The sequence below is a fragment of the Serinus canaria genome, chromosome Z (genome assembly GCF_022539315.1).
Source record: "Serinus canaria isolate serCan28SL12 chromosome Z, serCan2020, whole genome shotgun sequence".
Taxonomy (NCBI): Eukaryota; Metazoa; Chordata; class Aves; order Passeriformes; family Fringillidae; genus Serinus; species Serinus canaria.
The window spans coordinates 59341301-59413389 of NC_066343.1; the positions used below are offsets into that span (position 1 = coordinate 59341301).

General features: G+C 36.7%; 1 protein-coding gene across 1 annotated transcript; it reads right to left on the reverse strand.

Moving 5' to 3' along the window:
* Positions 1-1160: 1160 nt before the first annotated feature.
* NDUFS4 (NADH:ubiquinone oxidoreductase subunit S4) lies at positions 1161-49235 on the reverse strand. Its single transcript, XM_050987371.1, has 7 exons — positions 48907-49235; positions 28161-28238; positions 27862-27866; positions 25767-25849; positions 9153-9325; positions 5583-5656; positions 1161-1369 (listed from the first exon to the last, which is right to left on the reverse strand). The coding sequence occupies exons 1-7, from the start codon at positions 49218-49220 to the stop codon at positions 1266-1268; spliced, it is 831 nt and encodes a 276-aa protein (XP_050843328.1). The 5' UTR covers positions 49221-49235; the 3' UTR covers positions 1161-1265.
* Positions 49236-72089: the final 22854 nt, after the last annotated feature.

Consider the following 72089-nt stretch of genomic DNA (forward strand, 5'->3'; position numbering starts at 1 on the left):
TGATAGGAAAATAGCAACTTCATCCAACTGGTTGATTATGCTGAAACTGGGTCAGAACAAATGCCTTACAAAAATGCTAGCTAGCATATAGGGAGCTGGTTAAAATTGAAACAAGAATATACACCATATAATAATAAAACCTGGGCAATACAGGACAGTTTTATGCCTTCTTTTTTGTTAAAATCTAACACAGCACTCACACCATTACTCACATCTATGTGGAGAGAGCTGTTTCAACAGTATCTTTTGTGACAGCTGGGATAAAACTTTCAGTTGCATAGGAAAAAGGTGTACATTTGTAATACGTTTTTCTGATCATGTGCCAATGCCATAATTTGTTAAGTTAAAGCAAATAAAGCAACAGACAAAGATATATAAACAAAGATTTCAAATATAACATTATGCATTTTTAAAACTAATAATTTAATACCATTTAAGACAAATTGAGCTTACAATATATACTTGCTGTTAAGGCTGAGATGGTATCACCAAATCTCCTGTTAAGCAACAGGAAACCTCAATTCAGATAAACATGTAACTAGCAATAAAATACCCAGAACTGTAATTATGTAATTAGTACATGCTGATACTGTGTGAGGCACTCAAGCATTCTGACTTCATTTGTGAATGTTTAACTGGCTTAGTTTCACTTTTCAAGAACATCACAGAGAAACAACTACAATCTTAATCTTTCAGACTAAACCTGCTCCATAAGCAAAACAAAACCCAGTGCTTTCTCTTCTAGTCATGAATGCTTCTGGAATAATGACTGTATTAATTTCAGCAGAAAGGAGTTATATAATATACATTTATACAGAAGAGTCTTGAGTTATACCCACCCTTTGCTCTTCAACTGCCAACACTGTCTTGTATAGAAAGAAAAAAAACCCCAGCTTCTATTGAAAGACTTTGTCTATGCAAAGCTTACTGAACTTATTAAACTTCAGAAGTTTAAACAGGATAGTAGATATAAAATTACCATCAAAGATCAATCATAACCTCTAAAGTTGCAGCTGATTTCAAACATTCCTTTTGATAGGAATGTACAGCAAGTTTTTAGAAGTATGAACACTTCAAATCTCCACTATTTATAGGGAAGTTTGTAACAGGTTCAATTGGAGACATGAAAACCATTTTAAATAGACATCACAAGATGCATCTGTAGTTTAAAGGTCAAATTTATTAGGAGATTAAGAGATGTATTATACATGGACTATAAATACAGCACAGCTGACTTTATTCCCAGTCACACACCCAATGCCAGCCTATTTTGTAGACACTCTTGTTCTTTTGTTCCAAGAAAAATTTGCACCGTAAGACTTGGATTTAGGTTTTGGCATCTTCTTCTCTTCGACATCATAACTCCAGCCTAGAGGTTATGGGGTAGTGGCAGAGTGAGACAAGAAACAACGAGAATTATATTCTCAGCATACAATATACAGCAAATCCAACTTAAAGGCTTTAACTTTAATATGCTTTTTTAATGTAGGCACCCACTAATCTGTTCCTTTCTAGTTGACAACAGAATATAAAATGGCATGAATGTGGCAAATGACCATTCTGTGAGAAGGCAAGACCTAACCGTACTACAGACCTCCATGCAAAAAACCTGACAGTCATTAATGAAAAGCTACCCAGGGAAGATTGTCTGTCCTGTAAGTTCATGGCTCCACAACTCCACAGCACACAGAAGCACTAAGGCTCTGTGTATGTTGGCACAGGAAATGAAGACGGTAAGAAAACATATGCCATAAAATAACATACAAAAGATCATTCTCAAAGGCTGGGAGATAATGGAGACCCTGGAAAGCTAATAAAAAACAAGAGTGGGAGGACCAAAAAAACCAAAAAGCAAAGAAAAAACTTCAACATTAGAAAGGAGTTTAATACCTAACATTTTAAAGGACTTTAATACTTAACATTTTTTTATAAGAACATAAAAAATTAGGAGTAAAAAGAAAAGGGAATGAAGTGATAGAAGACAAGTAAATTATGTGATAGTTAAGCAAGAGTAATGCTTAAAAATGTCAGAAAAGAGGAGGTGGAGACATTAGTGTTTATGTAAATCAAAATGCAAATTGATTGCAGTCTCCAGGTGCCTGGAAAGTTGCCAGGGCAGCACTCAGTATTCCGAAGTTTGGTCTCTTTAGCTGCAATATTTCACTCAAAGTTGAGATACTTCTGTTGAAGCCAGAAGTGGTTAAATACGCAGTTTTAAGTGATACTCATAAGACAGTATTTTCCTTGGTTTTAAAACTAAAAGTTGCAAGCCCTAAAATACTTAACATGTATCTGAATTTTTATACTTAAGGTGCTCACAGTAAACAGTCAAGATACAGCTACACATCTGTAAGATACACAAGTTGTCATGTCACTGCATCAATTTTGCGTATTCACAAACGTCACACAAACATTTTCTTCATGTTTATTAGTCTCAACCAGTGTTAATTTCCAAGTTAACTATTCTCTGTAAGAAATACTGAACAGGGACTTTAAAAACATATTCTTTCCATCTGTGAAAACACTGGCTTTTGCCTCCTGTTCTGATTAAAAAATATAAGCTTGAGTAAACAGCCAGAACTAGATCCAGAGACAGACTTCAGTATTGCAACATTCAGCATTGTAACACCTAACATTGAGACACTTGGCTGCTGGAATGGAATCTACAGCCCCAAGGTATTGCTTCATCTTTTTATACACCAGATGGAGAGGGGCCGAGTGCCTCTAAAAGAGATTTGCAACTGCCAGCACAATGACTTGCACTGCCACAGATAGCCAAAATGCATAAAGTCAGTTACATCTAGCTAATGACTGCAAGAGGCCACCATTCGTGAATAGATTCCACACTTTGGAACAGACTCCTTCAGACCAGCATTTTGAGGTGTTCACGACAGAGAGCAGAGGTCACTTTTATGAAAGCTGGGGGAAGTTACTCTTGCCCAGAGCCCTGCCATAGAAGCCAAGTAGACAGAAAGCAGATTTCACCTTCTCTGGAAGAACACCCTCACCACCTGACTAAAGGTTATTGTGGAGAAGAAAAACTCTCCATCCTTGTTACTTAAGCTGTATGTTTTTAAACAACTGCTTCAGTGATTCAGACAGGACAAAAAAATTAGGTCAACAGAATTTTTCATTCCTTCCAGTTAAAATGTTACCTCCTTGCCTAGAACTCAGACCATCCTCAGCTGTAATTTTGGACAGCAATGTTTCCTGTTACTGTATCCAGTGCTGCTACTCTAACATTAGAAAACACATCAGATGGGGCAGGCAGGAAGACATCTCCTTAAGTTCTTAGGTGAGAAAGAAATTTTAAGTTTACAAACTGTACCAAAACAACCTGCAATATCTAGAATTTTCAGAAATTACATTCCAGGTTCTTAAGGAATTTTATCATGGAAAATTTGTGTGGGTTACACAGTAGCAACACAGAGCGGTAGTTATTTGCGTTCCTAGACTTAGATATGTCTCAATACTATCTTGTTTATGAAGCTAACTTCCAGTGTATATGTGTGCCGAAATGTCTTTTAAAAAGCAGAACCAAATAATGTAAAATTTGTATTTCTAGCTACACATGATATTGAAACTATCACTACAGAAAATACTATGCACATATCATACACATAAATAAAAAATGAAAGTAAAAGTTAGGCAAACCAGTATCTACAGGAAAGTACAGTGTATCTCAATTATGGTAAAATTAAGAGTGCAAGCTAAATGAATATTGAACTACGAATATTAATACCAAGTCATAGCCTAAGTTCAGTTGGTTTCATGCACAACTCAGTGAAGGCATAAACTTTCTACACTGAAGGAATGCATTTAACTTAGTCTGCATTTTGAAAAGACAAAATATAACGTCTACAAAGAGATGACATAAGCAGGTCATTACATTTGTTTTTTCTCCTGTATGCTGAATTGTTCAAGAAATAATATGAACACTACAGAAGCATAAGTGCCAAATTCTCTCAAATTTTATTTGCTCATAAAACAGTAAAATAAACTAATAAAATCACATAGATTATCCAATGCAAATGTGATTCTATCAATTTCATAGATAATAGAACATACTTTTCAATAAAATTAGTACTACCAAGCCAAAAAAATTTCTGTTTAAAGAGGAACAGACAAATTAGATTCTAGCTTTTCTACTAAGAAGTGCAAGTAAATTTAACATTAAATGGTTTTGTTTCTTAGATGTACAGATTAATGGACCTACCATGTTTGTGATGCACAATATCAACCTCTAACAACTTTGCATAATTTGGTCTATCCAAGGAATTTTACTGTTTACCCCAGACTAATATAGTTGAAAGCTGCACACCACAGGGAAGACTTCGGAAGAACCTTACACTTCATGTGCATTATTCCTGGCTTTATCTCAATGTAATTAATCATCTTAACATCCATAGGGACTAAGCATCAAGCTTAACTTTTTAAGGATAATGGAGTTGATTTAAAAGAAGAAATAAAAGAAAAAGAAAAGAGAGCAGCAAAAAATTCATGCTAACACAAAAAAGGACTGCTAAATATGCAAAAGGCTGAGATTATGGGTACTGTTTGTGGCACCATCATTCTCTCAGGAAATACAAGGCTTACTAACTAAGTTTACAGATAAGGCAATGTTATATCCTGTGATATAACATTGCCTTAATAATTATTAAGTAATTACGCTGGCTTTTCTACTGTCTTTTTCACAAATAAGAATAATCACCAAGTGGATGTGTTTAGACTCCAATGCTGGGCAGAGTTAGGCATAACATCTTAAATCTACAGGTTCCTCATGGGGAGCAGTGAGGGGATGTGCTGATCTCCCCTTTGGTGACCAGTGACAGGACACAAAGAATAGAATGAAAGTGCTTCTGGGGAAGTCCAGACTCGACAACAGGAAAAACTTATTCACTGAGAGAGTGTGGTCATAGGAACAGGCTCTCCAGGGAAGTGACCAGGACATTAAGTTTCTCAAAGCTCAGGATCTGGACGATGCTTTTAGTCACATGGCTTGCTTTTAGGTAGTCATGTGAGGACCAGAGAGTCAAACTTGATGATCCTCTCGGGTTTCTTTTACAATAAATCTATGCTGCAAAATAGCCAGAAATGGAGTCCAACATGCTTACCTGGTAGTCTTTTAATTTTGGTTTTTTAATTATCAAACATTCACAGGACCTCTGACAGTTTTCCTTACTAAGAACTGAGATGCTCATGTTAAACCTTCAGGCAAAGATCACACAACCATGCAGATGGAACACCAAGCCTGGGATACATCTGAAGTATTAATTTTCCTCCAAGACTTGAGCAAGGTCTGATTCAGCTCCCATTTAAAACAGACAGTTGCAAAAGAATTTTAACATTAATATTACATTTTAATAATAATAATGGCTGAAACACCTAAATTCAATGCCTTCAGCACCCCTGGAAATATCCCCCCTTCCCATTTTCCTTCTCTCCATGTAGAACACTAGTCTACCAACTCTGCAGAACAGAGGGAAGGTACTTTATCCTGTACTTATTCTGCTGTTAATACTTTGAGATCAAGATTGCCTATGAAGGATGAACCTCTCATAGCCCATACACACAATACATACCATTTTTTTCAGCAAAAGCAATGGCATCTTCTTTAGTAGAGAAAGTAAGAACCATGTTGGATAAAGGATCAGCTCTGTAAGTAATCAGATGACAATCTTTAGGCATATTGGAAATAGAAAAAAAATTGTATCTGTATCTCAAATGTTAAATCAAATGCTGCATTACACAGCTCACAGTAGTATGCCAACTTGTAATAACATTCAACAGACTTCTAAAAATTATCTTCAGGGTCAACACTTACTTTCTGCAAAGCATTGTTTTACTCTTTCAGCGTGTTAGACTTCCCTCACAGCTACTTGCAAAAATTAACTGGGTTATTAGGCACACATGTCTAACCACTTGCTGAGGTTATAGTAAGTGCTCTGTGAGACTGTTTGAATTAATCTGCAAAATCCCTTTATTTTTGTAAGATCTGGAGGTCTAAGGTAATTCTGAATATTTCAAGGAGACCAAGTGTCTGCAGAATAGCTAGGCGAAGAATAATCCCGGACAGAAAAGAACAGAATATTGAAGTGAGTAGAGAAGGAATTAAACAGAAAATGAAAAGTACATTAAAAAATATTGAGAGTACTGCTTTAGGTGAGATCACATGACCCCCCCCCCCCCATTCAATCCTACACAGCAAGTAGATCACAGGCCACAACTGAAAATGAAGCTCCAAAATGCAATCTGCTAGTTAAGTAATTACATAGTGGTTAGTTTCAGATGACCAGCTATTCCTCAACTGCATGAAGCACCATAAAGGTTTTTGAAACAAATTAAATTCTCAGTAAAAATACAAAATTGCCTTATTTGTTGCTATAAAAGCTCAATTTAAGAACAATGACAAAGGATGAAAAAAAATATAAAGAAGAGTTCTAACTCTTAAAGAAATTAGATACTGGTTGTAGCAACACAAAGATAGATAAAACCTCCCTGTGACAACACTGCCTATGAGCCTGGGAGACAACTGGAAAGACAAGACCAAATTGCAACAAACTATTGAAGGAGCTGCCTCTCAACTGCTCTCTCTTTGAAGCTAGAAGGATAAATGAAGAGAAAAGACTAAAGATACACTGAACTCTCTACAATAAAGGGCAAAGCCTGTGACTGGAGAAGGGGGAGGGGAAAAGGGGGAATCTCGCTTCCAGCAAAGACAACAGTGTAATTTTATCTGATGTACACATGGAAAAATGTAGTTCACTATATATCCAATATATTCCCCAATAAAAATATCAGAAACAAATAAACAAAAACCACACAACAAACAAACAAACCAAAAGGATAAAGACAGAAATTACACTTTTGCAAGCCACTGTGATAGGCTCTCTTAAAGATATTAAAAGATTTTTCTTACAACAGCATCTACGTGAATTAAGAACTAAGAATTAGCTGATGACACGACCATCATGAGTGGAGAATCAAGTGGCCCCAGTATACTGCAATATTGTGACAACTTCTGCTTATTGTTATTCTCTTCCATAATTGGGGTTGGAAAAATCTTTTCAACACTGCTAAAAAGGAACAAAGAAGCTTTAGGTCTGAAGTGTGATGAGGGACCAGTGCCTGTTCAGAACTGCAAATATGGCAAAATCCTTCCAGGACAGAAGCAGCTGGGAAATGGGAATTGTGCAGAAATTATTAGTTCTGTTTACTGTGCAACCATCTTTCATTCAATCTAAATAGATTTCTGATTTATTTCCATAAATGAGCTATCTGTGTGAGAAAACTGGATTTCAGGATGTCCAGTATGATGTCCTGATAGTGCCAGCAGTACCAGTGTTGCAAAATTAACTATGCCTACCCCCAAATTGTTCTATCAATCACTGAAAATTAGGATTCCATGTTTTGTTCTCCTATGAGATCTCATACAATGAAAACTTCGCACTTGCCACATTTTTTTGTTTACAGTTTTATATTAAAAAGTGTACCCATGAAATGTATTCAGGCATTCTTGTAATGAAACCTCCCAATTACAAAAAAAAAACATGCCATGGGTCCATTTTACTTAGATCTGTAACCAGATAATTTTCACTTTAAAAAAGCCCAATAGCCAAAAAACAACAAGTGCAAAAAACTCCAGCCCCAAATAAGACTGCAAAATGACAGAAATACAGGAAAGACCTACAGGTCCTCCCAATATACTCAAGTATATTGAGTTCAGAGAAAAAACTACTTTAATATGTAGACCCTAGAGAGCTCTTACCCACTAATCCCATTACATTACTCAAAAGTAAATAGAAAACTGTCAATGAAATGTTCTTTGCAGAAATTAAATCTCAAGAGAAGAAACCCTTCTTAGGTATTTTTCGGTGTCAAATGGTAACACCAGAGTTTTCAGAGTTAGTACACTAATAATTTTAAAAAGCATGCCTTAAAAATGAATGGATATAAACTAATTCACAAAACCTTTAAACTACTGGCATTAATTCTCAACAGAGCACTTTTTTTTAAATCCTATATGGAGCCTGCTTACCCGTGAGAAATTTCTCTCCCTACCTCAAAATAAAAACATATGTAGACCCTTCTCAAATTTTTATGAGATATCAATGCAACAGGAAGACCTAATTTCAAAGTAACTTTGAACTAAATTTCTGGATACATTTATGTTATATATATAAAAAAAAAAATTTCTGTGACTGGATTTGGAATATTAATTCATCTCAAAAAATGCATCCTGAAATTATTTCACATTTAAGGTTTTTAGAGTTTTTTTCACAAAATTTTGTGTCCTTTGATTATAAGTGCTAATATGGTAGCAGCCAGATATTTTCAGTACACATTTTCTGAAGTTTGAAAAATAATCTCTGGTGGTTTATTTTAGTTTATATCTAATTATTAACTATTCTGAATATGACTCAAAGGAGACATTGGAGCTCCAAACCAAAATTACAATATTGTCAGAGGAATTGCTGGTATAATTCTCAGGGTCTACAGGAATTCTAACCACACTGTGAAAGGTAGGTACTGTATTTTTCATTTATTCACATGAAGAAAAAAAATTAATAATTAGATGCATACAAGTTGTAATTACATTTTCAAAATACAGTATATTTAGCTAAGATTAGTACCTTTCTGGATTTTCCATGTATTTAAAAGATTTTAATGCTAATACTGACAATACTTTAACAAATAGAATAATGTTTTAAATAGCTGGGCTTCTTGTGTGTTTTTTTACTAGTTATGACTCCTCATTTTAGATCCTCAGGATAAAAAAAATCAAGAAATATTGTTGTTTTTGTTTAAAAGATGCAACTGAGAGCTGAGAATTATTTACTACTTTATGTAACGAATGACCTTCTGGTCCTGATGCTCGTCCTGACAGAGTAACATCATCACAGTGTAATCACCGAAATGTGTGGTTGTTAACTTCTTTTTCAAACTTTTCCAGATGATGTTGTGAGCTTTAAAAATCTGCTTTTAAACTTAACAGGTCATAAATCATACAACAAACAAACCCCACCACTTACTGTAAAGTACAGTTATAATACAATCAGATTTACAGGTAGAAATATTTAATATTTCAAATTTATTTACTAGTGAGAGCCAAATATAGAAGAAAAGTATTTTCAAATTCACTAAGTACTTACGTAGATGCCCAGCCCATTAAAGGGTTCTCCCAGCGCTCCCTGTTATCAAATTCCATCTTCCATTTCTTTGTATTGTTAGCTCCTGACTGCATTGCATTACGTGCTGGAACAAAAATGTGAACTTTTCTGGTTTTGATGTGCTCATCTGGAACACCAGTTAAAGTAGAGATATCCTAAAAAAAAACATAATGTGATTTGTTAAAAAAGGGTTCATAAGAGACTTGTAAAATAATACCGCTTTTTACCTAAGTTCATGTTTTATTTTTAAAGTTACAAATCTGAAAAAAAATTAGAAAAATAAATTACAGTTTTAGCTGAACACAGCTGAAGGTGATACATGTCAGGGCTGCTATTATTCTGCCTCCCCTGGCTGAGCTAGATTTTGTTGGATCAGTTACCTGAACTTGTTCATCTCCCATCTATGAAACAGCCACAGCCAGAGGAGGGACAGGACATTCCCCCCATCCTTCCCTGTTCACAGCTGCAGTCAGGATTGCTTCAATTTGCACCAGCTAAACCAAATGTGGGAAAGTACAAATGCCTTCTTCCTTCAGGAAAATATTAGAGTGCTGACTGAAACATGGACAAATTCCAAAATATGAACCGGACTATTCACCAAAATACTTGCCAGCCAAGCATGCACTGCAGTGTAAGTGCTTTCCCTTGGGCTTAACTCTGTATATTGTTAAGAGACACCAACACCTATGGTGACTCAAAAAGTTATCCTTAGCATGAAGGAAGAGGCAGAAGGTAGTATCTTTTGCACAATATGCTACTGATTGTTTGAGACTACAGAGAAGGTGCTAGAAGTCAGCACTTATCTCTCTAGTAATTTATTATTAAATAAAGTTGACCACCTCGTCATGTTTCAAGTCATGACTCAGCATTTGACAGCTCTTCTGTTGATGTTCAAGATCAACAGAGGGACATTTGATGCTGGTAACTTTCTTCAGTATATTTGTGAAGGACAAAATGATTTAGAAAAAAAAAAGATTTGTAACATTGTATATAATCAATAGTAGGATGCCCTCCTCTACTAGGGAGGGATAAGGCTTCAAAATAAACAGAACAAAGATAAATCCTTCAAACCAGCCTAAAAATATTACCTGACTTTAACAAAGCATGAAATAGTGAAAAACCTCACAAGAATTGCTGTGAAAAATTACCCTCAGCAACATCTGATATAATTAATGTGAACATTTTTGCTAAAAACTAAACAGTAATTATGCAAAATTAACCTGTCAGTTCACCCTAGTAAAGACTGAAATCAAACATCAAATCCATCTCTAAGGAGGTTAAACTACTCCTGTTCCTTACATACTTAAAAGGCCAGTGGGAGCTCCTCAGTCTCCCTTCTCCCCTCCCCTCCCCTCCCTTCCCCTCCCCACCCTCCAGGAACAAGTAGTAAACTGGTCGAAGTCCAGAAAACTGCAGCAAAACTTATATTGAACTTATCTTGACAGTATTGCCATGACTTGAACGAAATGAGAACTTTAAATAGAACACTGTCGTTTTACATAAATGTACCGACTAACTTTATGGGATTTTCCTTTGTGGCAAACTTGAAACTTCCTGATGCAGTCATCAGATCATCCTTTGAAAAGCAGTAGTGCTCATTTCCAATTTTATTTTACAAAATTTGGGAGATCAGGCCCTTAAAATTACAAAAGGGAGGAAGTTCAAAGCATTTGACTTGCATTTGCAATTAGGACAGCAGGGGCAACAAGCAAGCATCCACACTAGCTTTCCAACTTCTGACATTTCTACACAAACTACCACAAAAAACTGTCGAAGTACCTTAACAATTCCATTATAAATGCCTTCGTTAGGACCAAGTCATTTTAATATGAGTCTAGCAGTGACATGAAAGAGAAGCAATACCAGCAACCAGAATGTGGCAACACCTATGTAAAAATACTTTCTGACAGACTGGCACTTCTCACCGCTGAAGCTTAAACTGCAGTTCAGGAAGGAATTTGCTTAAATTTTTCTGATTTGAATTAGCAAAGTGCTTTGTTTAACAAAAACGAGTTTTCACCTGCAGTAAAGTTTGGTGAGGATTCAATGTTTCAGCTTGCTTATTTATACAAATAGGTTGAAATATTAGGCTTTATTTCTGTATTTAACAAACATGAGAAAATGTAGTAATAGTCACAAAAAAATTTATTTTTCTGCTCTTTAACAATATGGTATGTGCAAAAATACTGGGGTTGTTATCATCAAATACTTTCAGGCATGTAAACTTCAAAATAGCCCAAAATTATTATATTTTTTATATTATTATTACTCTCAGCAACTCATAAATCCATTATGAATTTTATGCTTTAGTTTTAGAAGTTTTCGAATTCTTCCAGGATAATCTGGAAGTACTAAAATAAAGATACTACATTATATAACATTATAGACATATACTATTTTGTCTTTTGAAGACTTAATGCAAGAAAATCATAAAAATGTTATACCATGCATACAGAACACAATTTAAAAAGAGGGTTAAAATCAGCAAATGCTATATTTGTGAGATTACCATAGTAAAGAAATGCCTAGACTTGTTTATCTGGATGAAAGTAAAATGAAAACCCCAGACATATCCTTCAAGCCATGTTTTTTGGGCACTCAGTTGGCTCTAAATCAAGGTTATTTCACTGATAATATAGTATTAATCCTATAAAAATATTTTCAAACTGAAAATTAACACCTGCCTACTTTCCAAAACTGAAATATCTAGATGGTGTTGCTAGCTCTCCATGCTTATATTTATTATAGCTAGAGCTTCCATGCCTTCTAGCAATCATTTATTGATATCTTCCCCATTTTAAAAGCTGGCGATTGAACAGACAGTTGTTAGGACAATGAGTTTCTGGTTGCTGAAGCGCAAGTTGTCCTGACATAAAATCACTGATTTTTGCTTGCTGTAGACATGTAAGGTACTGTAGCATAGCTGAGCTGTTGCCAAAGATATGGAATAAAAAGGCTTGGCATCTATCACATACTTGACACCTAAAGAGCACAGAAGCTCTAAGATTCCTATTCCCTGTAGGCGCACTCTTAGTCTAGACAAACTGATTTCTCACAGTTTTAAAATGCATTACAACACTCTATTGTGATCATTTCATCCACACAGCTCCAGCTAGTGACAGAAGAACCTGTCCTTTAAGAGACATTTCAATGGGCTAAAGCTCCCGCTCCAAGATGCCATTAAAACAATATAATACTTGAAAAGAACTATGCTGCATTGGGTTGAACTCTTAGCTGGGTCTTCAGTGCTTTGTTCTGAGTTTAAGTTCTCATTGAAACTACCTGTGAACCAACTTTCCAAAACAAAGATATTTTTGACAGCTGGTTTCACATTAGTATCTCTTTTTTTTTTTAAAGTGCTCCTTAATTTTGCTATATTAGCAATTTAAGCATTCAAAATCTTAAAGATATTAGATGACAATATAAAAGACTTGAGAATTGAACTGTATAGGTTTACTAAAAATTAATAACCCTGTTTCACAGTATTAAAACAGGCTGCCAGCTAAAAGGTGCATTCTGACATTCATTTTTCCTAATATATATGTTATTTGAATAGTAAACTCTGTTTTTGGGGTTTTTTTTGTAACTCAAGAAAATTTTAATACTAATTTTGAGGCATTTTGTCTCTTTTTGGAATAAGCTCAAGGGGACAACCTTTTTAAAAAACAGCAGAAATCACACAACATTTCTTAAAAACAGGGGTTTTTCTTTATTACAATTTACATTACTTAAGAATGTTTGTCATGGTGGAAAGCCTCCTAAAGCTGTTCTAGAAAGGGCAGTAACAGATGAAATGTGGTATGCAGCAATAAGAAAAACTGATTCATAGAGGCAGTGTCAATGAAAGCACTATTCAGCATGGAGATGACTTTTAAAGGAAATGAGAATTTCCTTCTTTTAAGTACTCCACTAATAGCAGAAATTCCAAAGCGGACAAGAAATGGAACTCTCTAATTAAAGGAGAGAGACAAAATGATTGAAAGTAGCTCTGAAAACAAATGGTTTTGAATAGATGGGTCAGGTGTACATAAAGGTGTTATGCTTCTTCTATGGCATTTCCTTCACCATGAAGACAGAAACTGTACCTAACTACTATTAACTACCTACAGTTTAGCACTCCCACTTTTTTTCTTTTTTTTTTTTTTTTTTAATAAAGGAAACAGGGAACAAGTAATGGGAAGTTGATGTCAAAACACAGAGAAACCTCCCAGCAAGCTTCCAGCAACCACCCAGGATTTAGAGTCTTGCTAGCCGCTCTCTTTTCAATACCAGAATTTCACACATTTCAATGACCATTATGACTTCAAAGAATCAAATTTTCATCATTGTCCGTCATCTGCCGGTTGATTTGTATAAAGCAGTTCTTCTGCATGCATTCCAGACAAAGGGCTCCTTACTTTCGTGGCTATATATCAAGTTTAAAAGTTCTATTTGTGACAGTTGTGTCTGTGGTAAATTAGGGTAACACTGAAGGAGTGCAGCTGCTCCACAGGAACCTCCTTTTTGGCATCATTTCACTTAAATAAAAACTGAATAATTAGCTTCTGCCTTTATTAAACCACAAAAATGCCACTGGCCTTAGCAATTACTTCCGGTTGCCCCACCTACTTAACCTCAATAGTTTTACACTTGTTAGAATGGAAAGTAGAAATTTCTGTACTTTATAAGAGTTTACAACAGCTTGCTCTCTTCCCCACCTCCAACATGTTTTACCAGACTAACTATGTAAAGTTTTGCTATAAATCCATGTTGCAATTCACTTTATTTAGAAGTTGTTATATCAAAGCACAGAACATCTTTCATAATACCCACAAAGTAACTGCTGTGAAAAGTTTTTTATTTAATATGCTCCGCTGCTTAACTGTATGTCAGGATCAGAACATTTATGTTTCTACATTTCAATACAATATTTTTGAAGGAAATGCAAGAGAACAGAATCTGCTATGTAAACTGCAAATGGAAAAACGGAGCAGAATGAACTAAACATGGTCAGACAACATTTATCTAACAGCTACAAACAAAACAAGGGGAAAAAGCATATTTGCCCTTGGGAAACTTTGCATCACAGAGGATACAGTTTTCTTTCAGACTTGACAATCATTTTGCATTATCACAGTAAATGATGAACAACATGGTATTACTCATAAGATATTCTCCCATGCAACCATCCTGCAGAATGATTAATAAAGAAGCTAAAAATAAACCACCTAAAGAACTGTATTTTTAAAAAGAAAACCGAACATTGTAAACAGGAAACAGAATTTGATAATAACAAATATTTCATGAAGGCTCGCATTTAAAGAAAATCTTTTTTCATAAGCAGCTTTGTAAAATACTAAAGAGAAACTCAAAATGCAGAAAAGTTTCTGCTTCTACCAGAAGCAGAAACCATCATGTTACTGGAATCAAGCTAAGTCCACTATAATACTTCTTAGATTGCTGACTGCCATCATGCAAAGGAAGGGTCAGCATCCAAAACAAGCACTGGTAGCTTCAGCACTTTTATCCATCAGTTTGTAATTCACAGCTGAGGCAATACTATAGCAACCATGATGTCTGAGCATTCACCACAGTTGCAAAAACTCCTTGAGAACTTCCCTTTTGCCCTGCTCCAATGGCTCACTACACTTCCCCAATATTTTACATGCTTAATATTATTCTATACTTGCTCGTATGAGATACTTCAAATAAAATGGCATAATACATTCCAAACACCACTAAAACAGCATCTCTTTGAATCTGTGATTTGAGAAAAACACTAGGAAAGAGCAATAAAGACTGGAACACGACTTCACAACAATAAGTAGAAAACATCCTTCTCACCTGCCCTTCTTTCATGTCTTTAAAACACTTCACTTGAAGTTTGGAATGCATCCTCAAGTTTTCTAGTCACATCTCCTCCAAAAGTCACAAAAAACTGGTTTTTATAACAGTGATTACAGGCAAGTTATAGGAAAAGCTACTGAGTTATGCTTTTGTTAGTTTAAATTAAAACACTGAAAAGAAAAAAAAAATCTATGATTTTCACTTCTCAGTACCCTCACAAGACTCAGAACAGAGAGGCATGTTTCTTAACACACTTGCCAAAAATACCAACCATTTAGCCTGCATTCTGATAGACAAGTAAACAACATTTTACAAACTTAAAAATGAAACAGTTGAAACACCTAAGTCCCACTTTCAGCACAGACAGGCTATTTGTTGTTCAGTATCATTTTTCTGCCAAGAAACAATTGCAAGGAACAAAAATGTATTTTTTATTAATACTGTATTTTTTTCTTGTAACCGTATGTCTTCGCTGTGTAGATGTTGTCTAGGTAAATAAAAGATGTTAAAAAGAAAGGAAATCAAATGGGTTTACACTTTGGTTTATCTATATATCTCTCTTAAGAAAATCATTATTAAGTAGAGGAAAGCAGGGGCAGTCAGGGGCAAAGAGTGTATTTCATAAAAATAGATGTTGCTACTAGTACTCAGAATTCAGTGTAGATGTGATGTTCTTCAAACTGACAAAATGACAAACAGCATGATTACTTGAACAAGATGGAAAGAAGTCTGAATTACAGATGACCTTGCAAATTACTTCTTATTCTAACCCAATAATATTTAGAGAAAGTGTATTTTCTAGAGCTCATCCAAACCATATGTAAGCAAATCTTTTGCTTGCACACACAGGAAAGTGGCTAGGTCTTTTCATGAGGCCCTTTAAAAACACAGTTTTCTACAGTGCACGGATTTCAAGCACTCTACTAAAACTTCAAAATGCTCAGATTAAAAAACATGCAAGAAAATCAAATAGTGAAGAATAAGACTACAGCCACATTTTTATATGACAGACTTTCAAATCAAAGAAGAGGCAGTCTTAGTTTACTTGCATTTAGAAAATGAAAAAGGGTAACCAAACAATTTAAACAATCTGATTAATCTTAGAATAATTTACATTATGGTAACACTTCCCTGCTGTACAACCATAAGCAACTGCTCTTACAGGCAGAAAATGCTTTGAAAGAAAGCAGACAGAAGTACTAGCAGATAGACACTACCTAGGATAAAGAATTTTGTATCTATTCCCCCCATTAGTTCAATTTTGTATATACTATTAAATAAATAACATATTGTAGTTAACTTGTAGTTCAGTGATGGCATGTTTTTCAAACATAATTTATTCAGTTTGAAGTATTTATAATATAATCCTAGCATAAGCCACAGTAAAGCAGATTGCCTTGCAAAGCTAAACACAGTATTTCAATAATATCTTGGTGAATTATTCATTACAGATGATTTATAGTCTATAAAATGCAATTTTGATCATGGACACCAAGAGCCTTAACCAGCAGTTCAGGATGAGGTCTTCACATCTGAGGTGAAAGCCAAAATTCAGGCTACTCTTGAGCACTGGATATAATTTCTGTATTTTCAGCATGTTTCACATGCCATTTTAATAAAGCAATTACTTTCAACTTTCACTTAAGTTAAGTGTATTTACAAAGTAAACCTTAAAGCATATGACTTAAATAAATTTTTTAAGATTACTTTTTTCCAGGAATAAGAAAATTAAAAATTATCATCTACTTTATGCCCATCTAAAAACCTTACAATGCTTCCTCTGAAGCACCAATTAAGAAAATTTCCAAATAAGGCCTCAGTAGAGTTCCCAAATTTGGGCACCAATTGTTTCATAATCTTCAGCTTTTGGAAAGGGTTTCAATTGATGTTAAGTATGTGGCTCTTTCTCAAAGCTCCCTTATCCACTGGAGCTGCAAAAGACCCAAGGGAGCAAAAGATCCAGAGTCTGCAGGGAATTAGGAAATTACTTAAACACAGTGAAATGCAGTCAGTGAAATTGCTGCTGTGAGGCAGGAACACCTTGGTTAATTAGTAATCTAACCTGTACAGCAAATATTCTAAGGTCTGAGCTACTGAGTACCCACTTGGACATACAGCAACATCTTAGAACTGATTAACTCTGCTAAGATTTTTTATGAAGAAATCACAAGAAAGATTGTCACTACAGTGTATGAAGTTAATTGTGAATTCAGTTTTTAACTAGCTAACTAACTAACTAACTAACTAACTAACTAACTAACTAACTAACTAACTATGTCCTAGGGCTGGAAGCTAAAGAATACTAAAATTTAAATCTCATTATTGTGCATTTTTTAGTCTTCTTTTCCTTTCCCCTCACAACTACCAATTAATTAATTCCCTATTGAATGGCAGCTATGGAGCAGCATTTAACTTTAAGGTTTAAAAATTAGCAAACTATTTAGGCTTCTGTTTATTAAGATAAAGGTACTCATCAAAGGTGAGGGTAAAAAAAAGACAAAAAGTAGTTTTTAAAGTTTAGCTTGACAGTTCTGTCACACTACTTTATGATCTGCTACTAAAAAGAGTATCAAGAAATTAAACCAATGCCTGTAATTGTGATGCATGCTCTCTATTCTTCTCATCTCCTTTATAGAGAAAATTATTTCTGTAACAGATCTTTGCCCATACAGTTACAAGTGGTGTGAGACATAAGAGAGAAAAACAAGCAAATCTCCAATCAAGAAATGCAAATTTAGAACAAAATCCCTGTTAGTGCATGCTTTTTAGAAGAAGAAAAGTTGCACTTCAGAAACTACAAGGAAATCAGACCTGTTAAAAGCTGCCCCTTACCCTAATGCAGGATGTAATGCTTCTGTGTAATATGCATGCACTTTAGAAGTTGAAAGGAAGTGCTAAATAGTGTACATAATTTCCATACACAGCAGGTAGTGAAGCAAGAAAAGAACTGACACAGTTACCCTCATTAAAGAGATGCACAATAGAGAACTGTTATGCAGTGTTAGCATATTGAAGGTCTATGCATCAGGGATGTTGCGGCTATTAACAGCTTAAATGTTCACTGCATTTTGTTAATTAGTGCATATAGCTTTTAAACCTTAACTGTGTTTTAGAAGGTTCTTTTCTAGCAGTAGCAGAGCCATTACTTCCTGGTGGGGATGGAAAGAGCTGATGGGGCTTCAACTGTTTCAATGTTATCAATAAAATACACCTTAATACCACTGGAGAAAATGGGTTTCTTTACATTTATCTATATAGCTAGTTAAAACTGACAGTTTCAAAAATCCCTCTCTAAAAAAGCTGAATTGTAATTAGAACATATTAGTATTACTTTGCAACTGGTTTTAGCTAGTTACCTCTAATTCCATTCCTGTGATCAGTGTTTTGGCCTTTATATTATTGGCCTTTACTTACAGGATAGAAATCATGGTTTTATACTTTCTAATAAAATAGAGAGAAATCCATCAAAGAAAATCAAAGAAAATCAACTTGATACACTAACATTTCCTTTTACTTTTGTATTGCTGTATCAAAGAAGAGTACAATGTGCAATTGTGTTTACTAAATGGTGATAAATAAGTAAGAATCTGTATTGGAACCAGACATCAGAGAGAAGATATTCAACTTCTGACTCAACAGATGCAGAAGGAGTTGACTCAACAATGCTTTCAAATAGAGTCAAAAACAAAACAACAAAAATGTGGTCCTAAGAAAAAATACAAACCATAAGAATAAAAAATGTAATATTAGTGCAAGCTACAATATTGATCTTCAAGCAGCTTCTGCCTGGTTAACATGATACTCAGTAAGAACTTCAAATACATGATTTATACAGATTATGTTTGCCTACATAGGAAAACAGTTGCTTATTTTTATACATGAATTAATGTGCACATCCAGAAAATGAACTGATAGGTAAAATCAACAACTTCTGTAGAAATTTTCATCTGAATTACTACCAGTAATCATTTTTCAGAACTATCTGGAACATAATAAAAAAATATTTTAAAAAATATTGTCTCTGGAACGTCTTACTAGCATTTTGTAGAAATTCCTTATAGCTCAGCTTCTTATCACCTGTTAACCGTTTTCAGGGTAACGGGCAATAGGATAAAAGTTATCTTCCTATCAGCAAAGACTTTCTTTTGCTTTAAACTTAAAGTGAGTAGAACTGACTATGCCAAAAATATATATATAGGAGACTAAGCAATTTCCCTATGGTATGTGTTTCACAGCACAAAAACTTAAATGGCATACTAAAACTCTGGTTCTGAACATCACAATCCCCCTCCATGGTCCACATCTCCACTTAATACAGGTTGACTTTGCCAGTTTGAGAAAAGACACATCAAAGTACTTCAAAGATACCTCACAAACACACCATCAAGAATTTGAAAAACATCTGATTCCATCATTGATGATATGAGTAGAGTGAGAAAGCACTGAAAAAGCCCCAGGCTCCCTGGCAGCATGACCAAGATGCTCAAGGATTCCCATGAAATTACCAGGCTTTCCACACCAGGAAAGCTTTTCTCTTCTGACTTGATAAAATGGTTCAGCTAGAACTTCATCACTAGAACCAGCTTTCATGTCCATACAAGGAACTTTCTTAGCGTTTGTGGTTTTCTAGCCTTTCTTAGGCTAGGAGTTGTGTTTTAATTCTACAACTTAGTACTACAGAAATGCAGAAAGACCCACTTGAATGCACCGAAAAACTAGCAATATACAGGGAATTTATTCAATATTCCTGGCAACACAAGAAGAATTCATGTCATCTACAGTAATATTTCGTAACATGGGATACTAACTTGAGTGTTAGAAAAGGTTCAGATAATGGAACTGTTTTAAGAAAACATGGACATACCCTCCTTTAAGAACAAAAACTACTGAACAAAACAGCTCTAAAAAATGAAGTTACTTTTTACTTCTGTTGATTACTTGGTTGTATCAATGACTTGCTTTTATTCTTTCTAGCAGATTAGAAACATGGTTTGCATATTTAGACTTCCAAAGCCAAGTAGGTGTTTAGATTTTGAATAACCCTTTGGAATCCAAACTTAACACAATGATGCTCCTTTAATTTGCTCTGAGCAGCCATCACAGCAAACTCTTTGAAAGCTCTATTCTTTCACAGAAAATCAAATACAATGTAATGAAATGAAAAAAAAACGCCCCTATATACTTTTCAAAAAAACATACTTTGACCAAGTGCTCTAGATTGAAGCCTTGAAAGTTTTTGCACAATAATGCTGTATGAAGGAAGCCCAGACAAAACAGACACTCAGAAAGGTTGTGTAACCTCAATCGCAAGCACTCCTCCTTCCAACAGCCAGCAGAGAGAGCACTACTATGTAACAGAAGAAAAAACTCTCAGACCAAAGAAATACAAATCCTTTACCCCAGCCTAACCCCAAAATAAACCTATGTAGGGATGAGAGAGAAATTGCTCTCATGGATACCATGATCCTGTCACTTTATACAGGGCTCTGAGCTACCTGCAAAATGTAGTTTTCTAAACTGAACACCAGAAGTATCTTCAACTGAATTTTAGTAAAATAGCAATATTTACTGCTCTTAGAAGACAGATATAGGTGATGGCAATTTCTACTTGGACAGTTATAGACAGCTTCTTTATAACAGGGAGTAACTTGCTGCCCACAGACATTCTTAGAGAAAGCACTTTATCACGCAATTGGGTTTTCTAAACCACTGCAAGCCTCATCGAACTACAGCTGCTTACAAAACCAAGTTGTAGCAAGTAATATAGACTGAATTGAGCTAGGATATTCCAACTAAGAAGGGATTTAATTGCCAAACAGCAAAACATAATAAACAAGCAGTATTGAAAGTTTGTACATAACTACACAATTACAGTAACTAGACAATTACAGTACAAGCTCAGGCGTAGTTACCAGTTTAATCCCAAATGCAAATATCAGCAAAAAATATAAAGAACAATATATTTAATAATTTCAATTAGAAACAAACAAAAATATAATGTTTAGAAACAAATATATCCTCTGGGAGACCAGAATGGTGTACAATTAGGTAAGAAAGGTATCAGCACCTCCAGAGTCATTAAACCCTTCAAATATTACATTTCACTTAATCTGCTTTTTCAAGTTAAACAAGGTTTTTTCCTCCCCAAAGTAGTATTTCTTAATCTTCATTGGGTGAGGGGAGAGTGGGCAGGATAATAGAAAACTGAAAAATAACTTTTTCATCTGTTATGTTTTGCAGCAAAAATGCAGTTTCACACATAAAATATCAGTAACTGCAGAGTAAAGGCCTCTAAACATTTAACGCTATGCAAGTACACTCTTAAATTAGACAGTTTTATTAATGTAGATGTGCATTTTTACTTCCTAATGGTCTTATCTTTGAATATTTCATATTTATTGAAATAATTGAAGTTTGAAATAATTCTAGAACATAGTTTTATATCTTAATCAGCCTCTAGCATCTTTCAAACATCAGAGCACCTAAACACAGAACTGTAGATGACTCAAGGCAAACAAAACACTTTTTAAAATCTTGAATCTCAAGTTCAACACAGTTCAAATAAGCTGGTCACCTGCTTACTCAACACAACCATGATCGAAGAAAGTACTTCTCCAAATCACAGGCTTCATATGCAAAGCATATGCATTTCTGCTCAAAACTAGAAACTGTTTCTCAAAACTTATTTGCAAACTAAAGGATGGAAAAAAAATCTTTATTTGCCTAATTTTACGTAACAGCTTTATTATTTTTTATTAATTTTCTACTATTCTGAAGGAAAATGCAAGCTGCTGATCTAATTTAGACAAAAAAAAAAAACAGAAGGAAGACAAGCCACAGGAGGAAGATTTGAGGCTAGGGGGAGGGATTGAGTAAGTCTAAACCCCCAAAGAAATTACAATCCTCGTCCTGTGTATGGTTTGAATATGACAAGTCCTTATCAGAGTTATACATATAAAGTACAGGAAAACTTGTCAGTTAGATTCCTCATCTACAGAGCAACACTGTCCTGAATTGAATCCTTTATGGTAGCTTCTTGAATAAATACTGCAGCTAGAGTGGATTAAATAAAAGATTATTGCAAATTCTTTTATTCCATTAAGGTAATTTAGGAGCAGCTTCAACTCACTCTAAAGGAAGTAACCCACAATGGGTTAACAGCATTTTGAAAACCAAAACATAAAACATCCACTATATCCTTATTGTTTAACACAGTGGTAATGTTTGGAGAATTCTTGGCTGAAACAGTAGTTTCAATAAAAGAAAATCTAGTAAGCCTCTCCTTAATAAATACATACTTTGCCAAGTGTTTCTCTTCACTGAGTTGCAAAAACAGCTCCTACACACAGTCTTCAATGCAATGTCACACTGTCTCACACATAATTTTATGACACATTACTGCTTTGGTTTTCAGAGTAATGTATTATACACTCTCAGTTCTTAGGAAAGCAATGATTTCACTTTAAAATGCATGTCAAAGTGTGATTTGCTATGTCCTTTGTTTCACAGGATGGTAGACTATCAGACTGAGTTTTGAAGAAGTTTCATCATTCCAGACTATTTTTCACTTGTTTGTATATTTTACTTTGAGCTGCAGTATTATCACTGTTTATTATAGTAAAGTCTAGGGTTCTTTAATCAAACAAAGATTATACAATTTCACTAATTTTTAATCCTAGCCAAAATTGGGATTTGGATGGTGAACAAACTATGACTCAATCCTGAAAACACTGTGTGATGTTTGCTAATAACACAGTCTTCTAGAAAAAATGGACTGGAGTGTTTTCACAACTTTTTTGTGGAAAAGGTTCATATTCTGAGAATCCAATATACTGTTACTCCTGGATTATCTAGCAGTAAAGATTTAAAACAGACACTAAATCATACCTCTACACAGCCAAAAGGAAGCTGCTAAGATTCTCTACACAGATATCACAACAGTTATTAGAGTCACAGAAATCACTGTAAAGGCCTGTAAGATAATTGAATCCAATTGTTAACTCAGCACAGCCAAGCCCATCACTAAACTATGTTCTGAAGTGCCACATCTACACATCTTTTATACATCTCCAGGAATGGAGACTCAACCACGTCCCGAGGCAGCCTGTTCCAATGCTTTACACCCTTTCCTGTGAAGAAATTTTTCCTAATATCCAACTCATTTCCTCTTCTCCTATCAACTGCTCCTTCAGAGAAGAGACCAATCCCACCTACATCCTCCTTCCAAGTAATTACAGGAAACAATAATGTGTGCTCTGAGCTTCCTTTTCTCCAAGCTAAACACTCTCAGCTCCCTCAGTAAATATCATCATTTCCCCAGCTCTGTTGCCCTTCTCTGCACTCACTCCAGCCCCTCAATGTCTTTCTTGGAGTTGTTCTGGAAGGGCCCAGAGCTGGACACAGCACTCGAGGTGTGGCCTCAGCAGTGCCCAGCACAGGGGGACAATCCCTGCCCTGGCCCTGCTGGCCACACCATGGCTGATCCAGGCCAAGATGCCACTGGCCTTCTTGGCCACCTGGGCACACCCTGGCTCATGTTCAGCTGCTGTTGACCAGCACCCCCAGCTCCTTTTTCAGTCACTGTTCCCCAGATTGTGGTACTGCTTGGCATTGTTGTGACCCAAAAACGGGGCTTAGGTCTTGTTGAACTTCACACCACTGGCCTCAGCCCATCAATCAGCCTGTCCAGATGCCTCTATAGAGCCCTCCTACCTTCCAGCAAATGAACACTCCTTTTCAAGTTGATGGCATCTATAAACTGACCGAGGGTACACTCAATCCCTGTGACCATATCATTAATACGGATGTCAAACAGGACTGGCTCCAATACTAAGCCCTGGAGAATACCATTTATGATCAGTACCAACTGCATTTAACTTCACCCATCACCACTCTCTGGACTTGGCCTTTTAGAGTGTAACTCTTGACCACCCAGGCTTCCCCTGAGTAAAAAATACACCCATCTGGGCCATAAGCAGGTATTTTTTTTCCAGGAGGAAGAAGTGGGAAAGGATTTACTTAAATTCATGTAGGCAACACCATGGCCTTTCCTTCACCCACGCTGACTTAACACCACTGGCCTAGGCTGCTGAACAGTATATACTCATTTTGAGTGTCCTTTCAAAAGTATGAACTGCTCACCCTCAAATAAAGGGTCAGATTTTCTGAGCCCAGTTTGGTTTATGCAAGTTATCTTCAGTGAGTTACACAGTTTGTCTACAGTCTGATGGAAAATGGTCCTTTACTGAGGCTCAGTACTAAGACTTCTGAACCATTACTTAGAAAAGCTTAACTAGCAGTATAGACAAAACAACTTGATGAAATGTTAATAGCCTCTTTCTGTTTAGCCTTTCATGCTTGTAACAGTCTGCCCCTAGATGTTCTCACCATGCTGAAAAAACTATTTTAGTACCATTTAAACTGCACTGTGTAACTCTGCCTGGAATGCTTAACCCTGTGCAGCAACTCATTTTATCTTGACCTGATACAGAATAAAAACACCTGTGAAGTAACTACAACTCTCCAGTGACCAAGCCCTAACTGCTCTTGCAATAAGTTTTGCATTGAGCTACAGACCATATATATTATTAGCTGAATATTCTGCTTTAGCAATGCAATGGATAATTTCTGACAGTAGTTCTAATTTTGAAACATTCTTGAAATATCATCATTTAACCAATAAAAAAGTCCTTTTATTCACAAATATTTATGGGAACCTTTCAGCAGCAAACAGCAACTTCCACCAAAGTGCCTGACTCCAGGCTGACTATCCACAACGCAGCCTTATCAGCACTGACTGGGAAGCCTGCTTAAAGGCTCCTGCACATACTGAACTGGATGACTTTTAGCTACACACAATATTGGTGCACCCTACTCATAACAACTGAAACAAATCGCAAGAACTAGAATAGTTCAAATCCCCATTTTCAGGCAAAACCATTTCAAGTTTTTATAACTATGATATTATGATGAATGTTATACCATATACACAAACAGTTAAATAATTTTGAACGTTACCTGAATGAGATTTGCTGCTGACAGCCTTTGCCCTCTATAGCCCAAATTTCCTAATGCAAGCAGGGTCTTGAGAGACTACTTTTCACACAGCTATTTGTCCAGACTCTTGGAATATGACCTAATTGGTGGCCAGAGAATCAAAATGTGATGCAAGAATGGTATTTCTATTGAGCTTTGTCCATTTTGTATGTTATTTTATTCATGTTTTACAGTTCATTAAAAGTTATTTTATTCAGTATTCACTGAAAACAGCTAATAACTGAGAAGAAGATATAACTGCTTGGATATGTTCTACATAAGCTCAGCATTTAACTCCTTTTACATTAAAGAGACACTCCTTTCTAGTGTGACAAATGAATGTGGTTTAAACTATTGGTTTTCCTACTATTTAATTTTCTGTTGTATTCAACAGAGTAGAGTCTAGGCTGTAGTAAGGAAGTGACTGACTACTGCCTAATTATTCAATCTCAGGATGCTCACACATCTTCTATTTAATTTGTGTTTCTTAATACAAGGAATATTTTAGCACTGCTAGAACAAACTCATTCTGTTGAACAAGTTCTAGCATATGCATGTACACATATGAATACAAGGTCTACAAGAGCCCTGGAAATATAGATTAATTACACTACAATATGCAGTTAAAAGTTTTCAACGACCTTAGCATTACTTTCCCAGCCTTGTAAATATCAAGTCACAGAAGAATTCAGTTTCAAAATAAGTTACAAGATGAGAGTGGCTCACAAGGATTACCATATCCCCTCTTCCACCTGTTCTTGATCCTTCTGAAATGCAAGTAAAAGGTGATAAGGTGATGTCCAGTTTAAAAAAAAAACCTGAAATATGGCAAAGATGAAAAATCCATCAAAGTATGATTTAATGATTTCTAATAATCTGTAATGAAAAATAAGTATTTTTCAATTAAATGTAATGCAACAATTTCCAGAGTACAGTTTAAATACAAACTGCCTGGAAATAATAGTTTTATGCTTTGTAACTTTAATTAACAGAAAACACCTAACCTGTAATATGCTAAATTAGTTTCAATTGGTTGCAATTAATCATACTTAAAATTAGGAAATATATTGCAAGGTAAGATAGTACTCTACATAAGGTAAGATAGCACTCTACATTAAAATGAGATTTAACAGGTGTCTAGAGAACTTCTTCTAACGCTGAAAGAGCTGAAAACCACATCAAACCCTGAGACAATTTTCTTTGCTAATGGGATATAACTTTTGCCCACTAAAAGAACATGAATTTGCAACATTATGGAAACTATTCCCAAAATTCAATGAAATCTACAAATAAAGTTTCTAATTTTATGTCATTTTGTTTCAGGCTCTATAATAATCTAAAAAAGTAAAGAAAGATTATTGTGTTTAGAATGTGGACCTATGTGCACAACCTTGTAAGAAAACACTATTCAGTCTGACATTTAACCTAAAACTTAAAGAAATAAAGATAAAATCATTATTTAGATTCATTATATGTATCAACATAAAAAAACTTCTAAATGGCTGCTAATACGAGATCTCAAAAAACCTCAGCAAATATGAGAGTTTTCAACTTGATGACAACATATAATGACATTAGAAATATGCACGCCATGTACTTTACATGTTATTTACAATAACAATATGTTATTTACAATAACACTAAGGGAACTGAGTAGCTGTATTTCAAACTAGTTTCACTAACTCAACTGGAAGCATAAACTCTCATAGCTAGACACGGTAACGTACAACACTAACTTTGGATAGTGTACATTTGAATTCAATATGGAAGATGGAAGAGTACTTCTTTTTCTGGGTTTGTCTTTGCATTGTATTCTTTTCAGACGTATGTATCCATCACCCAAGGCCACAATAGGGAAACAAGATGCTTTTCAGGCAATATAAAAGCTGTATTTAAATATATATATATATATATATATATAATATATATATATATATATATATATCTTAACATTAAAGAACAGTACATTTAGAAGTCATTTAGGAAAAGGTACCTCTATTGACTTGTTCAATCTTACTTACACAGTGATTCAGGATCTCTACAAATTTCCTGATCCCAACTTATGCAACTAGACTAGCAAGACAATCCTATTTGTGAGAATAAAGTACTATTTTTTCCTTAATTTTAAAATCTAAGATTATACCGTGACTTCTGAAATTCAGAAAGAAGTTATAATATGAAGTAACTGATTATTTTTTTTTCTCGCATGCAATTATTATTGCTACATCTATATACAAAGCAAGAGAAAAAAGCCCTAAAGAACTGTTAAAGTGTGGGGGTTTTCCAACAGCCTGTTAGCTGTTTCAACTTGTACATATCATCATCAAATGTACAATTCATAAATATAAATTCTGAAGATTTCTTAGGTAGTTCATATAGCTTCAGGGATAAAAAAAAGATACATATAATGTGAACTGTCTGGTACATACGATAGGAACATTGTTTTCCTGGAGATTCAAAAGCGACATGAAAACCAATGAAAGGCATGCTTCTGCTGTGATGTGCTCCCCCCAGAAATCTTACAAAAATTATACTATTGAATAATGTAAACATAAGTGTCAGGTTGCATCTAGAGTAACAGACCACACATTATGGAAGAAGTTACAAGAAAAGATTGCCAAATTTCTGATCTGCTACTGATTAACAGAAGAATGTTATGCGTTTGTTTCCAGTTGTAATCTAACCTTCATGCATATTCAAAAGTTAGAGTGTATGTGCATAGTAACAATATTCTTCTGTGATATATCCTTACACAGTATCTTGGGTACCAATGAAGAAAATTTGAGGAAGCTGGCAAATTCTGTATAATTTTACTATACAGAAAATATACATAAACTTCAAAAAGAATGAACTTGTTATTAATTACAGCTCACACTGGTCTTTGACTAAAATATAACAATAATAAACAAGGTATTCATCATTTTACATTGCTTAACACTTTGAATACCATATTTGTTCACATACTTATGTTTTACTGATGTTCCACTTCTAAAAGTGTATAAAGAACTGTTGCTTTGTAGTTCACATTTATACAGCTTTCCTAGAAGAACGTAGAATACCATACTGAATGCCTATTGTGCAGAAATAACCCTGAAGGCTGTATCATAGTATTCAGTAGAAAACCCTTACCAATTTTCATCAACTGTGATGAGTTGCGTGTCTCGAGTTTGGTTCTGCGCCAGCCGCCATGTGGAAGTGCTCAGTGACCTGCAGTGCAAGACTTGAAGTTAAAAAATGATTCATGCAATGAGAAAATAGAGGCAGACAAATCTTACATAAACAAGTTACTTTAACAATATCCGTCTTGTAAAAAAAATTGAAGAGGGAGAGATGAGGGCACAAAAATCCTTTTTCTCCCCAATTAGTTCTGTCTGCTGAGTTTTTGGCAGACTACCACTTAGCAGTTCACAACAGGCTGCACTTTATGTCAGCCTACAGGCTCCCTGTCACAGAGAGACTGCCAGTGGCAAGGACTGTACTCCTCTATATGAATGTACAGTAGCTGGTTTGTCACGAACAGACAGAAAAATACAAGGCTACTGCAAGCATTCTGGAACTCTGATCCTTAAACTGATGGCATGTGAGGAAAAAAATCCTAAATCTATTTGTAATGGTAAAGCTCCAATTCTACACTTCAATAACAGGACATTAACAAATTCAAAAAAAACCAAACCAATCCAAAAAAATGACTAAACAAACTCTAAGCTGATCTGCAAACACAGTTTTAAGGTTGTGAGTGGGCAAAACGACTATTTTGCTTAATTTCTAAATAATTTTGGGTCAGCTTATTCATTTCCAAGAAATACAATTTATCTTCTTGCATAATTGCTTAATCTGTAAGATACATATGAAAACAGAGAACACAAGTCCACATCACTGAATTAACTAGATTTGCACTTAGCTTACATTATGTCACTAATGACAGGATTAGGCCCTTTGAGTACAAATCATCTTTTGGCAAAATAATGCAACAGCAGGTGAAACAAGCCAAGAAACCTAACTCTCTGACCTCATGATAGAATACCAGGTTGGAAGAGAACGTCAAAGACCATCTGTTTCAACCTTTCTTGGCAAAAGCATGGTCTAGACAAGATGGCCCAACACCCAGTCCAGCTGAATCTTTGAATTGTCCAACACTGAGGAACCCACTACTTCCCTGGGGAGATTGTTCCAACAGCTGACTGACTTAACTACACTGTGAAAAGTTTTCCTTGTGTCTAACCAAAACCTCAACAGGAGTAACTCGTACCATTAGCTTCTTTTGCATGTGACTCACTGTAAAAAGGAGTGTCCACTTTCTGTGTAACCACATTTTAAAATACTGGAACATGGATAAGTCTCCTCTGCTCAAGACTAAACCAATCCAGTTTTCAGCCTTTCCTCATGCGCCAGGCTCCCCTGTCCTTTGATGATCTTTGTGGCCTTTCTTTGGACCCCCCCCAGCCTGTCCATGTAGTATTGCAGGTATGTGAAGAAGTGCTGAGAAAAGTGGGATCATAACTTCTTCATCTCTGCTGGTTATGCTTTTGTTGATGCAACCCAGCAATCTGTTGGCTTTCTTTGCTCAGAAGCAACTGTCCACCCAGACTGAGACTGTTTTCCTCAGGATCCTCAGTCCTTTACCCCAAAGTTAGCCCCCATTCAGGTAAATACCAGACTATGCTGCAGTTCTGGATTATGATTTCCCAGGTTGAACAACAGCAATTTGCTCCAGCTGAACTTTATAATGATCTTGTTAGCCCACTCTTCCAGCCTGTTTAGTCTTCCTGCAGGATGAATTTCCTTTCCAAAGTGTCCACTTCCCCACTCAGTTTGGTATCATCAGAAAACTTTCATCAGGGTTTTCCAGGATCCCACCATGGATCACTTACAAAGATATCAAACAGTGCTGGGCCCAAAACTGATCCCTGGGGACCCCATCTGTAACAGTCTGCCAATGTGAAAAGGAGCGAGGCATCACCACCCTCTGAGTGCTGCCTGTCAGCCAGTTCCCCACCCACTGCATGGAATACTTCACTAGACTGAAACACAGCAACTGTTCTCGGAGGAGGCTTTGACAAAGCATATCAAAACCCTTGGAGAAATCCAGGTAGACAACAATCAAATGTGTGCTTCATATTTGATTAAGGCCATTTTAAAGAAATAAGGAACAAAAATGCAGGAATTCCATTTTCTCTACAAGAACCTTCTGAAACTAAGCAACTGCAACGAAGTTCAGTTAAAAAATATCTAATATAAATGTATACTTTCAACACAGATTACATTCTACTGAATTATCTTCCCTCAGCCTTTAACAACTTCAAAACATCTCCAAAGCACAAAGTTTATAAACTCACCTAACTCTGTGGCACGCACAGGCAGATATATTCCCATTTAAAGTAACAAAATCTGTCAGGAAAGTTACTTTGTTTTAGAACACAGAAGTTTTCCACTGCAAGGAAGCCCAATAATTTCATAAAAACTCAAGGTAACTAACTACTTTGTTAGCTCAAATTCTCCATACCAGAGAGCTTCTGGCTCAACACAACCAGTATTTTTTAACTTGTGCATGTAAAATAATACATCATAAAAACAGAATAGAGAGATTCTGGAGCACTCGGAGAACAGGCTGTTACTTGGTCCTTATTCAAATACACACCAAGAGAGATGTTATCCTAAGAGCATGCTGAACAGCAGCATTACACTTGTGTTCCAGATGTACGTAGCTAAAGCCAGAAAACATTCAACCTTAAATAAGGAAAAAAACATTGTAACAGGAAAATTCGTTTCTGCTCCACTACAGTAGCTTTACTATCAAAGTAATATTCTGCAGGTATTCCTGGAACTTCATGTGATACAGTGTTCACTACATTACTTAGTGTCTGTCCAAAGAAAGACATTGGATAATGTAATTTAATTCTTTCATTCTCTAAAGAAGACTAATCTAGACTATGAATCAAGAAGTGCTCTGAAGTTTGTGGAAAGGTCTGATCAATATGTGAAGATTCAGATATGTAAAGGTTGTAAAAAGGCTGATCAAGATAATACTTTTTCTTGTTATATAATTCAAAGATTAATAAAATTTAGCACAATTTAGTTTGAACATGGATGAGAGTGGCTTGTTTTGTTTTAAACTGGAAAAGCATGAATAAGCTTTAAAAAGTACAAATGCCATGCCCTTGAAAATTATTTCCACTCAGCATTACATCATTAGATATTGTTTTTACTAATGCCATGATAAAGAGCAGGGTAAAGACCATCAGATTAAAGGTGGGCAGAATCTCCTTCTGAGATGCCTCCACATTTTACACAGAGGGAGCTGGCTTTTTGCATGAGATGACTCTGTCAACTGGGATAACTTCCAAGGCATTGTACCTTATAGCTCTCCATGATACTTTAGCTATTCCTCAAAAGCAGATGGACAGCTTATTAACCTAAGTCAACTTCTCCTCTTCATCATTTTTCAAAGACATTTCTATTAACTACAAAACTCGAAACAAAAAACTGTTACTGGAATTTACAACCTTGTACACTTCTTAAATGAGCTGCCTTCTGTCCACCCCTGGACTGCAATGAGTTGGACAGAACACACTTTCTCTAAGAACTTGTCAATTGAAGAGTGGTTGAAAACTAGCTTTTGGACTAGGAAAGTGAACCCGAAGTCAGTAGAGGAGAGACCTCCAGGTGAAAATACATAAAACACCAGTTGCGCCTTAAAGATGACAGGCTGATGATATTTCTATTTGCTGCATCTCTCACAGGAAAGTAATATGAAGTTTGGAAAAACCAGCAACTCTGAAATGTTATGTGAACTGAAATACTGCTATCTGAAAGTTAATAGGAAGTATAGCTTGATTCCGAGAATGCCTGTTTAATTTTCAGGAGGCTTCACTCCAAGTGTGTAGCTAATATCAGGCACTAATCTGAGGACAAAATCAGGAAATGCACCATCTTTCACACAAGGCTCTCTTCTCAAACTCCCACAACAGCAACTTTATAATTATCTATTATACCTTCAAGTTAAATGAATTTGCAATCTAAATCACTTAAGTTAACACTAGAGTTAAGCCTTTTATTTCATCCTCAACAGTACAGTAATTCTCACAAAATTATCTATTAATATTTGCCCACATCCACCTTGACTTTTAGGTAGCTTTTCTGATGGACAAGCTTGCAGAAGTATAGCAAACACATTTTGCACACAGAATCACACAATCACTGGGTTGTAAGAGACCTTCAAGATCATCGAGTACAACTCAGCCCTAACACCTCAACTAGAACTACAATTCCATTCTCACAAGATCCTGCTTTTTCCTATTACTAACCTCTGGAAAGGTAATCTGCTTTCTTCCTCTCTCTCTGTGCATAATATAGGTATACATTACCCCATTTTGCTTCTTTTTGACTACTTATGCTTTTTTTTCCTCTGTTGCAAGATCTTGGGATGAGCAGGAAGTTCTACTTCTACCCTGTTCCAAGTCTAATCAAAATCTGATTTAGAATTATTGTACACAGAATACTTAGAATAATTACAAATAGACTGCTGTATAATTCAGAATTTCAGAAACTATAGAGAAAGCTTAACATGTAGCTAGCAACAATAAACATTGCTATCTTATAGGCTCATTAATGACCTATTCAGAACACATACCAACTGAACTTCCTGCATGGTTACTATCTAATAAACAAAGTGTGACAAGGCTCCAAGCTGGCCAGAGCTCTGTTGTGAATATGCCCAAATGCTTTCCTTACAGTGAGCTTGTTAGTGATGAATACATAGGCATTCAAATGTAAAATCTAGGTTTATTGTAAAAGCCCGCCTTTTAACCCAAAAACTCTTCAAAATTACATAAAACAAAAATTAAGGTTTACTAAAAAAGTCACCTCTCTCCTTTATGATTGTCCATATACTTTCCCACAGTATAGCAGCTCCTTTGTCTTTTGAGTACACCATTTAAATGTCATTTCATTTATATTTGCAAAAGGATTTTCTCGCTGCCCCATGCCATTGTGTTGGGAATCTCAATTCCTCAATCTTGATCTATATGATCTTATACCATTATTTTACACTACTGTAAATTAAGATTATTTGTAGTTTATGACAACTTCATTATACTAATTTCTACAGTTCATTTAAACTGTAACATTGTTTACCAAAATTTTGTCTTTAACACCAATATGATTACTTCAGCATAGGCTCTGTTATATATATGCTACAAAACAATGTACTTTAATGATATTTCTGGGTCTCAGTGTTAGGAATTTTAAAAAGGTCAAAGTAACATTTTCTTCCATTGTGCACAGTTCTTTAGAGAGGCACTGTAGAACTGGACATTGCATCTAGAAATAATTATGGCTACCATTTGTTATTTCAGAGTCTCACAATAAATCTAGATATGTAAAATGTCTTTTAGACTGCATACAGAAGACAAGAATTGATATTTAGTAAAAACTAAACTACATGGTCTTCTTATTAAATACTTGTAACTCTTACATCAGCTCAGTAACACAGAATGAATTAATGAGGACTACCAGAAAAAATATGTCTTTGTAAAATTCAAAACTTTCTGTAGGTACCATATGTCCTGAAGAAACAAATGCTGTGATCAACTAACCACATCTTCCATGATAAGTGTGTATTCCCCTTCGACCATCATCTGTAGTTACACCAAAGTCACAAATGGTTTCCACCATCCCTGATACACAAATGAAAGAGTCCAGCGAGAAGCCAATGAAGTTCTTCAGTTTACTGGAAAATTACAATATTCATAACAGTATCAAGTCTCTCAACCATCTTTTACCACTGTGGGATAAGGACATAGCAGCTCCTTGTTGCAGGGAAGATTCTTAAGTCTTCACTTCCCTTCTTAAGTAATAGAACCCAGCTCTGCTGAAGACGTTAACCTCCATTAAAAAGAAAAAAACAAACAGTGAAAAAACGGTCAGTGGATCCCTTTTATGGTATCTGAATTAAGGCATCTGACTTGAACATATTACTTGGTTGCTCTAGGTATACGTATTCAACTGCTAAAACTCAACAAATTTGACCACTGTAAATATCTGCTAAGTAACGTAGGCTTAACTCCTACATAGTAAGAAGCTGCCATATTTACACAGCATGAATTTGCCTTCCACAGAGAGCAGTGCTGTCACTGGAATGTTACACAACATCCAGATGTGAAAACTTGTATCTACCTGACACAATTCAGTAGATGGGACTTAAAACCATTGCACAAAACCTTTTCCTTAACCTTTTTATGCAACACATCTGACTGTTTGATCTATTAGCACCCCCTTTTGGTCGGCTGTTGGAGATGTGGTTAAAAAACCCAGGTATCACCAAACAGGTAATCGGATCATAACGTAAAATCAGATCATAGGCAAAACAAAGTCTTGAAGAAAGCCCCATGTACCACATGAGAAATAAAGACAGTCATCAAAGAAATAAGTCTAAAGGATGTTTTAAGTACTTTGACACTGAAAGACCAGGGCACCAGTGGATGTGAATATACGTATATGCAGAAGCCATGATGAAAAATGCAATAGACTGAATATTCTTAATTTTTGGCAAACCAACCTTTTAAATACTATTGCATTTAATATTATTGCATTTCTAATAATATAAGCTTCAGAATGTACAGCCACCATAAACATTAAATTCTGAACAAAAAGAAACACCACCAGCTAACAACTTCCACAGCACCCAACCCAGTCATACACTGTGATTAAATAGACTAAATACAAATCAGTATGAAGTTCTGGCACATAAAACACAGGAAATAATGATACAACATTAAACACAATACAGATCACAGTATTCAATATAATATATTTTTATTTAGCCCCAGCATTTTTATAAAGACAGCTTGCAAAGTTAGATTTGTGAGAAATTAATTTAAATACAGTGCAATAATGTTTCCTTGGTCTTAAAGTCACTACTGTAGCTGAAGTGATAGTGACTTAACACAGTCAATGGTATTTTATTTTTACTTGGTTTCACTTACTAGTCTTACTACTTTCCAACAGAAGTAAAATATGGAATATAGCGCCAAACACTGCTTATGGCAACATGTAGCTCTATTTTGTAGTATGAACTTCAGGAGTAACTTTCGTGTTCAGACAAAAACAAAGTTCCTCATTAATAAATAATATTTTCATACTCTGATGAAGTTGGCTGATAATACTTTTTCCTTTGCCTACAAAATGATGTTAGATCATTCTGAAACTGTTTCTAAATGGATGAATGTAGTATTAATTTATCTAAACTACTGAAATTTCTGTAGTAAGTTGCTGAAATTATATAAATTGAAATATAAAGACACTGCTTTTACTTGCTAATAAGTTCACCTGCCATAAATTATTTTTTTCTAGTTGTGTGTTTGGAAAACAGGGCAAGAACTGACTATGCTTTTCTGTCAGGCAAAACTTGTGAAAAGAAGCAATGGTTATATAAATGTACTAAATTAACATGGAAATAGGCATTTGACTTGTGGTTTGGAACTTTGAAGCTAAATGTTAAGTTAACTTGCCTTTACAAATATTAAACTACAGGCCTGTCAGTCTCACTTCAGTGCCTGGTAAAGTTTTGGAAAAGACCATTCTGAAAATACTAAAAACACCTGAAGAACAATGCAGCCATCAGTCACAGCCAGCACAGCTTCATGAAGGAACAGTTCTGCTTGTCAATTTCCTTTAATGACAAGGTAACACACCTAGTTGCTCAAGAGAAGCTAGATGATGTGATCTTTCAGGATTTCAGCAAACCTTTCAATACTGTCCCTCATAGGATCCTTCTGCACAAAATGTCCATCTCACAGCTGGACAAATACATCAAGGGATGGGTGAGAACTGACTCATGGGTTGGGCACGAAGGTTACAGTGAATGGGGTGGTATCAGACTGCGGACCTGTCACTAGAGGGGGGGGGTTCCACAAAACTTCATCTTGGGCCCTAAGACTTTCAACATCTTCATTAACAACCTGGATGCAGGACTGGAAGGGATACCAAGTAAATTTGACAATGATCTTAAATTTGGAGGAGCTGTTAAATGCAGAGAAGCTGCACAGAGGGATCTTGACAATTAGAAGGAGTGACAATCACAAACCACATGAAATTTCACATGGGCAAGTCCTGGATTCTGCACCTGGGATGGGGCAGCCCTGCATGTACAGACAGACAGGGGAATGAGAGGCTGGACAGCAGTGCCATGGAAAGGGCCCTGGGGCTCTGGTCCATGGCAAGCTGAACATGAGCCAGCAGTGCCCTGGCAGCCAGGAAGGCCAAGCGTGTCCTGGGGGCATCAGGGACAGCATCACCAGCCAGGCAAGGGAGGGGATTGTCCTGCTCTGCTCTGCTCTGCTCTGCTCTGGGGCAGCCTCACCTCGAGTGCTGGGGGCAGCTTTGGGTGCCACAGTATAAGAAGGTCATAAAGCTATTAGAGAATGCCCAGAGGAGGACCAAGGAGGTGTTGAAGGGTCTTGAAAGGAAGCCACATGAGAAGCAGCTTGGTCTGTTCTGCCTGGGGGAGAATGAAGAGAGACCACATTGCAGTCTGCGACTTCCTTGTGAGGGGATACAGAGGGCAGGCACTGATCTCTTCTCTGTGGTGACAGTACTTGAGCGAACAACATGAAGCTGTGTCAGGGAAGGTTTAGGTTGGATATCAGGAAAAGGTTCCTCACACAGAGGGGCTGCTGGGCACTGGAACAGGCTCCCCAGGGAAGTGGTCACAGAACCAAGTGAGACCGAGCTCAAGAGGTTGGCCTTTGGACAAGGCACTCAGGCACGTGGTCTGATCCCTCCTGTGCAGGGCCAGGAGCTGGACTCAGTGATATGATACTTGTGGATCCCTTCCAACCCAGAATACTGTATAATTCTTTTAAATAAGCTACATTTTCAAGTAGTGAATATGTCATCACATAGAAAATAATAAAATTTTACTTATTTTATCTTCTACTTTAATTATCCCACAGGTGAGAAAATGCTGTTGACCTACTATATTCAAACAAGTATCAGCTGAACCACTGACAACGTAAAGAACTGGTCCTTCCAGAACTACCACAGGACCAGAGCACTATATCCACCCCTGCAGCCCAGTGAATTCCTCAGGACACAAGTCAGTTCTGCGAAGACATGAATTGCCCACCACCAGTTTTCTTCACTTAATCAGCTTTCTTGCAGTCAAGACATAATATGAAGGTTAGCTCTGACCTGGTACCATACCTGACTTTCCCTGACTCAAACAGGGCCCATTTGAGCAGCCAGCTAACTGATGTGACATGACTCCATGCACAACATAGACCAGTCCTTCAGAAGGCTCCACATGAGGCAGACAGTTTGTCCAGGCCAGCTTAGCCACTCCTCTGCCACTCCTGCAGAGCTGGTGTCTTTTGAGATTTTGAGTGTAAGCATATGCATAATGCAAACAGCTTGAGCTGAGGAAAAGTTCAGCCAAAAATCCACAGAGCTAGCCTGAAGGTTCAAGGCAGGGCACTTGCAAGCAACAGCTGCACATCCTGAAACAGTTCACTGCAAGTCCCAGGCTGGTATCAAAACATTTCTTGAAGTGCTTAGATGCAAAGTGAGTAATTACTTGCAACTAAACTTCTAAAAAATGTCATGTCAGTGCTCCTTGACCCTCACATGCACATGACTCAGAGCACACCATGGTCTCTGACAGATTACAGAAAACAGATTAGAAACACTTATGAGAGAGGGGCTCAACATGTTAAGAACAAAATTACTCAAAATTATTTATATATTTTTGTTGTAGAAATAAAATAACTCATTATGAAAGGAGACCAGGTATACTACATTTAGAGCAATATAGTACGTAATTTGTAAGATGTCAAACAGCTATCAGGTCACAGGAACTCTGAATTACTGCCACCTGTACAGCTGCTAATAAAGCATTTCATTACACACTATTCTCCAAACTGGAACACCTAATCTAAGGAATTAACCTCAGTTCACAATCTGAAAGCAGCAGGCTGCTGAGAACCAGAAACTTCTTACAGGCAAGTTAGTTGGAAGACATATAATACTAGAAATGTTGCACAGCCCATAACAACTATCAACTAAATTTACATTCTCTAGTTAGAAAGCGTAATTAAGTTAAAAAAAGAAGAGAGAAAAGTTGTGTAGGGTGTAAAGATAAAATACCCAGGTGACACATTTGCTTTGTTTGTGCTTTCTAAATGTCAAACTCCCCCCACACACATATTCAGGCATTCATAGAACTTGACAAAACTAAAAACTGTGCTCTCTTTATAGAAGGAACAACAAAAGTCAAAGGGTTTCATTTCAAAACTGTGAGGAATGAAACTAATGTCCCACATCCCACCTCTGTCTTTTTTGTGCATTTTGAAAAAGAGCCTTTGAATCATGTTAACATTAAACAGAAAAACAGAGTAAAGATTCTCTGTGTTTGCATAGCATGGTCGTGTATTTCACCCTAATCATGAAATGGCATAGCATGGTTGTGTATTTCACTCCTATCATGAAATGGCATAGCATGGTCCTGTATTTCACCCCTATCCACTCCTATTGATTTAGCTCTTCAGTCTGACTGCATTTACCGGCTTAATTAATTCTTATTCTAATAATCTAAGGCCTATAAAACATAGCATATATATCAGCATACATACATACATACATACATATATATATATATATATGCGCACATATCTATGTATATATACATATACATACATACACATATATAAATAAAAGGCAACTTCTTTCTTATTTAATGCTCTCAAACACTTGAACCATAAAGTACAACACAAAAAGAAATCCTTTAAAGTGTTACTTGAAAACGACATCTTGGTTTATAATGGTTTGTAAAAGTCAAATAAGCTGTTTGGCAAGAAAGCCTTAGCTGTTGGGCAGCTATGACAAACTGTATTTAAGAGCTATATAGTAGTACAAGACAGTTAGAGAAAGCCAGATCCTTTACAAATGCAACATGACATACAGGTTTCTTTTCAAAACTGTATACTCTTAGGAGTTGTTCTAGATGAGAATGGGATAATCTAGGTAATATTATTTTGCATGATTTAATTTCACACTAGCTTTGTGAACTTCGCCTTGTCTCAGCTACCTTTCTCTTCAATTTCCTTTCTGACACTAAGCTTTTGTCCTCAATTCCCCTTTGAACTGTTACCATTTCCTCAGTTATGTACCTTAGCTACACTCCATGTCACATACCTTAGTCACACTACTTGATCTGTCAGCCCACATGGTTCTTGTACAGCTCTGAGGAGAAAAACCTCCATGATACTTCAATAAATTTTTGACTACTGAGTTACATGCAGAGAAGATACACCAATGGTACCACCTTACATGCAAGACTATAGTCTGAGTTTTCAAGCACTCTAACACTGACAGTCTTAAGACAAACTCTCTCAGACCACGCATCAGGACAGTAAGGGCCAGCAGGTTTTAATGGCCATGACCAGCCTCATACAGGGCCTCCATGAACATCCTGTGGCCCTGGAGTTCCATTTAAAAGCTTAACTCCGTGTCTTCAGCCCTTGCTGAAGCGGCATCATTAGGTGTACCCACCTCCAGCCCTGGTTCTGGATCTTGCCCTGGTCAGTAAGAGCACTGTCCCTGCTAGGGTCACCCTTACTTTCCAGCCTGCCTTACCTTCTGGAATAGACAGCCTTTGATGCTCCTTGACACTTTGCTTGTCATTAATTCCTATCAAATAAAATACAATACTGTTTTTTTCCAGTCTATGGAATTTATTTGCACTTGGTTTTCAGCCTCATATTGAAACAAAGCAAAGGACTTAATTTTTATGTAGTCCCTCTATAATGACTGATTTTAAATCTTATCCTGTTTTAAAATGATACTAACTACACAAGCTTTTAGCTGTGGGTACCACTTTCTACAACACACATCTGTCTTGAGATGAAAACAAACGGCTGGCTGCAGTGTAAGCAACATTTGTGTCTCCCACCAGAGTTTTGAAAAACAAATTACCACACCAAAACTTTAACTCCTATTCTACACACAAGTGCAAGCAACAATGGCACTAGCTAGGAAAAAAAAAGCCCTTCCTTTCTTTGGCATACGGCATCAGCATCTGCAGTCTTGGAACAACAATTCTTTAAACTGAAGAAGGACAAATTATTGTGTGCTTCAAGAGAAATATAATGAGACTACCAAGCTACATAAATGAAGTCTATATTCAAAGAAAGCTTGGATGCTCTGTTTTTCCACAATCATCTGATTTAATTTTATTTCCATCTATCATTATTTATTAATGTAAATACACTTCAGAAGCATTTTTGAGAACTCACCTTTGAGAATAAAAATAACCTTATCAGCTACCCTATTTGTGTGTTCACTTGTGCACCAACCCCTGTACACCAATCACCTCCTTCCTCACTAGTACTATCCTTTCTTCCTTTTCATATTCTTACTATCTAATCAGCTGTTAGCTCTCTCTAAAAGGAGACTGCAAGTATTGATATTACTCATGCTTTTATAAAGCCTTAAGGCAACACTGGTGTTTTCAAAGCAAATCTTATTCTTGAATTTAAGTTCAGAAAACATGCAGGTTATTTGTCTCTTTCTCTTGAAGGCACAAACACTGGCGTATAAAAAATACCACTCTTGCAGAATTTTCCTTCCAATAATTTACTACAGCAGATGCAAATACTCCTTGAATACGTGACAGAATAGTCAAAGCTACTGCATTAAGAGCTTTCTGTCTTTTCGCTTTATTTAAAATACAGCAGAAAGATGATACATTGTAACTTATGAAAATGCAATATCCATAAAAATCTTACTTTAAAACTACTGAAATTTATAAAAAAAGATGAAAAACTCAACAGCTATAATCTGCAACAAAATTTTAGTTTGAACTTCAATATAAATGGCATCACTACACTTAGAGGATTACTTCATTAACATTTAGCAGAAGATTACGTCAATAGACTGATCACCAATGACAATGCCAGAGGTGTTCACATATAAAATAAACATTCGTAAAAGGTCTAAAAATATTTGTATCAAATATATAAATTCTGACTTTAAAAAAAGGAACAGGACTTGTTTATGAACACTTTCATGTTAAGACCCCATTAATAAGCAGCTGCAAGAACTGTTTGCCCACACACATTCTGGAGCTGCCTACAGACTCTTGTTGAGTCAAAAGTTACTTTACTTCTTCAACATCAGTCATGGGTCAAAGGAATATTCAGAGAGAAACTACTGCAGCCAGAAAGAGCTAAGTAAATAGTACCTAAACATACTATTACACTGCCAGGAGGCAACAGCTGCCCTTTAAAACTCAGACAGAAATACTGCCATTAATTTCTTAGGAAATACGAAAACACACATTATAAAGAAGATAATGTGAACTGTTCAGCTGACCTCCTGCTAGTTTAGAGATTTCTTTATTAGAAACAAAAAAGTATGTGATCTTAAGACACTTCAGAGGTATATTTTTTAACACACTCAGAATCAAATGCTTACAAAAGAATTTTTAAAATGTAACAAAATCCACTGTACTATCATAAGAATGAGAACCTACACATGGGTAAAACATATAAAACATTTAGCTATTAAGGATCATACAAATTTACTGAATTAGTATAAAATAGTTGTTAAAATTGGAGTTTTTTTAAAACTAGTTGTAAGTAGGTTCATGTTTCCCTGCTAACTATAAAACACTCAGCATTTCATTCTTAAAACAGTCAATTTCATCTAAGACAGACAATAATAAGGTCAATTGAGTCAAAATGCTCAAACCTATACTAAGGCAAAATCAAGGTCATTTTTAAAATCCAAATAGCAGTATTTTTCCACTGTAAGTTAAATCTGTTCAACATGCTATATTAAACCTACATCAATAAAGCAAATTTTATTACTTTGCTAACACAGATTTGAAACACTGTCCATTGACAGTTGGCATAATTATTCCCTTTCCCCATGTATCCATCTGGAATTTCATAATCTTATTATTGACTAATTTATTTGACAAAAATGTGGTTCAACTTAGTGCAACAAGTTCTACAAATATATTTCTCAAACTTTGAGATATCAAATATTTGGTATTAGGATATACCAACATGAAAGTCTTTTCTATAAGAATGTTTGAGGGATTTTCTTGAAAACAAAGGGTCATTTTTCAAATGCAGTGTTACATTCTATTTAAAATTGCCCAGTCCCTGAAGGAAAGTATTATGTCCTTCTGTTTTAAGATACTATTGCCAACAAATTTTACCTCTACCCTCCAAAGGTTTTTTGAGGGGTTGCTTGTTTGTTTTGGGGGTTTAATATATCTCCACTCCATCTTCTAAGTAAAGAGAAGATTATTAAGTTCTCAAATCTGTAAATTTTTTAAAAAATTTATTACCACATGTAAAAACGCCTTTTTAAATGTATGTCAGACTTTATGTAAGCAAGCTACAGTTGTGATCCCACAATGGTTAGTTGCCACAAAACTGGTCAGAAGAGCATTCAGCTGTTTTAATGGAGATGCAAGCACATTGCTTATTTACTAGTTAGCTTTCAACAAAATATACTTTATACATCTGTCTGCTTGTCTCTGTTTAACCTTTACTTTCTGAAAAATGTTATTCCTCCCCTCTACGTTTCCAATTCCAAAAGTGAAGGAACTGAATGTCATTAAAAGAAGTCACCCCAAGTTATATGACCAATAAGAAAGAGCAATCTAAGAAGCCTTATCAGGAACATTAGGCCGTCATGATGCCAGTTCTACTTCTCCATAAGACAATACAAAACCAGCCACTTCCAGAACAACACATCTCCTCCTTGCCCCCTTCTCCAACTTTGGCTCTCCCACAATTTTTTTCCTATCTGCCCCTCTTACTTGCACATCTTTCTATCCATCCTCTTCCTCCTCTAGATGAATACTGAAAATATGCAAACTTTCACAAACATTACAGGAATTCCATACACTTTAAGAACTCAAAAGAGATTAATCTGAGCTCACCACTAAACTACACAATACATGGTATTTTTCACTTTTTCATTGTGATGGAATTGTTCACATTGACAGAAACATCCTACTGCTCCCATGCTTCATTAAATCCAACATCTTCATTCTTTCATGGGGGCCTTTCAAAGCTTACTCTTTCCACTCTAAAAGAAACAAGGAGCACTACTACACCCTACTTCCAATAAAGCCAAACAGAGAAGGCAAAAAGCAGGAAATCTAAGACACTATTCTGGTTCAGCATAGTCACTTTCAAACCTTAATAATGGTGCATACCCATGAACACAACAGACATGAATAAATTATCCTGTTGCAACTACTCTAGTAATGATGGATTAGCAGTTTTGGGATACTACATAAAATACTGCAAAGGGACTGAAGTCATCCTACTTATCAGAAATTTCCCCTTCTCTTCCTCAAAGCATGCAAAATGGTTTTGGAAAGAGGGATGTCCTGGCACAAGAGTCAGACACAAGCCATTGTCAAAGGACCTGAGACTATAACAAATAACCACTGATATTGCTTTTAGTCACAGTGAACAACCAAGACTTAGCTCCTAGACCCTCTCTTAACCACACAATCACAATTTGAACAGTGTGGACAAGAGTCAAAAGCAGTTGCTTTTAAAGGAATTATGCACTTCAGGCACATGAATTACCTACTCCCAAACTATGGCTTCAGGGTGTCTGCAAGACCAGACAAACACTCTGATGCCTTGGAGCTTTGTTTTTAAACTCATGCTCATTAAGTGTACAAACTGTAGCGGATTTCATCTTTTTCTCACCTTGTCTATGTTCATTTGTCCCTCCATATCTTTCACCTTGAATCTTCTCCAATGCTCCATGTCATCACAATCTCATAAGCAAAAAAAAAAATTGCTGGAATTTTATTCCAAATTTCAGTTTAATCCAGTGCAATTAAGAGTCTCAGTAAGATACTGAGACTCACTGTACTTGCTCTGATACACATCACAACCAAAATACGTACTTAAGATAAAATTGTAACATTCTAGCCAAACACATATTTTAAAAGCCTAATATATCTTTTTTTCCTGGTGAATAACCAAAATGAAATATCGTTAAACATCTCTTATACAGCTAAGGCAAGACTGCAAAAAGACTGCTTTTTCTCCTGGTCTTTAAATACTATTCCAGGTTCTCTATGCAGATTACATCAGTCACTGGAAGTAATCTTAACAAAGATAAATGATACAGAACTATGTTTTTTATTAATGAAAACCAAAGCTTCTGATGTGTCTGAGACTGACAACACCACATATACTTTTATATATTGTGTGGTATAAAGGAAGCAGCAGACATGTATTACAGATGGATGAAATAATAAATAATACAACTTCTGCAACATGCTACCTATTCCAGACTTGACAAAAACTTCACACTGACTAGCACCAACACTGGTGAAATAGTGTTTCTATTAGCGAGATTCAGTCAGGGCTGTACATCTTTAAACGGCTCTCTGCTCTCCCAGACCTAGCTTCGCAAGCTCCACTATTTTAACACGCGCTTTGGTATGCAAGAAAAATGTAAATATTATTACATGAAAACCAAACCCAACCAAATAATAACACAGACAGTAACACAAAAGAGTAAGCTATTATCTTGCAGAATTAATTTTTTTTAAAGTTAGTAAGCATTTTCTCTATTTTTCATGGAAGAACAGGATAAAAAATTAGGACACAAGTTTTTTTCTGTTTTAGAAGTCCTTTATTTTGTCACAAAAATGGCCTCTCCCTCATTTTCCTGAGGGGGAAGCCTGCTTATAAAGACAGTAACTGAAAACTGAGATGTAAATGGCACCCCAGATTTCCTCAATTTTTTGAAAATTATTGAATAGCAGGCTTTGTACTACACAAGTGTCCACAATTCTTTACTTTCATAAGCTCAGATATCCATTTATGATTGTGTCAGGGACAGAAGACAGGTATAAGGCCTGCCATATCTGTCTGCTGTGGTACAGGAAGACAGGATAATGTAAAAGTCCTCATGGTTAGTTGGTAAGACTAACCTTCAGTAATGAAACTATGTATCAAGTCACCTGGTAGGATTCATCCTGTGAAAGGGAAATAACACACAATAAAACTGTTGTTGGCATGGATCATCGGCTGTTATGATCTCACGCGTTGGCCCTGCATGAGATGATGCTGGAACTGGCCACTCCTGGGGAGGTGATATAAGGGGTGGTTCTGATGCAGTTTTCATTTAGGGGATGTCCTGAAGGTGCACAGCCTACCTGCCCCTCCTGCAGGAGCACCATGCTCCATCTCCTTCTCCTACTCAGCAGCTTCTCAAACATTCAGGGGTTGGTATGTATTTATGCAAAAGTGACTAATAAAATTGACTTGCTTTGCAATTCCTACTGTGTCCTAAATTTTTTATGCATGGGCATCCTCCTGAACCCATAATATTTGAATCAGCAAAACATTTGCTGTCATACTCAGAGTCTTTACAACACCATTACAACAGGAAGGGAACACATTTTGAAAAACCACTAAAATGTGACATGAAAAATTCATTATTATGAAATGCAGAGAGTGTGTAGCCATACTACACCTACACACAAAACATTCTTCTACAGCAATAGAAATTAATTCTGACTCCAATATATTGTGAGAAAGGGCTTCTCAGAAACACTCTGAAGTGGCTTGGAAACAAATGTCTGATTCCGAGTTCAGCAGGAATTTGTTCAAAGTTTTCTTTTCCAGCTTCAACTGTCCACATTTCTAATGGAAGGAAACACTGTAGTCTTTTGGGTGAAACTAGTGAGAGCATATTCAACATAATTTCAAACCTACTGAAAACTTCACAGATCTTACAGCATGAAAACTTCAAAATATGATTTAAGCAAAGGAGATGCATTTACTTTCTCAATCAGTTCAAATATCTGCTGACAGCTATTAGGCTAAATAATAAGGGACTCAGTAACCACTGCTTAAGTGATTTAAAACAAGCACTTGGGACTTCATAAAGATATGAGGAATGTTGCTGCATGTTCTCTTAATTTCACACTGAACCGTGTGCAAAAAGCCAGTACCAGTTTAGAATCATTGGGGAGCTTGGGCATGCATACGTTAAAGTGCCTAAGTATGTTCCCAATAGAAGCAGTACTTGTGCTAGATGATGTCATGAAATTTCCAAGAACCAAATATAACTGACAGAAATCAGAACAGAATCTCTCTTGTAACTCTTGGAAAGTGATCCATTATTATTTAATTGAACTTCTGAAAACTGGAGAACTATAAGAATTTTCACACGCAAAAATCTACATAAAAATGCACTGCAACTAAAGATACATCTTGAATGCTTAAAATTTAATCCTACAGTCCAAACAATAAGCTATACTACTCTCACAACCTAATTTAAGCAAGTAACAAGAAACTTGCATTAAGTTTCACCCCTAAATCTAAGTAAACAAAAGTGTAGAGCTGGAGTGATATAAGAGTGATTCAAATGCCCTCACAGTTGACAGTTCCAGAATCTTCTTTGGTCATCTCCTAAGAACATCAATAATTTTTATTGTTAGTAATTGTAACACCTGTATTTACTTAAAGATACACGTCCAGCACACTTTATACAGTTTATACACTGTTCTTTATACAGTTTGACAATGACAGAGATTGCTCCACTAGTAAATTAGACAGACAAATATTTCCAAACAAAGGGACTACTTGTACCAAATAGCATCTGTCAAAATACTTTTCTGAAAGGAAACCAGTATTGCAGGCTTTATATTTCCAATTGCAAGATATACAGCAAACTACTGGCTTCTCAAAGAAGTAGTCTTTTGGATAGCTGCTGATCACTTCAACTGGTAAACAAGCTTTAAGTGGTCTTTGGTTTATCTAGGTTTCTGACGAAATACAATGAATTACATGCTCTGCATGAAAGATAATACAGTATGTATCAAAGGAAAACAAACAGTTGCATACAAGAAGCAATACAAAGTAAAAAAGAAAGAGATACACTTTCTCCTGTCTACTTCTATCTGATTTATCACCTCACTGAGCCCTAGGAAGACATTTTGAATTTGAAACATAGAACCCTAAATACTTTTCTGTAATTATGCATGTTGACTCTCACTCCCAAGTAGGGAGACTACACAGGCTGGTTAAAAATAAAATTTCATAGAAATATTTTTCATATATTTTTGTATAAAACAGTAAGAAAAGAGAGAAAAGTGAGGAAATATTTGTGTTTTGGTGCCTATCTAACCAGGAAATAATTACTTCGCAAAACTTATGCAATAAATGACAGTCCTAAGCATTCCCTCATACTGCCAAAACAATCTTATTCTGAAGTGTCTTTTCCTTATTCTATGGAAAATTTCTCATTCTACCAACAAGGACTACAAAGCTGTGTACAAAACTTTAAGAGAAACTCATAATGCTCTCCGTCTTCTCCAAGAAACCTGCCAACCTATGGTCAGGTCACTGTCCTACAGAATGTGAAGCATAAATTTCAGTCCCACTCAGGCCAATGTCCTCAACATCCCTGTTACTGAAAACGCTAAGGAACACTAATTTTTCCTCACTCTCTGTAGCAAGCAAGGAATCTAATGCACTATTTCAAAGAAGAAATACCAACTGAAGTGTACCTACCTCATATTTCCATGCTCCTCATACCCAGCCCTGCTACATCCTACCATTTTTTTCAGAAATAATTATTTGAAATGTAGAATGGCAAGACTTTAAAACAAACAAACAAAATTATTTTTAGCTTGAATCACTTGACTGATGCAATTAACAACATGGGACAGACAATATTTCTGTCAACACCAGAGGAATAGAAGGGCAGAAAGAAACAGTTGAATATGAACAGTGAGTTTCTGGATTAGTGTAGAGGATCTCCTAAATTCATACCCACAGATTTCAAAGCATTTTTAGGGCACTGACAATTAACCTTCAACACCATAAAACAGGTGTCATTTTAGGAGGGAGAAGGCAGCAGTAGCCAATGGGACAATCAGAGGATAAAAATGTGCAAAAATAATAGAGCTATAGTTCTTTCTCTGCATGTACATATAGTTTTCTCTGTGTGTTTCTATAGGCACACGCACATATTTATAAACACATATTTAAAAAGCCCCCACAGATTAAAAAAAAATAAATTACTAGAACTAACCTGAATCTGTTAAAATCTAAAGACTTAAGGAGCAGAAAAAGCAAACTCTCCAAATCACAACTAAAGGCATTGAGCTACATTATTGTCCTGACTAGGCTGGGGTCTTAGACAAGCGTCGGGCCTGAGAGATGCACCAAAGCAAACACATGCACACATCTTCAGCTCGTGGTTGGGTCACGTACTGGGCTTCTAACACAGGTCTCTGCATTAATAAACAAATAGCGAAGTGCCACCTAAGATTATACAGCCATTTCCAATATTATTTTTGGGAAATCGGCGAAAAAACAGATATTCATCCTCTGAAAAAGCTAACGTGTTTCGAAGAGGGGATGGAGAGGAAAGGCAATACGATAGAAAAGAATGTTGTGGGGTGCAAATCCCTGGGAAGACCGCTGGCGAGGTGACGCTCCCCGGCAGCGAGGCCGTGACGACCAAAACCCGATCTCCAGGCTCCGCAAGGACATCGGGCGGGCGGTCACCGTGAGGCTGACAGCAAGGACGGGCAAGGACACGCATCGACAGACAGGAACAGGCAAAGACGCGCACGGACACACAGGGACGGGCAAGGATACGCACGGGCTGGCACGGAGGAAGCCTCGGCCCGGCGCCTGCTGCCACCCCGGCCGCCCCTCACCCGCGTCTGGGCCTACGCGGCCCCCCGACTCAGCTCCCGGGGCGGCCGCGGCGGAGGCCCAGGCCCGGGACGGCCTCCTCGGGCCCCCGCAGGCGCCGGGGTGCGGCGGTGCCCCCCGGGCGGCAGGCGGGGAGCCCGCGGTGCCGTTACCTGGGCGGCGGCGGGCGGACCGCAGCCGCACCGCTCCTGGCGACGAGGCCCCTCAGCGCCGCTGACATTGAGAGAGACACCGCCATGATGCTCAACGCAGCAGCTGGGAGACGGTAGCGCCGCAGGGCCAAACCTCCTCCGCTCGGACAGGAAACGCGAAGGCGAGGGCGGAACGAGGCGGCGGGAAGGGCGGGCAAGGACGGGGGCTGGGGTGGGGAGCCGTGGAGAGAGAGCTCGGCCGAGGCGGGGCAGAATGGCACTGCTGGCCTAGAGGGAAGGCAGAACTGATAACCGGAGCTCCGTGGTGGAGACATTCGCGTGTTTGGGGTGCAGACGGTCCTTTTCCCCAGCTACATGTTTGGCCCAGAACATTTTCTGGCAGCGTTGGTTGTGACACCATCTTCTTTATGGGCAGAAGCTGAAAGAGTGGGAATTTAGGTTCGTTATTAGAAGGAAATTCTTTACTGTGAGGGTGGCGAGACACTGGAACAGGTTACCCAGGGAGATTGTGGATTGCCTAATCCTTGCAGTGTTCAAAGCCAGGTTGGATATGAAGCCTTCAGAAACCTGGACTATGGAGCCAGAGGTGTGGCCCTGCCCCGTGGCAGGGGCGTTGGGACTAGACGATCTTTAAGATCTGTTTCTACCCTTAACTTGCAGATTCTGTGACTCTCGATGGCAGGACAAGCCCCAGGCAGGGTAGCTGTCTGGGCTGGCTAGTCCCCCTGTGCCTGGAGACCTCCGTCCCGGCCACAGAAGCTGTGGGGACAGGCATTTTTGGCCCCATTCTTTCCCATTATATTTCGCTGACAAAATGATGCATTCTGTACAAAGACATGGAAGTGTTCTTGACATCTTCTTGCTCCTGTTAATAGCATACTTCTTAGTTTTGCTCTCTGAAATGGGTTCACATTTTTACCTCGCTGAGATAGGGAAGCCTCTAACATACTGTGGCACTTTCAGGAGTTCTGTTCTGTTTTTAAACCAATTCCAGCCTTACCTCCTATATGAAAGCAAGGAAGACTGACACGACCGCTAGTCTCTTGAAGTGGAGTCATATTTATAATGCATTAGCTATAAACCGAAGTAAATAACAGTACTCACGCCCTACAATAATGAGGGTTCTCTGTACACGGCTGAAGAAGACAGATGGCTAAAAATCAGAAGTCAAGTATGATTCTGTTCAGTGCCAAAAGCTCAAATGACATAAAGTCTCTAAAAACACATGGTGCAAAAGCAGTGTTAGAGGAGGATCTGCAACATTGTGAAGAACTGAAAAGTTTCTGGTTCTGATGGTGAAAATAGATGGTATTCTTGAAATTACTCAAACTATTTTCTTATTAAAAATCTGATGACTTTTTAAAAAAAAAAAAATCTTAAATGAAGTTTCAGCTTTAATTTTACTTTAAAAAAAGAAAATATTTAGAATATTAAAAAAAATAAAAGCTAATAAGTTTGTACAGAAGGAGATGTTGGTTTTGACTAATTGTTTCTGCTTTGCTCCAGGAGAAGCCAAGCCATGTGCTTGATTTTGAAAGCAGAGTTTGATGGGGTCAGATACAAAAATTCTGCACAAGTGAGTAAATTCAACATTTTCTTGCCCTAAATGAAGGAAGACTGAGAAATAGTTTTAATGAAAAACTAAACAAACTTTCATCAAATGTCTTCTGCAGTATCAAATCAACAGAACATTAATTTTCAGAGCAACACCCATAAACTATATAGTCCTAATGAAATGTCAGACCTAGAGCCATTATTTTGTAGTCTTTGTATTAGGCAGTGCAAATCATCTTATCCAAACTTTCTACTGTAAAATATGTAATTTTCTAGTCTTTCTTCCCATCAAATATTTCTGATTTATGGGGAAATGAAAGTGTATGCTGTTTTTCCCTTTCAAAACAGAAACAATGCTGCAGAAAAAGGAGAATAGTGAAAAACCTGTCTGGGCAGCACAACAGTAACAACAGCAGTTTATAAATTTGGTGAGTTTACAGATGTGAGTATTTAAAATTAATTTTTCAATTGTTAGTATGTTCAAAGTCAAATGTGGTAAGACAGATAACAGGAGTAATTTTCTAGTAATGATGAATTGGAACAGTTTATATGGGGTAGTGTTGTCTTTTGATTAATGCAGGTGGGAAAACCCCAAACTTCTGAACCTAGCAGTTTTTGTCCAGTGATTTTGAGGGAAAGACTTGAAAAACTGCTTCCCTCATTTATTTGGGATATTTTTTTCACAGCTGTACTAGTTATCAGCCTAATAATGCATGTCTCACATAAAAGCTTCAGTCACCTGCAGAGAAGACATAGCAAGAATATCTGCGTCTCACAAAATATGTTAGTTTTTCTCTCTTCCAAAGTCTTTGTCCAGTGCTTGACTGATGGCAGCATTCAAACCAACTCAGATTTACTTCATCTAATCCAAACTTTTCTCTTTTATGGTGCTTCAGCCAGGAAGGATGTTCTGTCATTTATGTAAGCCAGGGAAGATTTTATAGCCATTTAAAGGCATAAGTGGTTTGGTGAAGCCAGTTGCCTTTGAGGGCTCCATTGTGAACTGAGGTAAATTGTCTGAGTCTGTCTATCAGCTGACAGATTATCATAGCTCAGCTGAAGATCTTTTGGGCAGATCCAACTTTGTGTCCTCTCTCCCTGCCAGAGAGGAAGCCAGTGGTTTGGGCAGCATGTGAAGTCTCCTGTGTTTCATGTAACCCAGTTCTTCAGACTCCTGCCCTCCCTGCTGCCTCTCCTCTGGGTGGGGAAAGGACAGAGGTAGTACATGGCAGCTGGAATTTTAAGTTGCCACGTTATGAACTGAGTCTGCCAAAGGAGGGTGCCAAATTCAGGAGCTGCTTTTGGCAGCTGCAGGGACAGGATGGTCCTGTGTTAGATCACAGCTGATGGGCTTGAGCATGTGTGCAAGTGAACGTGCTGCTAATTGCTTGCACAGCCCCTGGAACCGTTTTGACCCTGACTAATTAGCACCATCCCAAACAATGTCTGAGCACAGTCTGGGAATGAGCATGGGCCTGGGACTGTTCCTAATAAGCCGTGTGGATGAGGCCTTTCTGGGTTTTGGGTTGTTTTTTTTTGAGTAGGGGAGAAGAGGAGAAAGAGTTTAGCTCCACGGATGTGAGCTGTGCCATGTAAGCTGAGCTGCATCAGGGGTACAAATGGATCCTTAGACTGTTTATTTGCTAATTTAAATGTAACCATAGCATTTGTTGATGAAGTATTTTTGTATAGTAGTCACAAAATGGTGAGAGACTATTTCAAAACAAATAACCATAGCTGTCCAGAAACAGCATTTGTGGCAATTCCAAGCACACAGTTTACCGTGAAATTAATATGCACCAACAGTCCCTTGCAGTCTGGTGCCTGAGAAAGGGAGAGACATGAATTTTTTTGTCTCCCACTACTAGCCCAGGTTTATAAGTAGACCTGTAAGATACTCTTACACAGGTTAAATGTGTACTATTTTATCTGATTGGCTTAGATTTGTGTAAACGTATTCACACATACAATACAAAACCTTTTTTAATTATCATGTCTTAGGTTTAACTAGTGAATTTTGGTGCATAGCAGTCTTAGAAAATGGAGTGTTAAATGCCATATTCCTCAAAATAGTACAGTGCATGAATTTTTTGAGGTGACTGCAGAACTATCGTTTGAAGTCAATACTTTCACACAGGCTTAAACTTTTCATTCATAATTCTGGCTGCAAGCTGATCTTCTGTCACTGATATACTGTGAAGCACTGTCCCTCAAGACTGAAACAGTTCATGTGCCAGCACTTATTGTGCTGTACAGTATGCTCACAGTTCCTATTGTCTCACTCTATGAGAAAGCTTATTAGCTTAACTGTGAGAGTTAGAGTCATGTTTTCTCTTCACATATGTGAGCTGCACACATTGTGAAAATCGGAGAGCAAAATTAAACTTCTTACTTTTTTTCTGCTAGGCTGAGGTTGCACAGCCTTACTTCATGCCGAAACAAACCAGTTCTGGTAGAAATAATTTCACAGTTTCAAGTAAACTACAGTTAGCAGTGACCAGCAGAACTCTTGAGCTTTTTCTTAATGTATTGTTGCTTTGGATTAGTTTATTTTCTACTGAGTCGCAGAGAGGAATTACGTAGGAAACAAAAGCATCAGTCTCAATCTCGTCAGTCTAATGGGGCAAAGAACTGGTGGAAAAGGGGTACAAAATACAAGAAAGCTGATTATATTGTCTAGAGCTGCATGAATTCCCAGTTTCATTTTATTTGTTGGTTTCCTTGATTTTACATACAGAAGCTATGATTTCAGTGTTGGATATCTCTCAGATTCTACTCTTCAAACAACTAAGCGTGACAATTTAACACAGACTAAATAATTCATTTACTTTCATAGGACTAGAGTTTCGTTTCTAAAATACTATGTTTTAGTTTTAGAATTTTCTTTTGAAAATTTTATCTTTGTAAAAAGCTTTCTCTGTAAGTAGTGACTCTTTCGGTTTCATTCTGTCACAAATAATTTACTTTGCTGATGAAATATCAGCTGCACTTATGCTTGTAGGGTTTTTTAAGTATTTGCAGTGGGACAGAGACTATTCCTATGTAATCCTTTGCAAACCTTACAACGCTTTAGGTGTCAGGGTAAATTTAATGGGAGAATTTGTCCCAAATGTCAGTTTCTGCATTACAAGATGAGTTAGCATAAGAACATGATGTTTTGGGATTTTAGTATTTATTTACATTCTCTGTATGGCAGGCAGGTTGGTAAAAAAGCTGATGGTATTCTCAAAGTCTGTTTGATTGCATATGAGATGTAAAGTGCAGTTGGAGCTGTCTGGATTTAATTTTTCTTCCCCTTTGGTATGGGGGAATAAAATATCTCAGCTCATACAGGAGAAAAAAATTAAAACCAGGCAGAGCCAGCCCCATTGTAAGCTTCACATGCAATCAGACGTTCTTGCAGAGAAACTCCCCTTCCTGGCTGCACTGCTGCCACTAGTGAAATACAATTTAAAAAAAAAAAAAAAAAGGAAAAAAGAAAAAAAAAAAATCACTTTTTATACTCGCTGCTTTCAAGTTAGACATTGACATGTGAACCAAAATCTTCTTTTTAACTATTGCCCGGGAGGCCACCAAAGAATCCCAGCTGACCCCCTGCCATCAGAGTGAGTGATGGTCGGCTGCTGGTGTTGCAGCTCACTTCCCCCAGGCTGCCACCCTGAGAGATCCCACCATCCACCGTCGGTATGAGTGACATTAGCCCACTGGGCTTTGAAAACACTTTTCAGGTCGGTCATTGCAGAGAGATAGCTTCCTTCACACACACCATCAGGGTGAGTGACGTCAGGCCACTGGGGTTTAAAATACAGACCCTCAGGCTTGCTAAGCTGACACTGCTGAGAAAACTGCTTTTATTGTTGTACATCAGCAGGGACCTCTTTGTCTTTTTTTGCATTGTTTACTTAGAAGCCAGCCTTCCCATTCCCCGACTCCCACCCCAGACAATTATTAACATCTGTAGGGTAATTTCTATGTCTTCTTTCTTTCTTTTTTGGTTTTGTTTTTTTTTTTTTCTTTAACTGGAGGTAAAACTGATTTCAGTCTTTGAATTTTTATAGCCATCTGCCTTCTCATATGATTTTTGAAAGATCCTAGGTATGGTGGTATTTGTTAGTGGAAGAGTCTTAGAATAATAAAAGCAAAACAGTTGTTAGAGATCCTAGTCCTTTAAGTTGTCCAGATCAGACAATCCTTCACTGATAATGATAGTCATTCTTCTTTCTTAGCTTTTTGTGAGGTTCTTGGAAAATTAAGTCTTCAGGAAATTATTCCCTCTAGTCTTGACATAGTATGACTTCCCTTGTCCTTGTAGTTCATGCTGCAAGAAAGATTTCTCTCTTGCTAAGTGTTATAGAAGTTTTTACCTGACATTTTTCATAGGTTTTGAACCCTGAGTTCAGATGATGAGATTTTAGAGGCTTTCTGAAATACTACATGGTATTAGTATAAAAAAAAAAAACCTGACCTAAACTGGTTAATGTGGAATAAAAGAATTTAAAATCACTGTTCTGTAATATTGTTGGAAACATTATATTATGTACTAATATGTAGAGTGCAGCAAAAGTTCCATTTTTCTCAACTTTGTTTCTCTTTCATTAAAAATTAGGAAATGTTTCTTGATATATTGGTGAAAAGTAGTGATTTATTTATATCTATGAGATATATATTATATTAATATATATTACAGAGCTATATTATATCTAGTTTTGTATCTATTGATATATATTCTACATTCTGTATTTTCCATATATCTATAAGATTTATATTTATATGTAAACGATTTTGATTCTTTATGGAAATGGGAATCATAAGTAAACTAAATAAATACCTGCATTTGAAAATTTAGGAAAATAAATTATGAGAAATTTTATTTTGTTAATTATTAATTTATTTAAAGGTACAGAATTGTATTGAAACCAACATTTTAAATCTAATTCATGACTTCCTTTCCTTCTGTGCAATTTAAAGTTCTTCTCTTACTGATCTGATCTTCATTGGGATGTATAAACTCATTTTATACTCAGGTTTTCACAAGAGTACTGCTAAGAGTACTACTGCTCTGTGAGAAATTTGATCACTGGAGATAGTCTCTTACTTCAACTTGCCTATTTATTGAATGGCATCAACTACAGGTAGATACTGAATAAGTCCAGCTGCTTTGAAGAGAGGCTTTTGAATGTTTTCACCAAAAGTAGTTGTATTCAACACAAGGAAAACCCACAGAATTAAATTCATATTTCATCTGAAACGGAGACTGTTATACACAGATAGGTCTTTTCCATTCAGTTCAGTATTCCTGTTGAGTTTAACTAATCTGGATGGCAAAGTCAGTCATACTTGTGCCTTTTGAGTCAGATATTAACATGTCAAGATTTAATTGGAGAGGTCAAACTCATCCATTTGTTATTAAAGCAAGGCTCTTTCATGCAAATGGTATGATCATTACTTTTTCTCTTCCTGCTCTCCAATGACACAGTTAAGCATTTGGTAGATTAAATGGCTTGTGAAATTACCTCTTACTAGTTCTTTTCTAACTGTATCAATTTATTTATTATCACTTTCCATACCTTTCTTCCCATGCTTTTTCTGGCCTCTAAGTCTTACACTAGCAATTTTCTTCCTTTGAGTAATTATTTTTTAAAAATTTGTTTTGGAGAGATTATCCTTATCCTAATCCATAAGGAGAGCAAAAACAAGTTTAAATGAGAGACAGTTCATCAAAAAGACTTGTAATCCCTGTTGTCTCTCTGTATTCTTCATGTCAGTTTGGAAAGTATCATTAAAACTCCCCTTCTTTCAGACTACTTTTCTCATGTATTTTCCATTTGATATCAATGAAGTGCTGTGAAAAGCAGGCAGAAAACTGTAATTTTAAATATTTAAAAATTATAATTTAAGTTAAATTTTCTCCCCATTTGATAAACAACAGACTAAATACTACTGTAGCTCTCAGATTTCTTTCTTTTTACTTTATTTGCCATGTCACACTGTGGAGACTCTTCCTCATTTTCTATTTTCCTCATAAAAAGATAAAGGGTAGTATTATTTACTACAGTGGTGTAATAAATTCCCTGTTCAGATGTACATGTCAGTGATCACAGAAATTGTGATTTAAATGACAGATACAATAAGTGTTCTTCAGGGTCTTTTGTTAGTTTAGATTTAGGTCACAAAGTGTATTTCCCAGGCTGTCGTTCTGAGAGGAGCCAGTCTCACAACATAAACGTTGTTTTACTTTTTCAGAACACAGGCTTTGTAGCAGCATTGAATTAAGAGTTTTCTGAACTTTTGCAATGCTCCTAACAATCCCTTTTAAGACATAAAGATTAATTTTTAAACAGTACTTTTCCTGCTCAAATCCTCTGCCCATGTTTCCATATGGTTTCATTTTAATGCCTGTTAATCCATACTATTATTGCTTGCCTCCTTTTACTGGAATTCACTGGAGGAAAGTGCTATTAGGGTTTTCCTTTTTGAAGAGGAGGGTAGTTGTTCTGAAAAGAGAGCGCAAGATGAAATAAAAGAGTACATTTATGAACAAAATGGACATAATAATAAAGGTTTTCCATTGAATCTCTGTGGTCTAGAGAGAACCACTGGCATTCTGAATGAGAACAAAGGCTCCCAGAAAAAAAATTAAGACATTAGCAAAATTTTCAAATTTCGTCTTATGTCTCATATCTCTAATTCAGATGAATCTTAGAAATGGCAAAAAAACCTATATCTGTTCACAAAGATTATTTTTGTTAATATGTGTACAACTGTTTAAGTAGTATCTGACAACATACAATTTCAAGGAAGTCCTTTAGCTTCATATTTGGTTATTCAATGTATTCCTAATTTATATTACCTTTTTTATATTACCATACTGAAAACTATAGGCATTTTTAACAGATATTAATGTTTGATATTACAAAATACTTTGTATATTGCTTCATATATGTTTAAAATGCAGGTCTATTTTTGACATTGATATTATATAGAGTCCTTCATGCATTCAATTGAGCTATTCATATCCCTAAAGAAACTTGGAATGTGCTAATATACTTCTTTGAATTGAGGCCTCTAATTCCAATGACCTAAAAAACCCATTCAAGAAACAAGGAAACAACTGAAAAAAAAATTACAACTTTCAGAAGAAAATTTAAATAAAACTTGCCATCTTTTATATCTTGGAAAAAACAAGTGCAAACTTTTGCAGTCTCTTGAAATATCCCCTTTATTGACAAAGTTGCGATTTGCACTTCAGAAAACAACTAGATTCCTAAAGTACAGTGAAAATAGAGAAGGAGTTTTCCCTTTTCTTAGTTTTCTGTCTTTAAGAACACAGACAACAATGTTGAAGCATCTTTTTACATGTTTCTGAATTTCAGTTCTTAGAGATATTCTTGAAAAAATTCCAACTTATGAAGTCCATACACCACATTCTCAATTTCTGTAGTTTTATAATGAGCAATGTTTGATTTTCCAGCAGGAAAATTGTTGTGGTGTGAAGCTATATCCTGTCCCTCAGGATATAGGGATAGGATATTGTGCCAACTTCTTCCTTCCCTTCCCCCTGCCCCCTTGCCCTCTTTCTAAGTGCTGTTTGTCAAGTTCCACATTCCAGCAAGGGCATCGTGTGATTGGCAGAAGTTCAAAAGATGTTTCTCAGACCTGGGGTCATTGGCCTGTCCAGGTGTCATTGTCCCCTGAGACCCTCCCCCTCCCACCTGGTTGGTGGCTCACCTATCCTCTCCCTCCCCCCTCCCCGTGGGTTTAAAAGGCACTGGAACCATGCGGTCAGGATTCTGTTGGAGTTGTTTCCGAGATTCAGAACTCTGTGACCCTGGAATAAGCTCTGGATTTAACCCTCCGGTGGAATCCGCTCTCTTTCTCTTCACCATCGCCTGACCCTTTTCCACTAGAGGTAAACTGAGTTTCTACTTTGCTTGGACTCATTCTGAGTGCCTAACTGCCAGCCAGCTGGAGGCGTCTCTGAGGTGAAAAACCACAGCTGATACCTTTGGCTAATAGAAAATTATATATCTGGTGAACCCCTAGAACTTTCTATATTGGTAATAGCCTTTGTTAAATTTTTACCGTTTTACTACAAAATGGGGGTGGGAGGGCGGGGAAGCAGGGTTAATTTCAGGAATGCTTATGTAAATTATTTTGAATTTTGCTTTGATTAATTATCTTTATGACCTTCTTCATCACCACACCTTTCAGTCTTTTAAAGTCTCCCCGCAAAGGCCAAGCCAATGGTTTCTTTCACATACTTATTCTATTTTGGCTGTTGTCTCTGCAGGCTAAAACTTTCTATCACTGCTTGGATTTCTGTGTTCAAATTCTTTCTTGGAATGCTTTAAAGGTTTTTCAGTGATAGCTTCTCAACATGCAGGTTATGGTCCTTGTAAATCACATTTCTGGAAATAGAGTCAAAGTGTTTCGGTCTTTTTAACCAAGAGTTTACAGGATTAAAAAGAATATTTTGACACACCAAATCTCCTCCTCCTTTAGGCAACTATATCATATAACCTTTTTTGATAAAGTTCCATCTTAAGATGATCTGGACTAATTTTGCCACTTTGCTCCTTACAGAAGTCTGTTAAAGAGCTTCATTGCTCATTGTGTCTTGTTCTGGGATTGTGTTTGTCTTGAAGTTTGTTCATATCACACTATTGTCTTGCATCACTTTTAGTTCTTCCTTGTCAGGATCCAGGACATCCCTCTCGCTGTCCTGAGCAGCCAAGACCCCTGTCACAGAGCGCAAAATGCCTGTGGTTTTGATTACGACCTGTGGAGCAAGTTACCAACCTTAGATGAAGATCAAACCACAAAAAATTAAGTAGAATGATAGTGAATTTATCACGGGGTGAAAGAGTAGATTTTGGTGTTTTCTAGAATGGAGGTTCAGAGGGCAAGATGGAGGGATCTGGGCATGTCCTGCCTTTCTCCTTCTTATTCTTGGCCTCCATCTTCTGCTGTGATGTTGGCACATTTAAATTGGTTTAGAGTGGAAGCTCAGTGTCTAACATATGTGATAGGAACTGGAACGCAATTGTAAATATTGTATATGTAGTTTCTAGTATAAAGACATAACACCCCCTTGGGGGCAGGCAGAGTGCCTCGAACTGTCCTGCTGAGCAGACCTTGGCAGGACAGGAGAAAGAATTTTATAGATAAGATACAAGAAACAACCTTGAGACCGAGAAATGAAGAGCTCTGACTCTTCCTTCAAGCGCCGCACTGGGAAAAGGGACTTTCTAACTTTCCTCGGGGTCACTCTGCCCAGCTAGAGACCCCGACAGTTCCTCAACTGCAGTCTCATTCTTTTGTCTGTTTTCACTAGCCAATTAATCATGCTCATGTAATTCTTTCTGGGTTGTGTGTGTGTCTCTATCTGTACTACTAGCATGTATCCTAATGTTTGTTATCAGCATCTGTTTACTTGGATTTTGTTTCAAGGTAAAGTGGACAAATATATTAAACAAGATGGTTAAGAGGCAGTCAGGTGGGATATTTTATTTCTTGGGACCAGTTGTGGTTATCTCATTTTTCCTCCTTTTGTCTTTTTTTTCTTTTTTTCCTTACAAGCCTTTTCATCTTTCCAGTAATCCCCACCTTCTTCTAGCAAACTACGAATTTCCCTTGTGGTGTCATGGCATGATTTTTGCTGATGCCCAAGTGGATTATCTCTGTTTCATTTCCTTTTTGTGAAAATATGTTGTTCATTTTTAAATGTGTGCAATGTTATGTCTGATCAGAGGTTGTCATTATAAATAATAATCTCATCTATAGGGAAGCCTCATGGAAGCTTTCCCCCCCAGGTCTTAAAGACCAAGAATTATAGGGTAGAGATTTGCCAGAATGTCATTCACTTCTTTTTGCTATGTCAACCAGCTGAAAGCTGTAAGTCAGAAACTAAAATTTGCTTATTAATGGAAAAATACAACATTGTAAGTATCGGTAAAAGTTTAAATGCTTTGATGTAAAAATAAACTCCAAACTCATAATTTCTAGGGAATGTTTTTATTGGAAGTTGGTTCTAGTCTAATCCAATTTCTTGGGTTTGTATTACTCATTCCCTTTTTCACAATTCACCAAGTCATGCTTTTTTCTGGCATAGGTCATTCCCCTTTTTATAGCAAAAGTAGGTGGAGAGGAGTCAGTAGAAAGGGGTCCCAAAAGGTCCTTTTATTTCCATATCATCCCATGTAAATATTTGGAGGAAAATTGTATTTCTTGATGTCCCTTTCACCAATTCTTGATGATAGGTTTCCAGAATTAGAATACAATTGCCATGTAACCTGTGCAAGAAGGACTTGAAGACCTCCTGCAAACTTTACAGCAGCTAAAACCCTACAGAATTAGTTTTTGAGTGCAAACTACAACCAAAAAAAGGGTCCCTGTTATCTAGCAGGATGGTTATAGTAAGCTTTCAGAACTTCCATCCTAATTTAGTCTTAATTTTTATGTATTTTTTTAAATATGTGTGACTTTTTTTTTATTTAAAGATAAAAAGATAGCTTTTAAAGGTATACAAGCAGTCTAGATACCTTGGTGGAAATAAAGATGATGTTAAAAAAAGGCAACTGGCCCACAAATCCTTGCATCTACAGGAAAACGGAACAGCCTTCTCTTCCTCCATGCATGGACCAAGTAAGTTAGATCAGAACTTAATTTTAAGGTAAGATGTTTTCTTGACAGTCGAGATAATTTCTTGACAGATTTCTTCAGCTGCAGTTAGGTCTGCTGGATTAAATAATGGATCTTAACAAACTGCCCTCCTAAAATTAGCCTCAGAAATGCACCTGTTTTGCAAGTCACCATTTTGTCGTTTTCTTGTGCCTTTCTAACTGGTTACATTTATATTTCTAAAGTTGGGGTTTCAGCTTTGCCAAGGCTGATTGCCCACTTCTTTTGCAGTGCAAATCCTAAGTCTAAGTCATCAAAGTGGTGGTGGCTGTCTGAGACTCTCAAACAGTTCTACTCAAGACAGAATGCTATTCCAATAGAAAAATTAGAGAGCTTATCTTATTGCAAGAGAATGGATTTTCAGTAGAACACCAGGCTTTGTGCACACTAAGGGACTACATCTTTCACAAGTGGAGGACTAATACTGCACGGAGCACCTCTGCTGATCTGGATGCTCAAATCAGGTGCAGATTTCTCTAGCTGGCATTGAAGTGAAGGCTCAGAAGCTGTAACTTCATTAATTTCTATTTTATTTGGGTTCTTTTTACCTCAGTGAATCAACTACTTCCTGCTAAGTAAGCCTGCAAAATCCTAGTGAAAACAATGCAATTGTCATACTGCTCAGAAGTAGCGAGGCAATAGCTTTGACTCTGCTTAGTTACTTCTGGAAAACTGGAGTGCATTTTTTCCACAAGGATGCTCCAAGCGGGTAGCTTTTTATAAATTCTGTGCTGGAAAGCCACCTTTCTGGAATAATTTAAAACAAACAAACAAACAAAAAAAAAAAAACGCATAAGCACATGTGATTTAGCTCCTCTTATTTGCTTCCTAGGACTAGTAGTCCATCTGGCTATTTTAATATCCTTTGTCATTAATTTTTCCTTTTTTTTTCTTTCTATTTTGATATTTGCTTTAACCTTGACAAAATTTCTGTAATCTTTTCTAAAACAGAGCCTCATGATTTATTTTCATTCAGAAAGTTAGATAACCTGTTTTCATGCAGACAGATCAGTGACACACAAGAAAGGAAATGCGAATTATCTGCCCACATCCCATAGTGTAGATAGCATCTCAGACTGAGCTATGCACCTGGAGTATTCCTAGTAATATCAAGAACCCATGAGGTGTGTCCAATAGCACTTCATTCCTTCTAATTCTTTGCTTCAGTCTGTCTAGCTATGTTTATGCAGACAGCAGCTCTTTAATTTAAGGATGAAAGAAATTATTCTAAGCAATTTTTTACTGAAATTGCTTTGCTCTTGAAGTAACATGTTGATTCCATGTACCATTGAGACTGTGTTATGCAGTTCATTACTCAGAATATCAAGACAGAATTGCTTAATAAGAGGAGCATAAGACAAGATGATTTACATAGCTCAGTTGAACTTCAGAGTTTGCATTTCTGAGCAGGAGAAAACGCCAAGATTCCATAAGGCAACTACTTATTCCAAATCTGGCATTTCTCCTATTCAGAAACACAGATTGTGAAGTTCACTGAAGTTACTGAAATCAATCAGTTTTTTACTGAGTATTTTAATAACAAGCACATTTTCTGTTTATTAGTGTTTTGCTTGTATACTGTTTGCATATTAAGATATTAATTGAGTATATTCGCTTAACTGCTATCTCTTTCCTGATTCTCCAAGAAAAATCCCTGTGGTACATTTAGAGGAGTAAGGAACATATTCAGGTTGATACATGCTTGCCTTTGCTGGAAAATTAAGATGAATATCATGCACAGCTCATTTGTGGCTTTGTCTTATGTCATTCCATCAGTTGCAAGTTATACAAGTAATTTCTAGAACCATATAAATGAGGTGTTTCACACAGACAGTGTGTAAACCTGACCTCAACGTTGTGTCTCTGTGAATAGATAAAGTGGGCTCTTATTTGAAGCCAAAGCCTATGTTCATTTGGCTTTTCCTCCTGACTGTATTAACTGTATTCTTACAGGGGACTATCCTTGGCCTGTGCAGGTCCTGGAAATGCAATTTTGAATTGTGGAAGAGAGGTAGTTGGCCTGAGACAAAAGTATGCCAGGATCCTTGATAAATTTTTGGTACACTCTTAAATCAATACTGTGACCCTGCTGAGCTTATCAATACAGTATTACCAGATTTTTTTGTATCTCTGCCTGCCTTAGGATACTATCCAGGGTCCCTTTCTGGTTCTTAAGCCCCAGCACAGCTCTCTGTACTGAACTCAGTGGCTTAGGGATATGTGTCTTCACATAAGTGGTGGAAGGGCAAAAACCACCCCCTTCCTCAGCCTAGATTTACGTAGTGGGAGCAGTGCTGCTTTGCAACCTGGGGAAAGGAAAAAATAAATGTAATGGTGGATCTGTCAGACCTTCCTCATGAGCAACAGTTGTTACACGCCCTCTACTTTGTTGAGCCACTTGTTCTCCCATTGAAGGCTTTAAACAAAGATCTGAGCTGTGATTTGCAGGTTTTGTGAAACCCACAGAACCTTTGAGGATTCAGTGCACAATCTGCCTGAGACAAGACAGCACAGCAAGTGATTGTATGTGCAAATAATGACATTCATTTGGTTTCAATATCCAGATAGTTTGTGCAAGCATTTTTCCATGAGTTACTGAAAAACTGATTTTAAATATTTTAATTTCATTAGAAAAGATGAAGATTTCCCAGTGACAGACATATTCAGTTCTCCTTCTGGGGATCACATATGTCAAAATATTATGTTGTTTGGGGTTTTTTTTGTTGGTTTTTTTTTTTTTTTGTTTGGTTGGTTTTTTTTTTTTTTGTTATTAGCATCATCAGAATAAAGAGTGAGAACATAGGTTTTGGGCTTAATACATGCTGTTGAATATTTTACAAGACTATACAAGACTATAATAAAAGATTATTTGGTATGTTCTTATATTATTTGCTACTGCAGTGAAAAACAGCTGTTAAAACTGTTTATAAGTGGCTGTGGCTACTTGCCCCTGCAAAAAATCAAATTCTAAAAAACAATTTGGTTTCTGTGGTACTTCCAAAAATGGTGTGTTCCAGTCTGGTCTGTACAGATAGATAAATTTTACTGACACTATTATGTTTGCTAGCAATGGAATTTTCTTTTTTTTTTGGTCATGAAAACTGTCCTTTACATTACCTTTCTAAAGATGTAAGTATGCTGACAGTCTTGATGAAGATACGGCCCTTGCTTCACTGCCAAAACCAGAATATACCTTTAAAACATGTTTGAGCTAGAATTACCATTTATAGATGAGGATAATGATTTTCCCTATGTGGGACTAATTAAAAGAGGTGTTCTTAAATGCTGATAAGACTTCAGTTTCATAGGACATAGTTCTGAATAAATAAAATCCTCTCTGCTTGGCAGCAGCCTTACTGACTCTTGGTGACTTTTTCATGTTTGTCAATGTTTGTTTTTGTTTTGTTTCTTAAAATCCCCAAGTTCTTGCATAACATGATTGCTTCATAGAAGCCTATATTTCTAGTATCTGTAATTGTGGAGAAAAAGCTTGAACATATAATATTATTATACAATCCCTACTTCTAACAGAAGAAATAGAAGGATCTGAAATGTGCAGTTTTTTAAAAATATGGTAAGCTTTAAATGAAGTTCCTTTTTATTGAAGCCTACCATTTTTAGGTTTAATTATAATGGCTTCTATAAATTTTATTTGCCTCAAATTAAGTTAATTTCAAATGTTTGGATCTCAGTTGCCATAATGTGCAAAACTTAAAAACGTAATTTTTAATAGGGTTGCATACATTAGAAGAGCATGTTTTTCAGATATGGAGACTTCTGCTCAATTTTGTAGCTATTTTTTCTTTGGATACTGATTTCAATAACTATTCTTGTCTTTCTAAGATGTGCTTTGGGAACTAAAACTTGGGAGTTGAACTCTGTACAGATACTGGTTATTAACATTTCAAGAAGTGTAGGTTTGGAATAAATTTCAGAAGCACAAGATACCCTACCATTTTGTGAAAATAAAGTGTCCATGATCCTCCTCAGTTGTAGTATCAAGAAGGGTCTTTCTGCCTCTCTGTGACTGTGCACATCTGTTAATTCAGAGATATAAATGTGAAATCCAGCACTCATGGACACCAGGTGGATATCTGATAGTCTCTGAGAAATTCATGCTTCATAAACAATTCTGTGCATTATTCACAGCAATGCCTTTTTCCATGCTTGTGACATAAAAAACATGGATGAAATATTTTTATCAATAATTAATCTTGGTATAAATCAACATTAGTAACTAATAAATAAGAAAGAGAGACATGATGCTGCCAAAAATCAGCTGTTAATGCCTCTTCACTTACTGAAATGGCATGATGCATATGACAATTGTTCTGTTACTGACCATGGAATACTTCTCTAGGTGAAAGTCAGAAATATTATCCGGCTCCACAGTGAAAGCTGCAGTCCTGGCACAATATAATTTTAGGTTGAAATAAATGGGCATAGAGCATGAGAAATAAGAAGATACAACTCTTTATGTCTGTTTTACATGAGTCTTCAAAAGTACTTACCTGACTTAAGAGCCTAAGGGCTCAATTCACTTACCCACACATAGGCATCTTTTCCTATTCAAAATTCATTGGCATATCAAAGCTCCCTTGTGGGGTGTCAGAAGTTACACTGGAGCTATGGAGACTGTCTCATTTGGGTACAGCAGCTGAAGACCAACAAGGATATTCTACAGTGCCTGAAATGGCACTAGATTAATATGTCCTGGCAATTCAACCTTCAAGCCTTCACCAGTTTGGGCTTGGTTCAATCTTAGGATCTGTTCTTGAAGAAGGTATCTGTGCCACTTCTAAGGAATGTCAGGCTTCAGGTTGGTTATACCTTTACTGAGTATTTATCTTAACATAGTTACTCTTTTCTTAGCCAACATACTCATTCCTTGCCTAAAGATTATATAAGCGATGAGGGACAACCCCCATGTTCCCCAGTAACAGAGCAGAGTTCAACAAAACCCAAAGATTTTGCTGCATACCACAATGATGACCTGGTGGTGTGATCGTACTTCTGAAAAATGGCAAAATGGGAGTGATTTCTTCTGGCCAAGGACTGTGAGAGAAGGACTCTAATCTGTAGATTGTAGCTGCTAAGGGATATTTCAAAGAAAATGGTGGATGTATCTTTACTGCATTATGGGCCTTATCTTTTCATGACATAATATTCAAAATTCTGAATGTAATTTTAAAATTTTTCTTCACGTACCTGAGACATTTACTTGAATCTGGCAATAAATCAGTCAGAAATGAGACTTAACTCTGAGAAATATAGGCACTGGTAAAACCTTTGTCACTCAGCAGTGATTAAACATACCATCCATGTAGGGGTCTCACCTAGTAGCACAACATCAGTGCTTCCCAAAGTTTTCCCTTAGCAACCCTACTTCCAGGGTCACAACCCCACTTTCATTTTCACTTCCAGACTTGTGGGCCCCAAGTGGGATCATGACCCTAACTTGAAACCTGCTCTATAACACATTGAAAAAATTAACATACCAGCCAGTAAATACATCAGCAAAACAAGCCCATCCAGTCTGCCCAAGACCCTGCTTGTCTACCATCCCTAGGGGCCTTACCTATTAAACCTAGGGTTTCAAAACCAAGTATCTACTTCTGAGCTCACATACTGCTTTGTGTATGTGTTGCCATTGTCTTGTAGTCTTCCTTAGTGCTATTTAGCTCAGTGTGGTGTTGACAAATATGTGCTAACACTTCTGAAAATATGACCTCCTTTTTCTTGCCCATTCATATGTTGGAGGTGCTGCTTAGATTTATTATTTGCACATAATAGAGTTCACAGTTATTGTGTGTCAGAAACAAGATCTGGAGAGTCTACTGTTCCCACAGCTGGAGCAACACATACACATCTGGTAAAACTGCAGCTTAAATTGTATTGTCCTTAGCAATTAATCACTTACACTGTATTCTATTGATTCTACTCCTCCTTAACTCCTACTGGTCTTTACCTTCTTTTTTCTTTTCCTCATCTGTCTTCTTCTCTCCATTGCTTAAGAGTCTCATGTTTCATTTTTTAGCATCTTGTCCAGAAGTGCTGGGTTTGGATGTGGACATACAAAATTTTCTACTTTTCTTCCAGAACATTCAACCACTACATTTCAAAGAGCTTTGCACCGGTTGTGAAAGCACACAGGTTAATTGAAGTCTCAATATCTGCCATTTACAGTGGAGAGATTATAATACAAGGTTCATTACCTACAGTCACCAAAATATCAGCGGCAGAGAAAAACATGGATCTCCTATTCCATGTGGAATCCCATGGTAGACTCCAAGCAACATGGTTAGCACAAGATAAACCAGTAGATGGCACTTCAGCGTTCATAGCGTTGCTCATGCATCTGGGGGTCTGCTACAACTGGACTTCACATGCAACTCTTAGCACAATTTTATTTATTTCTTTTTGCTCTTATGGTCTTTCTCCTTATAGCTTTACTCTGCCATTGTCTTTTTTTTTTTTATTTATTTACCTTGCTGTGACACTTTCCTGTTTCTTCTTCATCTCTCTCATTTTTTTATGTTTGCAATGTCTGATTAAAAAAAAAAAAAAAAACAAAAACCCCACCCCACCAGAAAAAACACCCCAAAGCAAAACAAACAAATGAAAAACGACCACAAAAAAATCCCCGAAACCCACCAAAAAACCACCAAAGAAACATGAAAGTAAGAAAAACAAATCTAATAAAGGAAATATGACTCACTGATTTTTTTTTTTTTTCCAGAAAATAGATTTCTAGATCCTGACTAGTTCATTACTAAGGAGAATTGGGTGGTGGTGAGTATAAGCAGTAAGGTTAACTCTCAGATATTCTGAAGACTCACCATGTATTTTTTGCTGTGTGAGGTGAAGAGCTCTCTGTTAACTTGCAGTGTAATCTGTGAAGCACACTACATGTACTCACCTCTGCATTTTAGACTACCCTTGCTGCACCCAGACTGTGGCTATATACTTCAGGTTCTGGCCTGTTTTCCAGATAGAAAATGAGGATTTTGTTTGGACTTCTGTTGTGGGCTGTGGCTGGGTTTTGCCGCATCCGCTCATGTGGTGCTGCTTGCCATGTTGCTGACAGTGGCGAGTGCTTTTCAATTAAGGCTGAAGTTCCATCAGACCCTGTAAGTGGAGAATGCTGGGGAGATTAATAAATGAATTGTCACAGCTTCCAGGCATGCTGGGTTGAGAAGTACACAAACTCTTAGAGTTTGTTCGCTGTGTAAATTTGGAGCTCTGGGCCTGTATATTTATAGGGATAGGCTCAATCCTTTTTATTTCTCATAAAAAGAATGAAAATTATTTTCTTTTAGGTTGACGTCCACATGTGGAAATACTCATTATTTGTATATCTTTAATGTCATGCATTTTAGGCTTTTTGCAGTTTGGGTGGAGTCACCATTTGAAACACTGATTTGAACTGATCTGACTAAACCACCATAGGTGGGAAAAGATTATGGAAAACATCCCTGAAGAGCTTTATTTACTTGATCCAGCTGGTATTATCTATTATATTTCCAACTGTCTTGTCTTGGGCTTGTTTTTTCTTTGGCTTTCCTTACTGTCTTGACCAATCTAGCTGGTACTAGTTATTGTCTCTTTGAGAATTATTGTCACTAGTAAAAAAAAAAAAAAATTGTAAATCCAAACAATAGCATCATTTTAAACTGCATTTTAACTGTTTCTCTCATTTTATTGACTTGGTTTCACTTAAAAATATAGATATTTTATGCATTTTCTTGCATTTTTCTCTACTACACATATGCAGCACAGAGTAAATATTCTAGGGGTGGGTGCCACTTTCTTTGAACTCACTAAACTTGGTGGGAAAATAGCATTTATGGGAAATTTTAGTATCACTTAAAGATCGTATAATGGAAAGATGTATTAGAGGAGGAACATTCTGTATTCCTACTGACAACTGCATCCTAGATATGTGATGATAAATGGTTGCTCCTTCAAGGTTTCTTAAGGGAATTATTTCTTTTCAACTAGATATTCCTTTCTGATTTTGGAGTCTGCATGACTTGGAAGCAAGTAGGCATGCCCTTTCATAGTATCGTAGGATAATTCAACTTGGAAGGATTGTCAGGAGATTATCTGCTGGATTGTACTAATGTGGAAAAATGTTAGCCCTACATGAACTTCTCCTGTTCAAGGTTAAGCACACCTTGTCCTGCTACATGTGCTGGTACAGAAAGCCTGGTTCTGTCCACACCATGACCTGACTGTAGGTAGAAAAGGCTGATGTGATGTGCTTCCTTTCTGCAGGCAGAAGCAGCTCCATTGCTCAGACTCCCCCAGCAGGGCCAGTGTCCTAACCCTTGGGACACTGCAGAGCTCACTTCCCATCAGCTCAACCTGTCTCCATTATCCAATGAGTTGCATAATAACCTATCTCTCTTATCTATGTAGTTTCCTCTGTGACCTTTTTTAGCAATAAAAATTTTCTAACTCATAAATAAGATGGAAGCACATTTTGGTACCTTTGGCCACCCATCAGCCTCCCATCAGCCTCATAGTTCCAGGTGCTTCTTGAAATTAAAGTAAGTACATTGCAGGAAGCACAGCAGAAGATTATAGAAACACTGTTATTGAGTGAGAATACTTCAAATTGCTAAAGGATCTTGGAAAATTTATTAAAACTGTTGTTCTTATGTAAAACATTTTGCATACAGCCATGACACCCTGGGTAATAATGATTTTTTTAAAAAATACTGCTTTCGCTATGGATCTCTAAAATGCTACTAAATATACCAATTAATAGTGAATTCATTTTTAAATACTTCAACATTTTGAAATATTCAATTTTCTATATTTAATAGTTCAAAAATCTTTTAAAACTGATGGCTAAAATTTGGGTCTGGAATATGCATGCTGTGGTTTCATTTTGAGAAGTCCTTAGTATCTGTAGAATTCACTTATACAGTGGGAGGTTCATATGCTATAACTGAGTGGCACTGAAGGAAATTCAGCAGGATTTATGCACTCAAATCTGTACTTCAGCACCTTGGGAGACTCTTTATTCTGTAGCATCTAGGACATCTGATTAGATGTTATCAAAGTCCATATTTCCTTCTCAGTTTTCTGATGTATTAGCAATGTTCAATCCCATGGTGAAGTTGACCAAGTCCATTTAAAGATTATGAGATTAAAAGGATGTAGTTGTAAATGACAGAAAATGAACCAAACCTGTGGGTTTAACACCAAATCAGTCTCTGAGCCAAACACTTTGGCTTGCACTTCTTGTTTTTCTCCACAGTGTGATAATTTCATTAGCCAGACTGTTTAGAAGTAACAAATGAGTGTGAATTATATAGGTGATCCCAAATGATTATGACCAAAATCCAGCCGGTAGTTTCTATCATGTATTTATGTCCATCAGGACAAAGAAAAAGTAAAAAAACATTAAAGAGTTAACTTGTGCAAATTATTTTCCATAAACTACCTGCAAAACTCATGCTGCCATAGAGGGTCCAATAGGCGTTGGAATTACAGGAACATCAAACAAAAAATGTTTTATCTTCAGGGAGTTATGAATTTCACATCTGATACCTTGTGAATGGCTTGGTCTATATACAAATGCTATTACATGCTTTCACCAGAAAGCATGGAATCCTCTTTCTTCAAAGGGATAAGATACAGATGTTTCTGTGCTGGTGATTCATCGTGTAGTAAAATGTCACTGCCTAGAGAAGAGCATGGCATACTGAAATTTAATTTCACCTGATTCACATTTGGAGGGAAAGAAGGAAACATTTCCATTAAAGTAAAAAAAAAAAAAAAAAAAAGAAAGGAAAAAGAAAATGAAAGAAATAGCAGCTGTTTAAAATTTGTAGGGAGGCTTGGAATGTAGCCTTAGTTGATGTGTATTGCAGGGAGAAGGAAGCAAAGAGGTAAAGGTGCAAAAGAGGTCTATAATACTGTTCTTAAGTGTGTCAGAAGAATGCAGCTATCAGAAATGCATTTGAGTATGACCAAAATTGAGTATACCCTTTTGCCTGTGTTGCACAGACAAATACATTTGGGATCCAGGGCTTTAGAGGCAATATTCGTATTGTTGAAATGCCTCAAGCTGAGTCTCTTACAATTAAGGTGATTTTACTTTAGTGCCAGAATGTGGGGTTCTGTTTTCAAACACAGGCACTCTGCTCCAAGTTACTTTCTTGCATTTGTGAATGGAGTTCACAGACCTGGGATTCAGTACAAAAGTATACTCCATGGTGATCCAGGAGTTGCAGAAATGTGATTTACAGCAAGGGGAATATGTATGCCAGACAATATAAAACACTGAAGTGAAAGATGTTTCTGAAAATTTAATTCTCTTCTGGTTTTAAGAGTTTGTCCTCATGGCTTCAGAACTTCTTATACCTTTCTGTACTCAAATATCCAGACATCTTTTTTATTAATTTAAACAACGACCATGGTAGCCTGTGCGTTAAGAGAAGAAGCAAAACAAAACATAACAAGACAAATACACACGCATGCATGCGCACACACAACCCCCCCCTTCTTTATGCTGAGGAAATAAAAATTATATTTCCATTTCCCAAAAACTTCCCCATGTACAAGCCTTGAAGAAAGGAAGAAAAAAGTAAAGCCTCTCACTCCTATTGTAACTATGACTCAATGTTGAAAAAGATTTGAGATTTGTAATCTTGATTTGAGATTTGTAATCTTTAAGCAGAGAGTTAAACATGATTTCATAGCTCAAGGATGGAGACACTTACCTGCTGGGGGAAGGCGGAAGGGAAGCAACCTGGATTCTTGCTCCTGCTTCAAGCACTATTTATGCATGTTACTCAATTACAAATGCAAAATGTGTAGGCAGTCCCTGGGGCAATAACCCAGGACTTCCTCTTCAAAAGGAGCACTATTAGGGTTGCAAATTATCCTCTCTCGATGAATTTTGCTTCCTGTCCAATACAGAAGTATGGCTTGAG

What these genes read in the sequence shown, in the direction of transcription:
- NDUFS4 (XM_050987371.1), bottom strand. Translation starts at nt 49,220, where the DNA reads ATGTCTCCACCACGGAGCTCCGGTTATCAGTTCTGCCTTCCCTCTAGG. An exon ending in CAGGTGGAAGAGGGGATATG is followed by an intron (nt 9,326 to 25,766) that starts GTAATCCTTGTG and finishes GTTTTTTTTTAG; the next exon opens with GATATCTCTACTTTAACTGG. An exon ending in TGCTTTTGCTGAAAAAAATG is followed by an intron (nt 1,370 to 5,582) that starts GTATGTATTGTG and finishes CATAACCTCTAG; the next exon opens with GCTGGAGTTATGATGTCGAA.